Source organism: Hakea prostrata, chromosome 1 (genome assembly GCF_041222555.1).
Source record: "Hakea prostrata isolate BN-2017 chromosome 1, UWA_Hpros_2, whole genome shotgun sequence".
Taxonomy (NCBI): Eukaryota; Viridiplantae; Streptophyta; class Magnoliopsida; order Proteales; family Proteaceae; genus Hakea; species Hakea prostrata.
In genome coordinates, this window is record NC_142600.1 from 36,364,403 (window position 1) to 36,436,491 (window position 72,089).

A 72,089-nucleotide genomic window follows, 5' to 3' on the forward strand; every position below is an offset into this window, starting at 1 on the left:
ATGTGTGAAATCTTAGGGCATAAAGCATGCATTTTACACACTTAGAGTGGAGCTACCTTGGGTTTTATGTTGTTTTTGCAGATTTTATGAATTTCTAGGACTAAGCAGATATTTTGAGTTTTGGGTATGAAACGTGTGGTTTTACACGTCAAGAGGTCCGTTCAAATTCTCAAGTGTGCGAATGGGCTTGATTTGGAGCATGATGGGCTAAAGATACAATTATGGGCCAACTCCAAAATATCTTGTAAAATTAGATTAGGATTTTTATTTTATTTTATTTTTCTTTATTGTATTTGAAAATTGTATGGGGCCCACAAGTAGTCAAAGATTAGGATTTTCTATTTTTCTAGAAGATTTATTTATTTATTTATTTCTCTAATTAGTTCTCTCTCTCTCTCTCTCTCTCTCTGCCCACTTTCTATACCCTTCACTATTTTATTTTATTTTTTCCTTAACTAACCCAAAATCGTTTTTCTAAAAATATGGATTTTTTTTCCTTCTTTCCTTCTTTCCTTCTTTCCTTCTTTCACTTTTTCTTTCTTTCTTTCTTCCACTTTTTCTCCACGTGAAGTCAAATTTTTTTATTTATTTAATTCTCCACACATTCTCTTTCTTTCTCTTTCTCTCTCTTTTTATTTCAAACGAATTTTTTCTCTTTCTTTATTTGTTTTTCTTTTTTTATTTTACTATTATTATTATTATTATTATTATTATTATTATTATTATTATTATTATTATTATTATTATTATTTCCTTGTTTGTAAATTATTCTCCTTCTCCTATAAATATCCTCCCCTCTTAGGTCTAGTTTACACTTTATTTTCTCTTTAGTTAATTTTAAGTCTTGCACCTTCTATTCTCTCTAGTTTGCTCTAGGTTTTCTCTAGTTTTTTTATTACTTTGTGGGTTCTAATTCTAGATTGAATGTTTTGGTTTTAATGTTTTGCAAGAAAGATTAAAGTTGTGTAATTTTTTTTATGCAAGTGTATTTCCTTTATTTTTATCAATGCAATTTCAAGTTCAAGTTTCAAGTTTGAGGATACGTTTTCTCTCTGGGTCTAGCAATTGCAGATCTAGATTATCCTAGATCTGGTTGTTAGGGTTGGTTGAGATTCGAACCGTTTGTTCAAGTTTTTTTTGGAGATTCAAAGATGCAAGTAAATAACATTCTTCAATAATCTTCTCTCCTCCCTCCATTCCCGCTTCTATCTACCACTCCATATTCTTAATTTATGATTTAATTTCAGCATTTGTTTATTGTTCTCCCTTCCCCCTGGGTCCTTGATCAAAGATGCCTACAGTCGTGCCTCTCTTTGGTTAAGGTTTCCCTTTTGCTTTTATTGCTTTGTTTATTGCTTTGTTATTTACTTTATGTTATTTACTTTCTGCATTGTTTTTTTTTATATTTTGATATCCGTTCCCCCGATCGGTGGACTGTAAACAACGACAAAGGGTCCACGATCAAAGTCATTATAATTATACTCTCATTCCCTCTATCCAGAGCTGACACTCGGATCACTTCCCTTTTATTTTTATGGTTTTATTTATACGTTGGTTATGTTTGCTTTATTTTTCGTTTTAATACGATTGCATTAGATGTATGGATTAAGATCGCTCGTTTAGTTTAATTAATTAGTTAACAAAATTGAATCATTCCACTCTCACATTACCATTAAGAAATTGAATTCTAGATGGCATATCTCCCTGAGATCGACCCGTTAGCTACACGATATTGTGCGCTTGCGGTTACTTTTAATTTCACAAACAAACCCAAAAGTGTCACATCCTCCCAGCCGGTACCCTAACTGGCATACCCGAGAGTGTGATCCATAGCCCCGAAGATCAAGTATTGAGGAAATCATCCTCCCACATATACAATAACATAATCATAAACAGGAATTTAATCAAGGTTTAATATTATAAACAAAGGTTCAAAACAATAATGAATAATCAGTATAATCAGAGTGCGGAAAAGATACCAGATATCCAATGATATCAAAAAGAGTAAAGTGAGGCGGAAACTCACTCCACCAATATAGCGGAACGTAGTATGAAAGTCAAAAGGAATTACAACTGAAACAAATGTACTAAGAAATAAACTAAGATCAAGCGTCTTCTAGTTTATAGATAACGTCTTCATAAGTATGGACTTCGTCAATCCAATGAATCCGTTCTAACTCTATGCTGTTTTCAAAAGTAGTACGCAGCTTGATCCGCCGGGGGATCATCAAAGTAATCTTAATCGTTGCCAGCACCTTGCTTGTAATACGCTTCATCGGCTTGCGCTTCACTGTACATCTCGTCATAATAATCTGTACCTGCATGATAATCTAAACAAAGAATATACAAAAAGGAATGAGTTTCGAAGAAACTCAGTAAGGTAGTTAATCTATAACATCATAGATAACATGTGGCAAAACATAACATGATGCAATGCAGTATGAAACAGATAAGGTATGAATGCATCTAAACTCTATGTATGCTGGTCTCTATGGTAGACATGCTTTAAGTCATAGCACCGTAGTTCTTAAGGAAAGTCCGCTCACACCCTCAACCAAATAAGATATCTTGGGTTCCCTCAACCATTTAAGATATCTTGGGCAGCCGGTTGGTAATGGGTCTTGCATCCCTCAGGACAAACCATGGCAGGGGGTTAAGTCAACACACTCTCTCACAACCATTTGGCATAAGTACCGACGCATGTCAGGGAAAAGCCTAACCCAATGCAAGTCATCTAGTCAGTTACATCAACTCAGGTCCAGATACTTCCATTCCTCGTCCCTGACGATCCTTTCCGGTATCCTTTCCACTAGAGTCCTAATAGTCCCTAACTACGGACTCATCAACCCTATTGGTTATCCACATATGGTAAACGGGAAGCTCTCATGTCCCCTCACGGATCATTTCACCAGTCTTGAGCGCCCATGAGCCCAAGTCTAGCCATATGCAACCCTCCAATAAATGGCCCCCACAATGTGATTCCCGTCCTCTCACGGGTTGGTTACCGGTCTTGAGCGCCCGTGAATCCCCATTGCTACCACGGGTCGTTCGGTCTCAATACCCTTCTGAATCGGGTCTGATATAACAGGGGTATATCCTAGCCAAACACTGCTAGACATCCCTAGGTATGACAACCATTGATTCTGGAAAGCGTCGATGGGCATCTTCAGAGAACATCCCATACTATTCCCTTCGATGTCCAAGGACAGAAGCATCAAAAGGATACTCCCCAAATCCCAAACCAAACTTAAGCAAACACATTCTCAAAACAGTTATGACATACACAACCAGCAGTTCATCATATACAAGAGAATGTAAAAGCAAAAATCAAATTAGGCAATAATACGTAATTCATATATCATGAATAATAAAAAGACAATATAAACAAGTGCTATTGTTCCCACAGTAGGAGATCAGAATTAAATTACAACAACAGTAGGTAATCTCATAGTTTCATAAAGTAGAAACCAGAGAACAAGCAATCTATGTAGTTAAGGAATTAACTGTCCTTACCTTCTAACTTGGATAGGATCTTAAAGAATCAAGTATGATCTTGACTAAACCTGAGAAGACAGTCCTAAACAAGTGCACGCAACATGTTAGGAAAGATGCATAAAGGAAAAGATCATAAATCAATCGAAACAGACCAAGAATGAGGTTGCTGTACTCATTGGTCGATTGATTGGTCTATTTGGACCAGATCGACCAATGAGTCGACCAATGCAGACAGTGGCCTACAAGAATCCGAATTTTGAGAATCAAGAACCGAATTTGATGGTTCAAAAGGGTACAAATCAGAGGGAAATTATCATGGTAGTATTCTAGGGTATAGAGGATATCAAATCATAAATCAAATCAAGTTCCCAAGTTGTAACCTAGGAACAAAAAGGTTAACCTACTAGGTTAAACATAGATTATGAGGGAAAATATTATAATCAAAGATTAGAGAACAAGGATATGAATATTACAGATATAGTAAAGAAAACACATTGATTGGGTTACCATGATCAAACTAGGGGTTCTTGATCTTACCCAAGAAATTAGGGTTTCACCCTTTTTTTGTTCCCATGAAAAGGGTTGAGATCACAGGAGGGAGGGAATTGATGATGGGTCAATTATAACAAGAAGAATTAAAGAATATTGAATTTAGATCAACCTCCACATTACCCATGAGGTTTCCTTTCACAAGGGAGGTTACCAAAAACTCTCCAGACGATCACACAGGTTAGGGTTTCAAAGGATTAGGGTTAGGGTTTCGAAGATTCTACTGGCTGAGGTTAAGATCATGATGATGATCATGGATCTTAAAGAACATGATGAGATCATGGAATAGATGGTTGCAAGAGTGCATCATCTTCTTCCTGGTCTCAACGAAGAACAGAATTAAAGAAAGAAAATCAGAGATAGAAGAAAGAGTGAGTGAAATCATACCTTTGTTGTAGGAGGATGAAGAATTCTTCAAGTCTTTGTGAGAGATCACCAAGGAATGCAAGGGAATGGGTTAGATTAGGGTTCTAACTCGTTCCAGAGGTTTAGGAGGCAGAGGAGGTGGAGTATTCCCGAGATTAGACTTAAATAGAAGAGACAGGATTCAAATTTCAAAAACAGAATCAATTGGTCGATTGGTTCAATCGACCAATGAGTCGACCAATCAATACAGCAACTTCAAAACAGGGAATTGAAGGCTCAGATCAAGTCCAAACATCAAGGGGTTTTGCACACACCTAGAGTGACATACCTAGGAGTTAGAAAGGCCTTTGAATCAATACAGAGACCACTCCAAGACCACCAACTAATTCAATCTTCATCAGGGTGCAGTTTCCACCATTGGAACACTAGCATCAACACTCATGGATTCCAATCCAACCATCAAGTCTTCAACAGAAATGGCCAAAAGATGACTTCGTGCCTTACTTCGGGTCACTGGACCTACAAATAACAAAGTTTCTGAATTAGGGTCAGGGCTGGGTTTCACAAAAAGACCTGCTTAAGAGCAGTAAGGGACAATGACTGAGACTGCCCAGAGGAGTATGGTGTTCTATCTTAATGCGTTTCCGCCAGTAGAGACTAGCATATGTTAGAATTAAATGCATACTCACATATTGTCTCATATCATATTGCATCATGCTTTGTTCTTGAATGTTGATCATAATTGTTATCTGTATTTGAACTGCTTGTTGAGTTCTTTTGAGCTCACCCTTCGGGGGCAATGTTTGTTTAGATAACTATGCAGGTAAGGAAGAGATCCTGAGTTGTTGTTCGGAGGACCCTTCCCTATATTATGTAGCTGAGGAAGCAATGGGAGATGATAGTGACCCGTGGTACGACTCGAGTACCACCAGTATGGAGTACTATCACAGCACCAATCAACAATGACAGACATCATCTTGCTCGCAGATGGGAGTATGAGCTTGATATGGATCCCAAGTTGCAAGATTTCAAGCCCATTGAGAAGAAGGCTAGAATTGAAGAAGAAGAAGAACCATTAGAGGATATAGATTAGTTTGATGGTCTTCTTTATTCTTTCAGATGTAATACTTTAGTTGACTTTTCTTCCGCGTTTGACTATTATAATTTATTTCCGCATACTCTTTTACTCTAATTTTTTTGGTATTATTTTTCCGCACTCTAATATTGATTTAAGATCCATCTGAGATCCATTCATAGTTTATTCTTTTAATTACACTAATAAAAGTGCCAAGTGCAAATGCACGAGGTATTTATCAATCACCATGTATTGGCCATGGAAGTTGAATGAACTATGCATAAGTGAACTTGTTAACAACACCAAAGGTTGGAATTTGGAATAAGTTTATCTTTTAAATAGGTGAATTTTGATTAAACGTTCTTAATGCAGTTTCTTCTTCCTCAATTAACATTTATTGGTTTTCGGGAGAAACTCTTCATTTTCCTTTGGTTGTTAATAGTTTCTTTGAAGCATGAGAAAGGGAGAAATTGATAATTAAATTGATTCAAATAATTTTAAGAATTTTAATTAACCACTACAGACCTCATTTATTACTAATACAAAGGTCCAATTGATTGAATACCGAGGGTTATTGGAGGGAAACGAAATGTAGCCGTGTCCCTTGAATTCATACTTTTTAATAGTATGATATGATTAATACAATGATTATTTCTTGCTCATGATTATACTATTGTGCTATGTGGGGGGATGATTGTTGAGACTTGATCTTCAGGGCTATGGATCACACATCCGGATATTGCAGTTAGGGTACCGGCTGGAGGGATGTGACAATAATAATTTCATTACCTTAGTAGTTAAACCTTAAATTACCCTCAACTAATTTTATTCTTAAAATTCAAAAACACCCCTATGTTCTTTAGTTTGGACATCTTTTATTAGGGGGAAAAGAAAAAAAAAGGGAAAAGGAAACATAAGAAAGTCTCCATTGCCATGCTGCCCGAAACAAGAAGGTGGTTTGTCTGAACCCATTAGAGCATTGTGGGAAGTGATTCCAGGTTCAATCTTCCTGTCCACTCTAGTGCTGGCAATGCTACTACATTGGTCACCCTGAGTGATATTGGTTGTGGCCACTATTTAGGTAAAGGAGCAATACTCTTGGGTGCAAGCTTCCTCTCTGTCGGTGAGAGGAAAGCAAGCAATTTTTCCCTAATCGCCAGTAGAACGCCATCAATCGAATCCAGCAAGTCGGACCAATGTTATCTATTCCATTTGAATACCTTGTATGTAAGGATAGAAGTCATTTATCTAGAAAAAAAAAATTTGGACCCATTTGATAACCCACTAAGTGTTTCTGCTTTAAGAAACATCGAAAACAATTTTGAGTGTCGTTGGAAGTAGAAACATTTTTTAGGCATTTAACAAATCTTGTTTCTAGAAGTAGAAACAAAACCCAAAGGCATTTGAATCTCTTGTACTATTGCTACAACTCTAATTCCAAATCTAACTCCAACTCCAACTCCAACTCCAACTCTCGTCCTCCTGCACAGATGGAAGAGCTCTATTAGGGTATTGAGAAGATTTTTGCCAGTTTTAATGTTTAGAGTGCCAAATTCATAAATACCCCTTCTAAAACTCTTTCACTTAAACCCAACTCGTGCCCAACTTTTGCTTTGAGATACAGATGCAACAACAACGCAAGTGTTTCCCCAAGTGATGCTAGTTGTAGGTATTGTTTAGGTAATGGAGCAATATTCCTATGTAAGGTACTGATCAAGCTTCCTCTCCATCGATGAGAGGAGAGCAAGAAATTTTTTCTAATTGCCTTTAGATCGCCATCCATCAAATCTCGTAGGTTAGACCAATCTTATCAACCCAAATTTTTTATGCTTCACTACAAGAAAAATAAGAATTAGTGACGTTTAATTAGTGGCAGTTTATTTAAGACCGCCACGAATGGATAGAAACTTGTGGCAATTAATACATCATTAGTGGCGGTTTATACATAACCGCCGCAAAATGACACAACATCAATTTCTTCTCCAGGCACATTTTGTAAATTAGTGGCAATTTTGTGGAAAACCGCCACTAATTACACAATATCAGCCTTACACTTTATAAATTACTGGCGATTTTGTATAAAACGCCACTAAATTGCACAATCTGAAGTCCGGGCTTCCAGCAACTACTAGCTCCAAAAGGCTCGAACTGCTTGATGATAATATGAACATATCCTCAGGATCCAGATGGTTTGTGCTTTTATTTTCTTTTATTCAATCTATTAAAAGAAGCTTTTAAATAGGATCCCCTGCTGTTGATTTGGAAACCCTCCGAAGGAATCGCGTTCTTTCTAGCAAACTCTACTTCGACGTGTCCCCCAAGAAGGTAAAAGCTTTCAATTCTGGAAGGAAAAAAAACAACTAATTCTTCATTTTATTTCAAATTGTGCAATGGAATTTCTATTATTCATTGTCAGTTTTCTGCGGAATCTTTGTTAATGCCGTCACCATTCCAATTTCTACTCGATTTTCCTCTTTTCTCTGGTCATCCTCTTGAGGATTTTTCTTTTAAAGAAAAATATATGTTAAGCTTCTGTTTCTCGTGTAAATCCAGAGAACTATCAGCAATCTTATCTTGACTTTCTAGAATCCTAAACTAAGCTAGGATTGGCAGTTGTGGAAGCATTTAATCAACTAGTGACTTTTTACCTGAAATCATTCCTTTGTATAAACGTCTTGACAATTGTTTCCAATATGAATTAACCTCGTTGAAAAACTTCAGCAAAACTTATCTTCTAGCATTTGTAACACCATTCTAGACTAGAAAGTGATTGATTCTCTAATATCAACAATGAACTCCCTTTTTCTGCAGGATTTTCTGACTTCTTCTTTCTCCTCCTATATTTTCAAGTCCGGTTGTTCAACAGGCCCTCGATCAGCTTTACATTTGGGATCAACTATGGTCAAATTGCAAATAATCTCCCATCTCATTCACAAGTTGCGGTCCTCATTGAATCTAATAACATTAATAGGGTAAAACTCTATGATGTTGATTCAAGCGTTCTGCAAGTCTTCTCTGGTTCAAATGTTGAGTTCATAGTAGAAGTTGGGGAATCTTTAAAACATGACTGACCCCAACAATGCTCTGGCCTAGTTACAAGAAAATGTCCAACCCTATGTTTCCAAAACCAAATTCACCTGACATAAAATGAGGAATTAGTGGAAACTGAACAAAACCATTTTCCTTCTAATCATGTTAAGATATTTGAGGTGCACCTGTTCTGTCTTTTATGGTAATCTCACACAATCAAGTCAATGATATTGTCAGCATATTTATGCTAATGCATTTGTTTTAAAATCTTTTGGAGTTTATTTCTAATTTTTGACTTGGAAAATACCTATCTTTCCACTTGTTTTAAAATGTCTGAGCTCAATCATATACAACCATTCTATTGCAGATGGATTATGTCCTGATTACAATGATGGAGCATGGCCATCATGCTTCAGCCAATCTAGTTTTGATATGAAAGATGTGAAACCCAACCCTAACCTTAACCTGGAAACTCTGTTGTTTGTAGGTCCGACAACCCGAAGTAAAGCGAGAAGTCAGCTATGGGTCATCTCAGTGGAAGACTTGGTGATTGGCTTTGAATCCATGAGTGTTGATGACAGTGTTCTATTTATGGAAACTGAATCCTGATGAAGATCGGATTAGTTGATGGACTTGGAGTGCTCTCTATCATGGTTCGAAGGCATTTCTACCTATTAGGTAAGTCACTTGGTGTGTGTGCAAACCCCCTTTATATTTGGATTTGATCTGAGCCTTCAATTCCTTGTTTTGGACTTGCTGTTCTGATTGGTCGACCAATGGGTTCTGTCTTTGCTAATTAGGTCTTGCTTGCTCTATTTAAGTCCAATCTCGAGTCTACTTTGTATTTTCTGCCTCCAAACTCTTTGGAACGAACCAAAGACCTCTGCAAGTCATCTCCCTTGCGTTCTTGGTGTTTATCTTGACGGATCTTCGTCAAAACTCGTGTTCTTACACAAAAATGTATGTCTACACTCTCTTCTTCTTCATCATCTTTGTTTTCTTTCCTTTTTGGGTTGAGACAGTAGAGGAGATGCTGCATTCTCTGTTGCAAACATCTCTGTACTTATCTTTCATGGTCTTCCTAAGGATTAATGGCTAAAGCAATGTTCTTAATCATGATCATTGCAAGCTTTTGAAGGAATCATGATCTAAATCATGATCTTGTCTTCGTTCATCTTTGATTTAAATTCTGATCTTCTCAGATCTATTTTATTGATCATATTAGTAGTCAATCGCTATGTTTTCTTTACATGATCCATAATCTATCAATCTCTAGTTATTTCTCCTTTATCATACCATGCTTTCTTCAAGAATCATGACTGATACATCTATGGTAAGTTTTGTTTCCTTATTTAGATCCATGTTCTTCAGTCTTAGATCTATTTTCTTGAAGATCTATGCATGCCTTTCATGATTTCTTTATCACAATCAATGATCCATCATCCTATTGTTCTTGTCTATGATTTGTACTTTGAATTCTTCAAGAACTATGATTGATCTAATCATGGTAACTTTTGTTTCCTAATTTGTAACTTGAAGACTTGATTCGATTAGTGTTTTGAAGTCCTCTATATACTAGGATGCTACCATTGTAGTTTACCCCTTGTTTGGTACCCTTTTGAACCACCAAATTCGGTTCTTTATTCTTAAAACTCTGATTTTGAAGGCCACTGTCTCTGTTGGTCGACTGAGACAGTAGACCAATCCAATTGACCAATGAGTACAGCAACTCCAGATTTGGTCTGTTTTGGATGTTTTGATATCTTTCCTTTTAGGGATCTTTCCTAATATGTTGTATACACTTTTTTAGGACCTTCTTCTCAAGTTTGTCAAGATCTTACTTGAATTCTTAAGATTCCTTTGCGAGTTATATGAGATAAGGATGGTTACTTCCTTAACAACATAAATTTTGTATCTTAGTTGCTATATTTGAATCTTGTCAGTTTGCTTCTTTAATTAGATGCTTGCAATGTTATACTACTGTTGTACTGTCTTGATATCAGTAGCATTACTTGTTTATATTAAATTGACTCATGTATGATTTACTTATCAGTTCTATACAAGTTGAATGTTATTATTGATTTCTTTCCATATATGAAGTTACAATATATGTGATGTTATGGATTGATGCTTGTGTATGCTTAAGTATGGTTTGGAAAGGGGAGGTGTCCTTTTGACACTTCTGTCCTTGGACTACTACGGGAATATTATGGGATGTTTCCGGAGATGCCCTTTGGACACCTTCCTAAACTATTGGATGACATATTTAGGATTGTCTAGTAGTTTTTGGCTAGGATGTCCCGTTATGTCAAACCCTAATCGGAGGGGTATTGAGACCGAATAACCCGTGGTAGCAATGGGGATTCATGGGCGCTCAAGACCGATAACCAATCCGTGAGAGGACAGGAATCACATTGTGGGGACCATTTATTGGTAGGGTTGCATATGGTTAGACTTAGGCTCACGGGCGCTTAAGACCGGTAACCAACCCGTGAGAGGACGTGAGAGCTTCCCGTTTACCATATGTGGATGACCTATAGGGTTGATGAGTTTGTAGTCAGGGACTATGAGGACTCTAGTGTGAAGGATACCGGAAAGGATCACCAGGGGCGAGAAATGGACGTATCTGGATCTGACTTGATGTAACTGAGTAGGAGACTTGCATTTGGCTAGGCTTTGACCCTAACATGCGCTAGTACTTAGACCAATGGTGATGTGAGAGAGTGGTAACCTATACCCCCAGCCATGGAATGTCCCAAGGGATGCCAGACCCACTACCAAAAGGCGTTGTGTGATGAGACCTTCCTAAAGAAGTACGGTGCTAGGACTTAAAGCATGTCTGCCAATACAGACCAGCATACATAGAGTTAGAATCATATTGCATCATGTGTTTCATATCATATAGCATTTTACTTTGCTTTGAAATCCTGCTATATATGATGTTATGGATTAACTGCCTTACTGAGTTTCATTGAAACTCATTCCTTTTGTACAATGTTTTGTTAGACTACTCTACAGGTTCTGAGTATCATGACTACTCATATGAAGAAGCGCAGGGAGAAGAGGCATATCTTCAGGAAGGTGATTGCGGTTACGACAATTACACTGAAGATTCCGCGGGTGGTTATGCTGCGTACGATGCTTAGTCCGACCATAGAGTGGAAGCGCCCTTGTGCCATTTTTGAGATTTATACTTATAGAGATGTTGTTTATAAGATTGAGAACAATTTAGTTACCTATTGTACCTGCTATTGGGATTAGATTTCATTCTGTTCCTTTTCTTTTAGAACTACTATTCCGCTGGTTGTAGAGTGGGATTCTGCCTCACTTTACTTTTTGATTTAGATACTCTGATTATCTTTCGTACTCTGATTATATACATGGTGTATTCTCTCCTTATTTAGATCTTTGGTTTATCTTTTGCACGTTGATTATTATTGTTCTTGATTATGTTATTGTCTATGTGGGAGGTTGATTACTCGATACTTGGTCTTCGGGGCTGTGGATCACACACTCGGGTATGCCAGGTAGGGTACCGGCTGGGTGGATGTGACGAAAGAGGTGCTCTATTACACTCTTTTGTACACTCTTTTTGTTCTTATTTCCCATTTATTGTGTTGCTGGATGGTTGAGTTGGTCAGGCTTTTAATACTTATGAGTTATTAATATAAGTGACTCAAATAGAGCTGATTGGAAGTCAACAATCCAGCTAGTCAATCCCATTTATTTGGGACAGGGCTTGTTGTCCTTCTTGTTGATGAAGATGATGATGATGATGATGATGATAAGAAATTAGTTTGAGTATTAAAGTCTATTTTGCGTGTTAGAATCTAAACTTTAATCTTATTTCTGGTTTATGCTAAGTGTTTGGTTCTGCTGTCAATATAATCTACAAAGAGTTGAAGCATTTTTAAATTGAATCAATCAAGAATTCATCATAAATTGATCCAAGCTTCATAACCTTAGAAATTTATTACTCTCTTAAGATATGTTGTCCTCTATATTTTAACTTTGGTTTCAATCTTAATGCATCAATGTCGCAGATTTGGTTCCTTAGAAAATCTGATTTTGCTTGGCTCTCTGGCTCTCGCAATCCCTGCATTTTTCAAAAGGAGGCATTTCTTCAGAGGTTTGCTTTTGGTCTAGGAGCAGAAGATAGTTAGCTCGGTTCTCCGACCCTTTCTCTTGCTCTCACTCATTGAATCTCAAGTAAGAATAGACTGGTTATGTGTTTGTTTTATTTCGATTAATGCTTTATGATGAAACCCTAATAATAGTTCCCAAAAATTCATACCCTAATAATAGTTCCCAAAAATTCATACAAGAATGCAAGAAATAACAAGATAACACTGGTTTCTATGGTGCCAGTCACCCCCCACACCTCACGGTGTTCCCTTAGCCTACGGCTGCTCACAAGACTCTCCAAATTTCGATTTTCTCTCTCTTACCTCTTTCCCTCTATTTATTATCTCAAATAACCCTAACTAACCCTCATTCTAGAAGGCCTCATCCCTAGGGTAACCCTAACTAACCCTCATCCCTAGGGTCCTAACACTACCGACCCCTTTGAAAATCACCTTGTCCCCAAGGTGATGGAATTGTTGAAGTTTAGTCGTATGATGGTGCCGCATAACCGTAGTAATTCAATATCATCCTCCCAGGCTGAATAACACACCCACTGCCCAAAATCAGACTTGGAGCGTTTTTTTTTTTTTTTTTTTTGCCTACAACGAAATTAATCCCCATCGCACCGTTGCATCTCAAGGAGCCTGCGTGCAGCTGTTGGAAGACGATGGATTTTCCTCAGTCGCTGCAGCTCCAACTTGCCGTCTCCCTTTCTATTCTGAAGTTCAGAGGTTGAAGACAATGGTTCCCCAACTTGTTGGTTCGGTTGGACCATTTTCTGGCAAGTTCTTGGTTCAGGCTTGGTTTGGGTTTTGGTTTTGACTCGTTTGAGTTATTTGGGTGTAAAGTAATGCTGAAAAGGCTTGGATTTTGGGTATACGAAATGGGCCAAGCCCATGAGTGATGATGAAAAGGAATAAGGTCCAAATACTTAAACAAGTTCTTGGGCTGATTGTTGGTTTGATTGTAGGGATTGGGTTTTGGGTTATGAAACTGTAATGGGCCCAAAATAATTCTATTGAATGGGCTAGAAATGAACACTAAAATCATGGGTTAACAAATATGGGTTGGATATTGAGTTAATGAAATACGATGGGCTGGGGATTAATGGAATGGGCTGGGCCCAAGGGGGTTTCTTAGGAAAACGTACGACCCAATCTTTGAACTTGGATCTCTTGGGCTCTAAATCTGATTCTAAGCATACCTGAATTGGGCCCGAATTAGAAGCTCCTTGGCCCTTAATGTTTGAACCAAACTGATTGACCGGTTTGGGTTGAGCTGAACCAACCTCAAAAACCCTAAAACTCCACCGTCTTCTTCCTTTCATGGGAATAGAATTTTCGGCCGCCTACAACTTGTCGTCGATTGTACCTGGCCTCCTTCTATGCTTCTTCATTTCACTGCATCTCGATTTTATAGTAGAATATTGCTCCTCCACTCTGGTCCGGTAGGTATCTTCACTCAATCCTATCTTCATCTTTTTGCTCCACGTTTGGTGATGCGTGACTTTCGTAGCCGGCAGTACTTCATCCTTCATTAGATACTTCTCAACCTGGTTGTTGTATATCTCCAAATTTGATGTCGGTTGTCTCCCGTCGCCAAACTCACACCTCAAGGCTTCTTTGAATCCCGTCCAAGAAAATGCCGTCAAATTCTTATGATAGATCCAATCAAGTGCCTCTCCTTCTAGATGTTGGATCGCTACCCCCAACCACTGCTCTTCCTCGATCTGGTTCTCCTAGCAGAAGAGAAGGACCTCTAAAATCCATCTCTGAACTCCTCCTTCACCAGAAAACGAAGGCAGTGCCATCACCTCCCTGGATCGTTACAGCTCTGATGCCAATTGATGAAACCCTAATAATAGTTCCCAAAAATTCATACAAGAATGCAAGAAATAACAAGATAACACTGGTTTCTATGGTGCCAGTCAACCCCCACACCTCACGGTGTTCCCTCAGCCTACGGCTGCCCACAAGACTCTCCAAATTTCAATTTTCTCTCTCTTCCCTCTTTCCCTCTATTTATTATCTCAAATAACCCTAACTAACCCTCATTCCAAAAGGCCTCATCCTAGGGTAACCCTAACTAACCCTCATTCCACAAGGCCTCATCCCTAGGGTAACCCTAACTAACCCTCATTCCACAAGGCCTCATCCCTAGGGTCCTAACACTCTATTTTGAGGGATGTTATGTGTTTGTTTTATTTCAATTAATTCGATGTAACCAAAGAAGTGTTTACCATTGATTTCCTTTTCAGTTTTGTGATTAATGAAGTTATACCTCTCTCTCTCTCTTTCAGGAGTGCCCTTTAAATCCATATAAACTCAAGCCTGCATTATGTGTTTACTTGTATATTTTTGTTTAGTGTACAACTAATACTCGTTGAGCTGCATTTACATTCAAACTTTTGGTGTAGTGATAATCATCATGTTATCTTTTTTTTTTTTTTTTTTTTTTTTTTTTTTTTAATTTATTTTCGTTATTTGGTCTCTTTGGGTCTTCCAATCTCATTTTTACTGTTTTTGTTTGGCAATGTGCTCTGCAACACCTCCTTTTGTTTAATACTACTTAATTAATCATTACTTTTTATCTTTTGCAGTAATGGGTTGCTGTCCATGTGGTAGAATTATGCTTGTTCCACCTTCTCTTTAATCCCTCCTGCCATGCCCTGTCGTGTGGACCCAATCAAGATAAGGATCTGCCATTGATGAATTCTATGCTTTGTGAATAGCTGAAAAAAATAAAAGCAGAGACTACTGCGTTCTGCCGCTTCCGCTTCTACTCGTCATAACTTCACTTGATTATGTCCTTCATGAGGCGAGGCTCAATGCTTCTGTATATTATCTTCCGTCTTGCATCTTGGGGTTTGTTCTACTGGTTGGACCATTCTATCTACATAGGGAGTAAGTCTCTTAACATTCTTTGTCACTTGGTGGCTCATTCTCCTCTATTCCTTTGAAACAGTCTAATTAGACTTTCAAGAATTTGGATGATGAAGAAAGCTGAAATTGATCCCACAACAATAACAATAATGGGTGTTAAGCTTGGGAAGCTAAATCTATAATTTGAAGACTCAACTGACACTGCCGCAAGAATCCATCACACTGACCAATTTTGGTAAGTATACAGAATTGCAAATATGTAGATTATCAAACACATGGGAAAGCTAAACCTTTCCTATTTTTAATTGGTTTTGTTGTATTTCAAATAGTTGGTTGGACAAGGCTGCAATTGTAGACAAAAAGGACTATGGGAGCAATGGTTCAATGATTCAAAACAGATGGAATCTTTGTTCAGTGACAAAAGTAGAGGAGGTGAAGATGATGGTTAGACTATTGCCAATTTGGGCTTCCACAATTTATTTCTGGTGCATACATTGGCAGGTGCTTACCTTCCTTGTGCAACAAGCTTCAACAGTGGACAGCTCAATTGGAAGTATATTCTCTTGTAATTCGTAAGACCTGTTCTAAGGTGTTTTTAAGCTATTCCAACCTGCTGTGACTGAGTTTCAGATTTGAAACAAGTTGATGTTTGAAGTTCAGATTCAAAAATTGGAGTCCTAGGTAAACTAGGATTAGGTTAGGGTTTGGGGAAGTGGCTTTTGGGGTTTCAGCTAGTGACGGAAGAAGGATCAGGTTGCTGGTTATGCTTCACAGAACTGATTCTATCACTATCTTTTCAACTATAATGGATCTAATTGATTAGAAACTAATAAAATCAGATTTCTGGAAAATTAGAATTTTCTAGAGAATCTCAAGGTTGAAGAAGACTTGCTGAAAATTTGATATTAGGGAAAACAAGGTGGAATGGGGCAATTGACTTGGAGTTTCTGTTATATGGCTAGGTACAACTCTAGGGAAGGAGACAAGGGTTAAAGAAGGGCTGGTGACATGGGCTTAATCAAGGAGAGGTGTTGCTGCTTGCGCAGAAACAAAGGAGGAAGAGGAGACCTATGATTGATGAGGGAGAGGGGCTGGAGTTGCAGAATCAGGAAGGGAAGGTGCTAGGGTGAATTTCGACTAGGTTGGGGTTGATTTAGGTAAGAAGGAAAGGGCTGGGGATTGCTATGGTTGAAGTGGGAGGGAATGGGAAGGCTGCAGAGAGGATAGGTGGGGTGGGGATTATATGTAATATCAATTGTTGGTCGACCTAGCTATAGGCTTTAGATTAATAATTTTGTTGGCTCTTCTTACTAACAATATATAAATTGCTCTAGGGTTCTTTCTTCCCCAAATGTTGCATGCCCATGGGTGGTACAAACATGGTTTTTTATTGAACTGAATTTTAGGATACATACTTGGACTGAATTTTTTTTATTTAGATAGTGCAATTGGCTGTTTTTTATTTGACAAATTTCTTTCTTGTTCTTCTTCTTAGGCTCACATTCCAGAAGGAAGTAATTTTTATTTCCAAAAGTTCTTAAAAAGAGCTTTGGATGACGACTTTCACGTGGTGGTTGGTATGAGGTACCTTTTGAGAAACAAAATCCACTCTCTGGTGATATATACATGGGATCCATATGTGTTTATCTTACTAGGCTTTAAACCCTTTGATTGTTTTTCAGCCCTTGGGTTTAGACTTTTGATGTATGTTTCATGTTCTTCAACGCACATGGTAATAGCTATACATTGTTTCTATGCTAAAGCATTTCTGTTTTCACATTTATAAACCAATCAAAACCTAAATTCCGCTTTTTTTATGCAACAAAATGCAGGATGCTACAATTATTTCTAGCTACCCTTCATTCCTTTAGTGGTAAGCTATTTGATCCAAAAATATTCTCATTTTTTTGGAACAAAACTGGCGCTGTGGTAAGAACAACTTTCCAAGGGGCTCAAATATTTATTCATAATATGATTTTCTTCTTTTTATTTATAAATCATCTCTACATATATATAACATGTGTTCTTATTTGCAGGTTAGGAAGAAAGGAGTGCGACATTTAGAACGCCCAAGTGCCAAATTTGTGTCCTTTTTTACTTCTTCTCTTATTGGTGTTTAGATTAACAATGTAACATCAAGTAGAGTATTACATGTAGCTTTTGTATATTTGTATGCAAGTTGACTTGATTAATATTTATTGTATTTATTTTTCTTAAATTGTGTTTTTTGAATACTTTTAGTTTTCTTGAATTTTCTTTGTATTTTTGTATTTGTATTGTCTTTCAGGAATAAATGTAATTAAAGCAGATATCGGGTTTTTTTATTTATTTATTTTTTATTTTGTTTTATTTAAAATCAACCTAATTGGTGGCGGTAAAACGACACAATTGGTGGCGGTTTTTCATTTACCACCACTAAATAGGCTTAGTTCATATACCGCAAACACAATTACTGGCGATATTCTCCGCCGGCGTATATATATGATTAGTGACAGTTTAACTATTTGCACATTACACGCATGGTACTGAAAACCGCCACCATTAAATGGCTGTGGCACATTTCGTGGCGGATTTGTAACAGTTTAGAAAACCGCCACCAAATAAATGGTGGCAGTTTTTTGGCACTTTTAATGGCGGAAAAAACCACCACTAAATGTGATTTTTTTTGAAGTGTAGCTTGCAGGAAAGGAAATTCAGAAGAAAGAATAGAATTTTAGAAGATACAAGGCTGGGGAAGAAGAAGATGAAAAGAGAGAGAGAGAGGAGATTGAGAATAATATTCTTCGTTACCTTCCAATCACTTGCCCTCTTACATTTATAGCTAGGACTACCTCCTTACTGATATGATCATACTAACCTCTAATATTCCTAATCGTGACCTACTTTCCAATTCGAAACTGAATAGTCTCACAACTATCCTTCTAATAGGCCCTGCCCTTAACAAGGATTAGAGCATATGATCTTAGGTTTGATTAAATTAAAAGGTCTATTTATATATTGGGAATGAAATAGATGCAAAACCGTTGGTTTTAGTTGGTATCTGACCAAACCGTGGGCGTTGTTGTCCCACACCCTGAATTGTATAAAGGGGAAGGCAAATTGACCTCTAACGGAATAAATAAATAAATAAATAAAAGTAATAAAGTAAAAAAAAACACGAGAAATTAAAAAACAAGTGAAGTTGACCACTCCTACAATCTAGCGTATTTCCCCTTCTTTCTCTTTCCAAATCGTATGTTATACTGTTATTTGGCACCGGAGGTTTCGTCCACCGGTTAGACCAAAAGCATAATCGTTGATTTCTAGCTAAACCGTGTGCGTTACTACGTCATTCAAATAATACGACAAATAGACAATAAACTATATAAACAGCATCAACACGTACCGTCCACCATATCTTCTATTCTTCTTCTACTTCTATTCCAGAAAAAAAAAATTAAGAACTACGATGGTTTGCAGCCAAATCGTGTGTGTTACTGGTGCAGGAGGCTTCATTGCTTCATGGGTTGTCAAGCTTCTCCTTGAAAGGGGTTATTTTGTCAAGGGAACACTTCGAGACCCAAGTAAGTTCACTTCTTCATAATCATATCTTTCTCTCTCTCTCAGAGTAAGAGAAGAGGAGCACAATTTCACATTATGTTTGTTGTGACAGATGACCCCAAGAACTTTCATTTGAAGATGCTGCCAGGGGCTAAGGAGAGATTAATTCTTTGTAAAGCTGACATTCTTGATTACGAGAGTATTCTTGATGCAATCAAAGGATGCACTGGAGTTTTCCACCTAGCCTGCCCAGTTGTGAACGATTCTGTAAGCACTCTTCTGAATTTACCCAACAATCTAGAAATTTTGCTTCTTAAAATATCCAAAAACAAAATTTCTATTTCACTGGTATAAAGCTAGAACATCCCTACTACCTCTGTAGTAGCCAAGTTTGCGTTCCATTTACAATCGTCTCTTGTTTTATTCTTAAAAAGGTTTTCTCAAAGATATTGTAGAAATTTTTTAAAATAATTTGAAAATGATGACATAAATTTTATTTGAAGGAACAAGTACTGGAGCCAGCAATCAGAGGAACCACAAATGTGATGAAAGCCGCAGCAAAAGCAAAAGTTAGTCGAGTGGTTTACACTTCTTCAATTGCAGTAATATACATGGTAGCCAACAGGGATTCCGACAAGGTCATGGATGAGACTTGCTGGAGCGATCCTAACTATGTGAAGAGCATTCCGGTAATTTAATTAAAAATGTTTCAACATATAGTTACATATATTATGACGAATTGATAATCATGGCATGGATTATTAATTGTGGAGTAGGACTGGTATGCTTATGGGAAGATGCTGGCAGAGCGAACAGCATGGGAGATGGCGAAGAAGACAGGGTTGGATCTGGTGAGCGTGATCCCTCCCTTGACAATTGGTCCACTGCTTCAACCTACTAAGAATGTTAGTTCAGCTCATATTCTTTATTTTCTGAATGGGAGGCACGAGAAGTTCTCAAATGCTATACAGGGTTATACTCATGTAAAGGATGTTGCCATGGCTCATATTCTTGTCTATGAGAACCCATCCGCATCTGGGCGCTACCTGTGCATCGGGAGTGTGCTTCATCGAGGAGACATTGCTGCCATGCTTCGTGACATGTTTCCCTGCTATCCCATTCCAACCGAGTAAGTAGAGATATCACCATCTTCATAGGAAGTTCATATGTTATGTTTGTATGAAGTTATACTCACACAATCTTGACATGGGTGAATGCAGGTGCTCAGATGAAGCGAGTCCAAGGGTGCAGCCATACAAGTTCTCAAACCAGAAGGTTAGGGATCTGGGCCTTGAGTTCACACCTGTGAAGGAAGCACTGTATGACACGGTGATAAGCTTGCAAGAGAAAGGTCTACTCACCTTATCACCCCAGCAACTGTCGTCACGTTTTGTTACGCTAGCCCAACCTTAATTGGCCATCCAATTAACCTGAAGTTGCCTTTTAACCACTATGCCTGTTGCAATAACGTTATGTGTGTGTGTTAATTGCATCTTAAATATAACATTACTTGTTCTGATCTCAAATCTCTGAGATCTTTTGCAAGGTTAATAATACCCATTGAAATATAAGTATTCACCCAAAATTGTTTCAGGTCCCTCTGATCATGCTATTTTGAGTTCCAAAATTTCACCAATGGTCATTCAAATTTGATATGCAGAGTTGAGTATATTTTCTTTGACAATGAATCAGGAAAGTGAATTTCAGCGAAATATAGTTAAAATGATAATTGATGCAATTTTGCAGGCATAAAAAGAAAGTAGAGAATATCTCACTGGACATGGAAAGATCTGATGACATTATAAGAAAGGTGTTGAACTTGCATCCGCTATCAATAATGAATTATCTGGAACTAGCTTTTTCAATTTCCTGAAGAACACAGCCACAATAACTAATCCTTCTTTACATGGCTGAATAGGAACTTATCCGTGGAAATATTTTCATCACTATTGGTGCCCGGTCTGTTTTATGATCTTGTCTTTCAGATCATCATTTGGATAAAGAAGAAGCAGCAGGGACAGCCGTATCAACCCAAGAGCGGTGATGCCTGGAAGAGGAGGTGGAGCTAGCTGAAGCAAGTGATTGTAAGAACGTTCTCGTGCTTTGATTTCTTCTCCAGTATGCTGCAACTAATTTTGATTCCAAAACATCAAGCTCAACAATCAGCCACCGGACCAAGTAGTTGTTTAGTTGTCAGGTCAATCTGTTGTAAAGCAGAGATCTTACGCATCCCTCCAATAGTCCGAATACAACATTGCTACTGGTGCACCACTAGGGTATGAGGGAAGGAACAACGAGGCAACCTCACTGACTGCAACCTAGCAGATGCCAATGAGATGTCTGAACCTGTTGTGATACGTGATGATAAGCCAAGGTAATTGCAAAGACTAAGGGAAGGAGACACACGATTGATGATGGAGTTTAGCGTTGATGTGTCCAAAATCTGCTCAGCCTTGAGATGCTTGAGGAAGGACCTACAAAACAATGTTAGACATGGCCCGACCATGGGGTCAGGAGGCCACCTCCGAAGGCTAAGTCAGTTAAAGAACTGATCTCAAAGCTCTGGCGAGTTGCAAAGCAGAAATTGAATACGAGTGTAAGGGAAACGATTCAGATATCTCTTCTTTGCGTAGGCTACCTGTTTATATAGGTTTTACCTCTTGCTCTCAATCGTTGGATTCGTTCATGATCTTCATTGGTGGCCGTCAGATTGTATATTTTTACCCCTTTTCTCAGGGGAGGAAGTAGTTTCCCCAAGGGCACAATCCTTCCCCTGTATTAGTGGTAGTCTCCATGTTGGACACGATTTCCCACTCCTCAGAGTAGAAGTGACCGTCTTTAAGTCAATTACGTATCTCAAATTCTTCCGGATCATGTTCATCCTTGGAATCATAAGGTTCCTTCTTGCATAATAAAGATTCAACTAGACGTCCGAACTCGACCGTGGCTGAGCCATATTCGACCGGAGTCGAAGATTGAACAGAAGAAAGACCTGGGTTCAGTAATATTTTATCCACATCATAAGCCCCCCAAGCCAAGTGTTCGGGAGAAGCCCCCAGACTGAATGCTTAGTTTGCTTCTCAATCTTGATCAGACGAGACGTCCTTTCATTTTTGAAGTATCGCATTTATTGCTACTGCGCCTCTACTCAGCGGTGTGCTACCAAGTGTTAGAAGGTCTTATTTGGGCATTGCTGAAGCCTTGTCTTAGCAGATCTCATTCAGGCCAAGCCGATGCTTTGTCGGGAAGTCTTGCTCGGTCATAGCCGAAGCCATTTGCAATATCTAGGATTTCTTAGAATTTCTCTAGTTTTTCGAAGGTCTCAATCGGGTTTGAAATCGAAGCCTCTTACCTGTGAAATTCCTTAGAATTTCTTTTGACTAGCTTTCGAAGGTCTTATTCGGGTTTGAAACCGAAGCCTTTTACTTGTGAAATTCCTTAGAATTTCTTTTGGCTTTTCAAAGCTCTCACTCAGGTTTGGAACCGAAGCATTTTACCTATGAAATTCCTTAGAATTTCTTTTGGCTTTCGAAGGTCTCACTCGGGTTTGAAACCGAAGCCTTTTACCTATGAAATTCCTTAGAATTTCTTTTGGCTTTTGAAGGTCTCACTCGGGTTTGGAACCGAAGCCTTTTACCTGTCTACCCTGTTATAAAGAGATTTGGTCTCTGAAAATATAACCGAAATCTTCTCTTCTTTTGTGGGATTGCATTAGTGGAAGCATGTTAGGTTTATTGGATGCTCTTGGTTTATTGTTCTGAGGTTGCTCTTTTGTATAAGAGATAATGGTGTGAATCCTTGCTAAAGATTTTGCTTTTTGACTCTCTGAGACGCCCGCGGGCGATTTAGGAGAGCCAAATTCGGGGCTTTTTTATCTAGATCCAATTGGATCAAATTAAAGGTACCTGTAGGATCTTCTTGCTACCAATTAGACTTTCCCAAAATTTCATTTCGATTCGACTTCGAATTGGTGGTGAAATAGTGATTTTTAACTAAACTATAATGAAAACGGTGAGTTTGAACCTAATTTTCAGATTGTGTTCATGGGAAGATTTTGCAATATCTTTAGAAACCCAAATTGACTCTAATTTATGATTATTAATTCTTTTGCATGAATAGATTTATTTATCTTTTAGTCACCAACTTATGGGAGTGAATTTTGGACTTTGGAGAAAGGAATCAAAGAGAAAGGTGAGGACTATACTTAACCTTATATTGCATGTTTAATGATGTTAGTTAATTTTCATTATTGATATCTTGCCTTGCTTTAGTATATTATCTTGTGATTATGTGTGTGACTGTTGAAAGGTAATAAAATATGTTTGCTTCTATATTTCAATATTTTTTGAATGGTGATATGAGAGTGTGTGTGTAAAACCCAGCCCTAACTTTGACCCAGAAACCTTGTTATTTGTAGGTCCGATGACCCGAAGTAAAGTAAGAAGTCAGCTTTGGGCCATCCCAGTAGAGGACTTGGTGTCTGGCTTTGAATCCATGAAAGTTGATGATGAGGTTCTATTTATGGAAACTGAATCCTGATGAAGATCTGATTAGTTGATGGACTTGGAGTGCTCTCTATCTTGGTTTGAAGGCATTTCTACCTATTAGGTAAGTCACTTGACTTGTGTGCAAAACCCCTATAGGATTGGATTTGATCTGGACCTTCAATTCCCTGTTTTGGTCTTCTTTGTCAAGCATTGGTCGATTGATTGGTCGTTGGGCCAATCGACCAATCCACTCGACCAATGAGTCTTGTCTTTGGCAATTAGGTTGTTCTTGCTCTATTTAAGTCCAATCTCGAGTCCACTTCGTATTTGCTGCCTCCAAACTCTCTGGAACGAACCAAAGACCTCTGCAAGTCATCTCTCTTGCATCCTTGGTGTTTTCTTGACGGATCTTCGTCGAAACTCTTCTTTTTGCATAAAAAGGTATGTCTACTCTCTCTTCTTCTCCTCCATCTTTGTTTTTCTTTCCTTTTTGAGTTGAGACAGTAGAAGAGATGCTGCATTCTCTGTTGCAAACATCTCTGAACATGTTCTCATGATCATCCTAAGGATTTGAGGCTAGAACAATGATCTTAACCATGATCATTGCAAGCTTTTGAAGGAATCATGATCAAACCATGATCTAATCTTTGATTAAACTTCTAATCTGAATTCTGATCTCTTTGGATCTTCTATGTTGATCATGTTAGTAGTTAATTACTGTGTTTTCTTTCCATGATCCATAATCTATAGATTTCTAGTTGTTCTCTTCTACCATACTATGTGTTCTTCATGATGCATGGTAGTTACATATATGGTAGGTTTTATTTCCTTATTTAGATTTATGCTTCTCAGCCTTATTCCATGAAGATCTATGTATGTTTTCATGATACCATTACCTGAAGCAATGATCTATCCTCCTATTGTTCTTGTCTTTGTTTTCTATTTCAAATTCATCAAGATCCATGGTTGATTTAATTATGGTAACTTTTTGTTTCCTAATTTGGATCTTGATATCTTGAGTTGATTAGTGCTTTGAGGTCCCCTATATGTTAGAATACTACTGATGTAGTCTACCCCTTGATTAGTACCCTTTTGAACCACCAAATTCGGATTTCATATCTTAAAACTCTGTTTTTTTTAGGCTACTGTCTGCATTGGTCGACTGGACCACTCGACCAATCCACTCGACCAATGAGTACAGCAACTCCAGAATTGGTCTATGTTGGATGTTTTGGTATCTTTTCTGTTAGGGATCTTTCCTAATATGTTGTATATACTTGTTTAGGACCTTCTTCTCAAGTTTGCCGAGATCTTACTTGATTTCTTAGGATTCCTTTGCGAGTTATAAAAGGTAAGGATGGTTATTTCCTTAATTACATAGATAGCATGAATCTAGTTTCTATATTTGAATATCATAGATATGATTCCTAAATTAGATTCTTACAATGATATACTACTGTTGCATAACTTTGATTACAGTAGCATTACTTATTCATATTAAATTGATTCATGTATGATTTACTTACCAATGTTATACAAGTGATTGTAATTATTGATTTCTTTCCATATATGAAGTTACCATATATGTGATGATATGATTTGATGCATGTGTATGCTTAAGTATGGTTTGGAAAGGAGAGGTGTCCTTTCGACACTTCTGTCCTTGGACTACTACGGGAATATTATGGGATGTTTCCGGAGATGCCCTCTGGACACCTTCCTAAACTGTTGGATGACATATCTAGGATTGTCTAGTAGTGTTTGGCTAGGATGTTCTGTTATGTCAGACCCTAATCGGAGGGGTATTGAGACCGAACGACCCGTGGTAGCAATGGGGATTCATGGGCGCTCAAGACCGGTAACCAACCCGTGAGAGGACAGGAATCACATTGTGGGGGCCATTTATTGGTAGGGTTGCATATGGTTAGACTTGGGCTCACGGGCGCTTAAGACCGGTAACCAACCCGTGAGAGGACGTGAGAGCTTCCCGTTTACCATATGTGGATAACCAATAGGGTTGATGAGTCCGTAGTCCGAGTTGGTCGGTGCCATAGGATACGCTGACTCTAGTGTGAAGGATACCGGAAAGGATCGTCAGGGACGAGGAATGGAAGTATCCGGATCTGACTTGATGTAACTAAGTAGAAGACTTGCATTTGGCTAGGTTTTACCCTGACATGCGCCAGTACTTATACCAAATGGTTGTGAGAGAGTGTGTTGACTTAACCCCCTGCCATGGTTTGTCCCGAGGGATGAAGGACCCATTACCAATCGGCTGCTCAAGACCGGTGAAATGATCCGTGAGAGAATCCAAGATATCTTAAATGGTTGAGGATGTGAGTGGACTTTCCTAAAGAAGTACGGTGCTATGACTTAAAGCATGTCTGCCAATAGAGACCAGCATACATAGAGTTAGATTCATTCATTCATTGTTTGTCTCATATCATATTGCATTTATGTTTGTTCTAGAATCCTGCCATTTATGTTATTATGGATTTTTAACTGCCTTACCGAGTTTCTTTGAAACTCATTCCTTTATTGTACAATGTTGTTAGACTATCCTGCAGGTACCGAGTACTATGACGGTCCCTATGAAGAAGCGCAAGGCGAAGAGGCATATCTCCAGGAAGGTGATTGCGGTTACCACAATTACTCTGAAGATCCCACGAGTGGTTATGCTCCGTACGATGCTTAGTCCGACCATTGAGTGGAAGCGTCCTTGTGCCATTTATGAGATTTACACTTACAAGGATGTTGTCTATAAAGTGGAGAACAATTTAGTTACCCAATGTACTTGCTACTGGGATTAGATTTTGTCTAGTTTATTCTTTAGAGCTACTTTTCCGCTGGATGTAAAGTGGAATTTTTGCTTCACTTTACTTATCTGTTTGATACTCTGATTATATCTATTATTCTGATTCATTTATGATTCATTCTTTCTTTATTGGATCTATGATTTATCTTCCGCACTCTTGTTTTGATTGTTCATGATTGTGTTATTGTTTATGTGGGAGGTTGATCACTCGATACCTGATCTTCGGGCTGTGGATCACACTCTCGGGTATGCCAGATAGGGTACCGGCTGGGAGGGCGTGACAGTGTGAGATGGATGAGATTGGATGGATTGAGTTTTTCTTTTATTTTTAAATCCTAAATTATTGATATGAAAATATATGGATAATGGTTAATTAGATTACTCATTTTATTTTATGTTGCAAAATAAGGTTGTGGGTTCGCCCATTACCCTAGTGAACTTATATTAGTATGCATCCAGACTTAGATACATGAATGTTAGGTGTCTAGAAGTGTCACATCCACCCAGCCGGTACCCTACTTGGCATACCCGAGTGTGTGATCCACAGCCCTGAAGATCAAGTATCTAGGAAATCATCCTCCCACATACACAATAACATAATCATGAACAACATATAATCAATGTAACATTGTATAAACAACGAGATCAAGATAACAAGAGAGAATGACAATATAATCAGAGTGTGGAAAGAATGATACCAATATAATAATCAAAATGTAGAGTGTGTGGAAAATCACTCCACAATTACAATGGAATAGTAGATCAAATGTCAAAACTAAACTATTACATTTGAGAACAAAAACTAAAGAAAGAAGAAGATTGTTCTATAAACTAAACTAAGGTCTCTTCCATCTTATAAAGAACGTCTTCATAAACATAAACTAGAAAAACTAAACAGAGCCGCTTCCATTCCAAAATAGGGCTAATCTTGGTACGCAGCATGATCACACGAAGGATCTTCACTGTAATCTTCGTGACCACTAGCACCTTGAGAGTAGTATGCATCATTGGCTTGTGCTTTGTAGTATGGCCGTCATACTTGTCAATACTTAGAATAATCTAACAAAGATATTTGCATAAAAAGGAGTGAGTTCAAAAGAACTCAGCAAGGCAAGTTATATCCATAACAACTTAGTAAACCATGATAATACAGCATAATATGATGCAAAATGATATGAGACAGACAATGTATGTGTGAAACCCAGCCCTGACCTTGACCCGGAAACCCTGTTGTTTGTAGGTCTGATGACCCGAAGCAAAGGAAGAAGCCAACTATCGACCCTCTCAGTAAAAGACATGGTGTTTGAGCCAGAACCCATAGAAGTTGACGATGGTGTTCCATATATGGAAACTTGTTCGGAACTGAAAAGGAAACTGCACCTAGTTGAAGATGAGTTTAGTTGATGGACTTGGAGTATTATTTGACTTGGTTCGAAGGCATTTCTACATACTAGGTAAGTCATATAATGTGTGTCACATCCTCCCAGCCGGTACCCTAACTGGCATACCCGAGAGTGTGATCCACAACCCTAAAGATCAAGTTTAGGAACGATTATACCCATTTTGCACAATAACATAATCAAAAGCAAGAACAAATCATAATGTTCGAGTAATTTATAATAAAAGTCAAGAAAGGATCTCAGAAGGATCACTATAGAATATCAGAGTGCGGAATAACAAGATACTAAATCAAAAGACAACTATAGAGTATAGCGGAAATATACCCTACAAACACATGCGGAAGGTAGATCGAAATCCAAGTAAAGCTCTAAGCTAATACAAGTAAAGTAAAAGATAAGTCTAGAAGAAACAAAAGAAATCTAATCCACATCTTCAGTCAGCTCCTCTTGCTCTTCAGTTTTCATATTCTTCACCTTGTGCTTCCTCATACATACCGTCAAAGAAATCCGAACCTGTAGAGAAGTCTAACAACAGATTGTACAAAAAAAAAGGAATGAGGTTCGAAAGAAACTTAGTAAGGCAAGTTAATCCATAACAACATAAATAACATGTGACAGAACATAACAAGATGCAATGCAATATGAAACAGATAATGTATGTATGCATCTAACTCTATGTATGCTGGTCTCTATGGTAGACATGCTTTAAGTCATAGCACCGTACTTCTTTGGGAAGGTCCGCTCACACCCTCAACCATATAAGATATCTTGGGTTCCCTCAACCATTTAAGGTATCTTGGGCAGTCGATTGGTAATGGGTCCTGCATCCCTCAGGACAAACCATAGCAGGGGGTTAAGTCAACACACTCTCTCACAACCATTTGGCATAAGTACTGGCGCATGTCAGGGAAAAGCCTAACCCAATGCAAGTCATCTAGTCAGTTACATCAACTCAGGTCCAGATACTTCCATTCCTCGTCCCTGACGATCCTTTCCGGTATCCTTTCCACTAGAGTCCTAATAGTCCCTGACTACGGACTCATCAACCCTATTGGTTATCCACATATGGTAAACGGGAAGCTCTCATGTCCCCTCACGGATCATTTCACCGGTCTTGAGCGCCCATGAGCCCAAGTCTAGCCATATGCAACCCTCCAATAAATGGCCCCCACAATGTGATTCCCGTCCTCTCACGGGTTGGTTACCGATCTTGAGCGCCCGTGAATCCCCATTGCTACCACGGGTTGTTCGGTCTCAATACCCTTCCGAATCGGCTCTGATATAACAGGGGTATATCCTAGCCAAACACTATCCCTAGGTATGACAACCATTGATTCGGGAAAGCGTCGATGGGCATCTTCGGAGAACATCCCATACTATTCCCTCCGATGTCCAAGGACAGAAGCATCAAAAGGATACTCCCCAATCCCAAACCAAACTTAAGCAAACACATTCTCAGAACAGTCATGACATACACAACCAGCAGTTCATCATATACAAGAGAATGTAAAAGCAAAAATCAGATTAGGCAATAATAAGTAATTCATATATCATGAATAATAAAAAGACAATATAAACAAGTGCTACTGTTCCCATAGTAGTAGATCAGAATTAAAATACAACAACAGTAGGTAATCTCATAGTTTCATAAAGTAGAAACCAAAGAACAAGCAATCTATGTAGTTAAGGAATTAATTGTCCTTACCCTGATTATCGCCGAAGATAATCCAAAGATCAAAGAGAGGGGCTCCAAACATGGCAAATAAACCCCTAACAATCATAGATACAACATTAGGAAAGATACCTAAAAGAGCAGAGAGAAAACGAATCAAACTGAGCGAACATTGAAGCTACTGTCTTCATTGGTCGATTGATTGGTCTACTGACCCAGTCGACCAATCGAGTGAGTACGGGATAGTGAAAACTGTTTTGGCCATAACTTCTTCGTTTGAAGTCGGATTGATCCGAAATTCGAAGGGGAACTTCCTAGGATGTATTAGAATCATATAAGAAGATAAAAACATCAAGTTATGGTAAAAAGATGGGTTCTTGATTTAACCCAAGAAACTAGGGTTTCAACCTTATGGTTCCCATAATAAGGTTATGATCACAAGAAGAAAGGGAATGGTTGCAATCAAGAACATAATAAGAAAATCTTGTTTAGGTTAATAAAAACATTATGGGAAGGTTAAATCATCAAGTCATGGTCAAAAGATGGGTTCTTGATCTTACCCAAGAAATTAGGGTTTCACTCTTTTTTGGTTCCCATGAAAAGGTTAGGGGAATCAAGATTCACCCTAGGCAAGAGAAACAAAGAATGCACAATATAAAAAGGTGTTGGGGAGTTTCCAACAAATAAAAGAATATTAGGGTCTCAGATATGGTTACCTCTCATAAGAGTTACCCATAATTAACTCTCACAAAAACAACCCAAGATAGATAAAGGAACATCTCATTAGTATTTCAAAATTAAGAATGGAATTAGGAAGGGTCTACCAATGAGAGAAAATAAGGTTCTCAATTAAAGTGAAAGGAAACAAATTCTAATCATACGATTAGGGATTTACTAACAAGGATCCGTGTATCCCACAGAAAGACTAGGGAAAATAAAGATTCACCCTAGGGCAAAGAATTTACAATCAAGAAAGGTTTTGGGGAGGGTCCAATGAATTAACAGAACTAAAAGGGTTCCCAAATTGGTTAACCTCTCATGAGGGTTACCCAAGAATTTCCCCTCAAAATCTCTCCCTTTTGGCTAGGGTTGAGATCATGACGATGATCATAGATCTCAAAGAATAGAATGAGATCATGGAATAGATGGTTGCAAGGATGCATTATCTTTTTCCTGATCTCAATCAAGAACAAGAACGAAGAAAGAATAATTAGAAATCCTAATTAGGTTAAACATGGATCATGAAGAAAATATAGTATGGTTAAGGATAAATAACTAGGATATGAAAGGTTACAGATCTAGTAAGGAAAACACATTGATTGGATGTTATCAAGATCAAACTAAGGGTTCTTGGTTTGATCCAAGAAGTTAGGGTTTCACCTTTTTTTTGGATTGTAGGAAAAAGGTTGAGATCGCAGGAGGGAGGGAATTGATGATAGGCCAATTACAACAAGAAGAATTAAAGAATATTGAATTTAGACCAACCTCCACATTACCCATGAGGTTTCCCTCATATGGGGGTTACCAAAAAGGTTCTCATGATGACCACACAAAGTTAGGGTTTCAAAGGTTAGGGTTTCAAGATTAGGGTTTCAAGAATTCAACTGGCTGGGGTTGAGATCATGATGATGAATATAGATCTCAAGGAACAAGATGAGATCATGGAGTGGATGGTTGCAAGAGTGCAGCATCTTCTTCCTGATCTCAACTAAGAACAGAATTAAAGAAAGAAAATCAGAGATAGAAGAAAGAGTGAATATACACATACCTTTGCTGCAGGAGGATGAAGATTTCTTAAGTCTTGTGAGAGATCACCAAGGAATGCAAGGGAATTGATTAGATTAGGGTTCTAACTCGTTCCAGAGGCTTAGGAGGCATAGGAGGTGAAGTAATCCCGATATTTGGACTTAAATAGAGGAGACAGGACCAAATTGGTAAATTCAGAACCAATTGGTCGATTGGATTGGTCTACTGGTCCAGTCAACCAATGAGTCAACCAATCAGAACAGCAAGGTTCAAACAGGGATTCGGAGGGCTATACAGGGTCAAATTGAGTGAGGTTTTCTTCTACGAGTCAATCAAGAAGTCTAGTTTCCAGAAATACTTTTAGATCAAGAATTGGAGTTCATTAGATCTACCAACTAAGCTCACCTTCTTTGATGCGCAAGCTGGATTTTCCAGACATAGTTCAGCAACTTCGGACAGGGATTTGGAAGGTTATATAGGGTCAAATTGAGTGAGGTTTTCTCCTACAAGTCCATCAAGAAGTCTAGTTTTGGGAAATATATTCGGATTGAGCAGAAGAGTTCATTAGGTATTTCAACTAATTCACCCATCTTCGGTGCGCAGATTCATAACTAACACTGACAATGCTCTCAAGTGAGGGGCATCATCTACAATGTCCATGGGCTTGGGTTCCGAAACCAAATCATCAACCAAAAGGGTCTACAAGCAACAAGATAAGATCAAATCAAGGTCCAACTTTAAGGTCAAACATTTAAACTAACCCTTCTTTACCCAAAACAGATGGGGTGCCCTGGCTAGGTTTGGGCTGGATTTCACAATGTGTGTGGAGAAGCTCTTTAAGTTTGGTTTTGAGTTGGGCCTTCAATTCCCTGTCTTGGCCTTGCTGTCATGCTTGGTCGATTGGGCCAATCGACCAACAATATCTGTTTTGCTGTTTAGGTCTTGATTGCTTTATATATTGTTGTCTACGAGATTAATTCGTCTCCTCTGCCTCCTAAACCCTCTAAGACATGTGAAGACTCTCTCTTAAGCCTCTCCTCTGCATTTTGGTGAAGATCTTTGCGAAGATTCAAGCATTCCTTCTCCTATTCCTCCATCTAAGGTTTGTAGTATCTCTTGTAATCTACTTCTACTGTTTTCATCTCTTTATGTTTGGGATTATGAAATGGATGTTGCATTCTTGCAACCATTTCCTTCTAAAATCTCCTTGTGTTCTTTTGTTTTTCCTTAATTAACCCAAAATCTTCACCGAGTTTAGGAGGCCAGAGGAGACGAATTACATCTTAATTAACCCAAAATCTTAATTACATCCCAACCAAGTTGATGTAATTGACCCAAAATCTTCTAAAATCTCCTGATAAGTATCAGTCTCGTACTGATAGTCTTCACCGACATAGTCACCATAGCCAGTATTGTATGAGTCATCAATCTGGTCTTCGTAGTATTGACCATCATAGTCAACAGTAGTAGTATTACCTGCAGAAAAGTCTAACAAAAGATGTTGCAAAAAGAAGTGAGTTCAAAAGAACTCAGCAAGGTAGTCCAATCCATAATAACATAATAACACATAATAGCAAATCATACAAAATGCAAAATGATATGAAACGGACAATGCAGATATGCTTCTAACTTTATGTATGTTGTTCTCTATTGGCAGACACACATTAAGATAGAACACCATACTGCTCTGGGTAGGTCTCAGTCACTCTTCCCTCACGGCTCTGATGCACATCTTTTGGGTTCTCCGCGGTAATTGGGTCAAGGCATCCTTCCCGAACATTCCATAGCTAGGGTTTTGATCAACACTATCGCTCACCACCATTGGTATGAGTACTAGCGCATGTCAGGGTTAAGCCTAGCCAAATGCAAGTCTTTTACTTAGTTATATCAACTTCACTCCAGATACTTCCATTCCTTGCCCCGGGTGATCCTTTCCAGTATCCTTCACCCTAGAGTTAGCGTATCCTATGGCTACAACCAACTCGGACTACGGACTCATCAACCCTATTGGTCAGTTACATCAAGTTAACAAGTAATTCAGTGTTAATCTCACGGGTTGGTTACTGGTCTTGAGTTCCAAGGCCCACATTCCACTTCTGCAAAGGTACCAATGAATGGCGTCTCACGAGTATCCGCAATGTCATCCATGTCCTCTCACGGATGTAACTAATAATATTTGGAGGGCCCACAAATCCCCATTGCTACCACGGGTCGCTTGGTCTCAATTCCCTTCCGATCGGGTTTGATATAACAAAGACATCCTAGCCGAACACTTCTAGACAAGCCCTAGGTATTTCAACCAATAATCAGAGAAAGTGCCAAGGGGCACCATAGAAAAATGTCACATACCACCTCCATTGGTGTCCAAAGGCAAGAACGCCGAAAGGGCATTCCCCATTCCTAAATCACAACCTAGGCAATCACATTCCCAATCAGTCGTTCACAAGCACCACTGATAATATAAAACATAAGTAAGTGATCATTCATAATTGAAATAACAATTGCATTATAAGAACAAGTACTACTGTAGTTGAAGAACTACAATAGCTATATAATAATAAGAAACTAAATACAACAGTTGTAAAATCCAGCTTTTACCTAACCTTGACCCGACCCGGTCATTGTTGTGTTTGTAGGTCCGAAGACCCGAAGTGGTGGTAGAAGGGACTTATGGGCCCTGCTAGTTGATGACGTGGTGTCGGAACTCCAGTATATGGACATTGATGATGCTCCTTCCTTGAGCACATTATCAGTGTTAAGTTAGAATCTGCGCACTGATGAAGAGTGAGACAGTTGAAATATCAAACGGACTCCTGTGCATAATCCGAAGGTACACCCCCTAAAACTAGACCTCTTGAGTGAACTGTAGGAGAAAATCCCATGCAATTTGACCTTGTATAGCCCTCCAAGTCCACACCTTAAGTTGCTGAACTTTTCTGTAAAATTCTGCAGAAACATATTTGGTCGATAGTATCGACCAAATGTAACGACCAACAGGTTTGTTGAACCCAGGTTTAAAGATTCTATGGAATATTCTTTTCTATTTATTTATTCCTCGAGACTGGAGCCCTATTCTAGTGTTTTCAACATCTGAGAACGTGGGAGAGCCTCTCAAAAACTTCTCATTGGTAATGGTGAAGCATCTACTCCATTAATCATTGCCAACCACTCATTTCCACTTTCTTGTTCCACTCTCAAGGTATGACTCTCTCTCCTAATCACTTTCTCACTCATATTTTCTCTATTTTACTGTTGGGACCATGGCCAAGGTGCTGCAACCTTGTAAACACCTTGCCATGAGCCTTCTATACCTCATACATAGATGTTTTCACCGATATGACTATGATTTATTCACCTCATGATCATTAACTACACATTTCCATGATTTATTGCTCACCAACTTGCTTTATTTACCAAAACTGAGATGAAGCATGTGATTAACCTAATCTACACCTTGTATGAGTTCAATGTTGCTTCTAAGTGATTCCCTACCTAATCCCCTATGTTTTCCCCCAATTTGCATTAAGATATAGCCAATGCCATGTTTAACAACTCTTGACCTTGATAAATCAATTTGGGGATTTCTAAATGGACCATTGGATTATGTTAAATTTGTGATAATTAGTGTCCCTATGTTGTGCTTAGACTATTCCCCAAGTTTCGTATTGATTCGAGACCCGGAAGACCAAATCTGGGCCAAAACCCAAAAAGCCAGCTTGCTGTCCGAAATCCTTTTGGTCGATGCTTGTTGGTCGATGAGATCGACCAACAGAGTTGCTGTCAACAACTTTTGCCTAGTTTGATTCGTTTGATCTCCGATTGTTCTGATTTCTTCTCTAACCTTTCATATATGCTTGTTTAGGGTTTTAAGACTAGTTTGGCCACTTGCTTGAGATCTTGGACCATTCTCTTCTCCAATTCAAGGTAAGGATAGTTATCGATATAATTACATAGGGCATGGAATTTTGACTTGGTGTTCCTAACCTAGTGAGCATAGTTTCTATTTCATATTCCTATCATGTTAGACTTGTTACATGTGTCTTTCAACAGTAGCTTTGTGTTTACATTATCTTATTTCAATGTCTTATCATGCTTATCAATTTCAATATATGATGAATTATGTCAATGTCATGAATCGAATGTTTATTATGATGTTGTATCTTGTGAATTGATATGATGAACTTGGGCATGTGATTGCTTAAGTATAACTTGGGATTGAGGAGTACCCTACTGGTGCTTCTGTCCTTGGACATCAGAGGGAATAGTATGGGATGTTCTCCGAAGGTGTCCATCGACGCTTTCCCGGGTTATTGGATGACATACATAGGACTTGTCTAGATGTAAGGCTAGGATGTCCCTATCATATCAGACCCGATTCGGAAGGGCATTGAGACCGAACGACCTGTGGTAGGAGTGTGGATTTGTGGGCGCTCAAGACCGATAACCACTCTATGAGAGGACATAAATTGCATTGTAGATACCCGGAAGGGGCCATTTATTGGTAGGGTTGCAAATGGCTAGACTTGGGCTCACGGGCACTCAAGACCGGTGAAATGATCCGTGAGGGGGACGTGAGAGCTTCCCGTCTACCATTTGTGGATGACCAATAGGGTTGATGAGTCCGGTGAGTAATATCCGTGACTCTAGTGTGAAGGGTACCGGAAAGGATCCCGAGAGGGGAGGAATGGACGTATCTGGAACTGACATGATATGATTAAGTAGATGACTTGCATTGCGCTAGAATATACCTTGACATGCGCCAATACTTAAACCAAATGGTGATGTGAGAGAGTGGTGACCGAAACCCCCAACCATGGATTTGTCCGAGAGGGATGCAGGACCTAATTCCCCCTGGTGATGAGTGATTGAGACTACCTAAAGAAGTATGGTGCTATGACTTAAAGCATGTCTACCATAGATGACCAGCATACTTAGAGTAGAATCATATTGCATTATATGTCTCATATCATCTGCATCATTTTATGATTATCTTGTGGCTTATGTGTTGTGGAATAACTTCCTTGCTAAGTTCTTTTGAACTCATTCTTTTTCTGTTGCAATATTTTGCTACCATGGATTTGTCCGAGAGGGATGCAGGACCCAATTCCCCCTGGTGATGAGTGATTGAGACTACCTAAAGAAGTATGGTGCTATGACTTAAAGCATGTCTACCATAGATGACCAGCATACTTAGAGTAGAATCATATTGCATTATATGTCTCATATCATCTGCATCATTTTATGATTATCTTGTGGCTTATGTGTTGTGGAATAACTTCCTTGCTAAGTTCTTTTGAACTCATTCTTTTTCTGTTGCAATATTTTGCTAGGCTACTCTGCAGGTGATTACTCTGATGGTACGTTCCTTGAGGCGGACCCGGATACCTCATACTACTATCTGGAGGCTAGCTACAATGAAGACTTCGGTGACGGTACCGAAGCAGATCCTCCGGCGTATCAGGGTTAGCCCTGGAATAGTATGGGAGCAGCCATATTGGGTCTCTGTGGTCTTCACTATCGAAGAGAACATATTTACTGTGGAGGAGACTTATGTGTAGCTGTCCACCCCCCCTTTTTGTGACAATTAAACTTAGAGGAATTGTAATACCCTTAAATTAAATTTCATAACTTGAGACTTCTACTTAATTTAATTTTGACCTCACTTCCGCTTATTTGAAGGAGTGGATTCCACTCACTGCCTTCTTAATTTATCTGATATGCTATTTACTTCCGTACTCTGATTATCCATGGTATCTCATTTCTGAATTCTATGTTTATCAATTGTTAGTTTAATATTGATTGTTCATGATTGTGTTATCGTCGATGTGGATGATGTGGTCCCTGAACAATTGATCTTCGAGGCTATGGATCACATCCTGGATATGCCAGATAAGGTACCGGCTGGGTGGATGTGACAGAGTGGTATCAGAGCCCCAGGTTTAGTAAGACCCTAACCACAAAAGCGATGACGGAACATTCCGAGTTACAGATCAAAAGGGTAACTCAACTATTCTTAGAGCTGAATAATAGATAACCGAGATTAGTAACTAAGTAAATGAAACTTAACTGATTATGGAATAAGACACAATAATATAAACAAAACAACTTGATCTCATTAATTACATAAGAAAATTTTTACAAGTCTGAAAGAAAGTACATTTGGGAAAAACATAAAAGGAAATTCCTAGTACTATCTATCTAGGTGATCTACTCCGACGATCTGTCTGATCCCTCCTCGATCTGAACTCATCCTCGAGTCGTGTAAACCTCTCACCTAGAGTGTGCATGTAGGACTCCATCCTCATCTGTCGAGCCTCGATCCTCTCGAGTATGGAATGAATCGAAGACTGATGAGAAGCTACACTTGGAATCTCAGAAGTCTGGTGAGATGGACCTCCATCCTCGAAAAATCGTGGAGCAGGAATCTCCTCATGCCCTTGATCATCATCCTAAGCTGGAGCATCACCGTGATCATCATCATCTCCATGCTCATCTACATCGTCATCCTCGGCATCCCCGTCGATGTCGGCCTCATCATCTGATCTAACTGCATTACCAAGCCCCATCTTCCTAATCGACCATGCACAGAGGTCCTCACCTATCTCTATATCAGGAATCATTAGTGCGTCCTCTAAATCCACCTGAAAGTACTGGAAGATGTGTGTCAAGACTCGACCAAAAGCTAAGTTCCTGACCCTGGGAAGCTCAACTCGGTCTATCATGATATGCTGCATGATGTGAGCCAAGTCTATCTGCACTCCACTGTAAATGCAATAGATGACTAATGCCTCCATGATCATCACCCTACTATGATGCCCTGCCTTCGGAATAATGTTTCTCCCGACGAAGCGAGCGATGACTCGAGCAGATGGCAGCATAGAAGTGCCGCTCCTGGGCATGTAACAGTTCTCATCATCCCACAGGGTCATGCATATCTCGTGTGTCTCGTGTGGAAGAAGAGCCTCCATGATGTCAGTGCGAGGAGGAATCCACCAACGAAAATCCGGTACGACGGCACCCCCAAGATCGTAGCCAACTCACTGGTGGTGAATGTGATCTCGATGCCTCTGACCACGGAGCTGATGACAATCCGAGAACCATCTCGCGGGTCATCCTCAAATCGTAGGTCAGGTTACTATAGAAGTACCTGACAAGCTCTGGGTAGACTGGATATGGCGTGGTGTACAAAGGTAGCCATCCCATCGCCTCTAACCTCTCCCAAATGCGAAAAGTATCTAGCTCATCTAAGACTACCAACCGCCCGTACTCGATCGGTATGTCGTAGAAGTAGCGCTCAAATAGGAACTCTGCCTGAGGTGTGATAAAGAGCTCCTCCTCGATAACCTCCTGTCGTGGAGCATGCCCTAGACCTCTGTCAGCCCTCCGTCCTCCTCTGGGCATGATGAATCTGTGGAGACAAGAAAGAATATTTCATTTTGATTAGTCCCCGTGTACATTTGTTAGATGAAGGGCATTTTCATAAATTTTTGAAAAATTAAAATTTTTGCAAAAATGAGTTTTGAACATACTAGCATGTGCATAAGACTTGGATAAACATGCTGGGATGTTTCGTTTGGTGAAAATCTAACATTTTGACCTTGTGGAAGTGAAAATTCAGCAAGATGTGAGAAGGAAAATTCCCCTTTGGGCTATGTTTGTGATTTTTCAAAAATTGGAATTTCAGCAAACCGAGTGTGGGAACACCTTACCCATGGTAAATTAGTCATGTGAGACTTGGTTTCATGTCAAAATTCAATTTTGTTTAAAAATGAGGCAAGTGTTTGCAAAGTTGGAAAATTTTGAAATGAATAGTGATTTTGGAACCTAAGTGTATGAAATCTTGTGTTTTATGCTTGGTTTTGTTTGTAGGCTAGTGGGAGCATGTTTCTAAACATTCCTAGACATGATTCTAACCATTAGCAACAAACATTTTGCAGTTTTGAAGGAAAACCATGTTATGGTAAATGAAAATGCAAGAAAAGAGAAGAAGAGAATGAGACTTACTTGTGTTGATGATCAATGCAAGCTTGCAAGAGTGTTGGAAGCCTCAAATCACCCCTAAAACCCTTAGAGACCTTAAGAAGAACTTTTCCCCAGAGCCAAGAATGAAATGGAAATGTTTTGAAATGAAACGAGTGGGCCATATATTCTGTTTTTGCGCAGAATATGAATTGGTCGATACTATTGGTCGATGCCATCGACCAAATGTATCGACCAATAAGGGAAAATTTCTGCTTTTGGGCTTTTTGTGGAAATCTGATTTGTGATTTGTTCTTTTTACCAATGTTGGACTATAATCTTGCTATGTTGAGGATTTTAAGCATGATTTGAGCATTCTAATCTTTTGATCAAGTGATTTTGACAAGTTTGATTTTCGATGTTGTGATCTCCGATTTTGCAGAATGGTTCTTCTAACAAATCGTCTGATTGGTTCCGATAATTCCGGAGTCGATGATGTGCCTGCTAGGGTCCCGGACCAGCAAAGACAAGGGGAGAACCCCACCCCTAATGGAATTCCCGATGCTCCTGAAATCGGAAGCTTCAGAGACATTGCTAGCGTTATGACCAACATGATGCAGCAACAGGCAGCACAGTTCAATCAAATGATGACCGGATTTATGGCGTTGCGAGAAGAGAACCAAGCAAGTGGTTCAAGAAACCCCGGCCATGCAGCTCCTTATGTGGAGAGGTCCACCGAGATCCCGCATACCAAGCTGATGGAAAGTTTTCTTAAGCTTCAAGTACCATCTTTTACCGGAATGACCAAGGACACCCTCTTTCCTAATAGATGGTTGAGAGAACTGGAGAAGGCATTCAGACACCTGCAGTGTTCAGATAATCAGAAAGTGTTGTTTGCAGAACAGAAGCTTCGACATGAAGCTGATGCATGGGGGACCTCCACCAGGCCTATTCTCGAGAACCTTCATGCTGGTGTGGTTTCTTGGGAGTTGTTTAAGGAAGCTTTTTGTAGAAACTATCTCCCTGAGTCAGTGAAAGATGCCAAGGAGGCAAAATTTATGGCATTGGTGCAAGGTACCCTTTCTGTGCTAGAATACCAGCAGAAGTTTGAAGAACTCTTTTTCTTCGCTCCTGATTCCTTGAGCTCCGATGTTGCCAAAGCGAAGAAATTCTTCAAAGGGCTGCGACCTTCGATCAAAGTCCACCTCACTGCCTTACCTCTTGAGGACTATGCTCAGGCCATTGAGAATGCGAAGAAAATTGAGGAAACTGAGAAGGAGAATACGCGAGCACAGAGACCTTGGCAATCCAGGCCTTCTGGATTTGTTGATCGTCTTGACCGTCGCTTTGCGAGGCCTGCACCGTACCCCACTCCCACCTATCAGCCCCGGAGTGTTGGGCCGAGTCCCAGTGTTGTTCATGTAGGCCTCAGGTCGGGCCCCACTAGTCTGGCCATTTTGCCCGCCTCTACCCCAAGAAGTCTGTTCAGCCCGGTGCTCCTGTTCAGAAGAGTTTCCCTACTCCTCCTGCCGGTAGAGTCTTCAGTTTATCCGATGTTTACCAAGAAGCTTGTCACTGGTACATTGTTAGTCGCTTCTTTACCAGCATTTGTATTGTTTGATACGGGTGCGTCTCATTCATTCATTTCATCTACTTTTGCTGTGAAGACTAACCTAACACCCAGATGTTTGTCTAGTTATTTGTCAATTTGTACCCCTGTTGGGTCTGCTGTTAAACTAGATAAAGTGTTAGAGGAATGTCCTGTTTGTGTTTGTGGATTGAACCTGAAGGCAAATTTGGTGTTGTTCGATATGAGAGATTTCGACGTGATCTTGGGAATTGATTGGTTGACATCCTACAATGCTGTAATCTTGTGCTCTTCAAAGAAGATCCAATTTCGATTGGAGGGGAATTCAGTTTTGGAGTTCCAAGGGAAGAAGGGAAGAGTGAGCAAGAAGACTTTGACAGCTTTAATGCAAGTCCACTCCCTGGTGGAAGATGCTTCATCTGGAAGCAAGGTCAAGGGAAAAAAGAGACTTGAAGATGTCAGTGTTGCTTGTAACTTTGCTGATGTGTTTCTAGACGATCTATCAGGACTACCCCTTGATAGAGAGGTTGAGTTCTCTATAGACTTGATCCCTGGAGCGTCTCCGGTGTCTAAGGCTCCTTACAGGATGGCGCCTACCGAGCTAGAGGAGTTGCAAACTCAGTTCAACGAACTCCTGGATAGAGGTTTTGTGCAGCCAAGTGTGTCACCCTGGGGAGCTCCAGTCTTGTTCGTCAAGAAGAAAGATGGTAGTATGCGCCTATGCATTGACTACCGAGAGTTGAACAAGTTAACGATCAAGAATAGATACCTGTTGCCTCGGATTGATGACCTGTTTGACCAGTTGAAGGGTGCGTCTGTGTTCTCGAAGATTGACTTGAGATCAGGGTATCACCAGTTGAAAGTGAAGTCAAGTGATATCTTTAAGACGGCGTTCCGAACAAGGTATCGACATTATGAATTCAAAGTTATGCCTTTTGGTTTAACGAATGCTCCTACCGTGTTCATGGACCTCATGAACCGGGTATTTCATGATGTGCTCGATAAGTTTGTGATCGTGTTCATTGATGACATCTTGATTTACTCGAAAAATGAAGAAGAGCATGTGGAACATCTGAACTTCACATTGCAAAGGTTAAGAGAAAAGAAACTCTATGCTAAGTTTATCAAGTGTGACTTTTGGCTCTCAAGGGTAGTATTTCTTGGCCATGTTGTTTCAGCCGAGGGTATTCGTGTCGACTCGGAGAAAGTGCAAACGGTTACCTGTTGGGAAAGACTGAAGACCGTGACTGAGATAAGAAGTTTCCTTGGATTGGCAGGATACTATCGGAGATTTATCGAGAACTTTTCTAGATTGGCTGCCCCTATGACTAAGCTAACTAGAAAGGAAGAGAAGTTTGTTTGGACGGAATCTTGCGAGAAGAATTTTGAAGAGCTGAAGGTTAGATTGACAAGCGCCCCGGTTTTAACTATACCTGATAGTTCCGGTGGGTTGACAGTCTACACCGATGCTTCCAAGATTGGTTTGGGTTGCGTGTTGATGCAACACGACAAGGTTGTGGCTTATGCCTCTCGGCAATTGAAAGACTATGAGCGGAATTATCCCACTCACGACTTAGAGCTTGCCGCTGTTGTTTTTGCTTTAAAGATTTGGAGACATTACCTATATGGTGAGAAGATCGCTATCTTCACAGATCATAAGAGTTTGAAATACTTCTTCACCCAAAAAGAGTTGAATATGAGACAAAGAAGATGATTGGAGTTGGTTTCTGACTATGATTGCGATATCCAGTATCCCAGGGCAAAGCAAATGTAGTTGCGGATGCTCTTAGTAGGAAAGGTCAGAGGATGGATTTGAACTTGTGTACTTTGAGTCGACCTTTGTTGTTGTCGATGGAGAGGTTTGGTTTAGAAGTGGTTCCTGATGGTTCGGATTGTATCCTTTATGCCATGACGGCAAGATCCACCCTTAGAGACCGGATTGTTGCTTTGCAAAGTTCTGACCCCGAGTTGAAAGAGAAGATTGAGAAAGTCGCCAGAAATTCAGAAATGGACCCTGCTTTTAGAACATCTTTAGATGGTACCTTATTGTTTAGAGGTAGACTCTGTGTGCCTGCTGTTGATGAAATCAAGAAGGAAATATTGAAAGAAGCACACCAGTCGATCTTTACAATACACCCTGGAAGTACCAAAATGTATAAAGACTTAAGGGAATATTTTTGGTGGAATGGTTTGAAAGCGGATGTTGAAGACTTTATTGCCAAGTGCGAAACTTGTCAGCGTGTTAAAGCCATTCGTCAACCTCCGTCCGGATTGCTTCAGCCCCTTCCTATTCCTAGTTGGAAGTGGGAAGATATCTCCATGGACTTCGTGACTAGCTTGCCGCGGACAAGTAAAGGAAATGACACTTTGTGGGTGATTGTTGATAGGTTGACTAAATCAGCCCATTTCATTCCTATGAAAATCACTTACACTTTGGACAAGCTAGCTAGACTTTATGTAGACAATGTGGTTCGTCTGCACGGAGTGCCTGTGAGTATTGTTTCTGATCGTGATCCTAGGTTCACCTCAAGGTTTTGGAATGGATTGCAGAAAGCCTTGGGAACCCAATTGAATATGAGTACAGCTCATCATCCACAATCTGATGGACAATCTGAGTGGACAATTCAAATTTTGGAAGATATGCTTAGATCTTGTGTGGTGGATATGGGTGGAAATTGGGATGAACACTTAGCTTTAGTTGAGTTTGCCTATAACAACAGTTATCAATCAACAATAGGCATGGCTCCATTTAAAGCTTTGTACGGTAACACTTTTAGGACACCTTTGTATTGGACTGAGACGGGTGAAAGAAAAGTCTTAGGCCCGGAATGATTGAAGCTACAAGTGCAATGGTCGACATGATTAGAGAAAGGATTAAGTCTGCTCAGTCAAGATAGAAATCTTATGCCGACAAGGACCGATCTGGAGTTTCCTATTGGAGAGAAAGTTTTCCTTAAAGTATCACCTATGAAAGGGGTGATGAGGTTCAATGTGAGAGGAAAGCTTAGCCCTTGCTTCATTGGACCTTTTGAGATCTTGGAAAGGGTTGGATCTGTTGCTTATCGCTTGGCCTTGCCCCCATCTCTTGCTGAAGTTCACAATGTGTTCCATGTTTCGATGCTTCGGAAGTACATAGAGAACCCGAAACACATACTACAGCAAGCACCCGAAGGACTTAGTGCCGATCTTTCTTACGATAAAGGGCCAGCTGAAATCCTAGATAAAAAGGACAAGCAGTTGCGGAATCGCACCATCCATTTGGTGAAGATTCGGTGGAAGAACCATACCCCGGAAGAAGCTTCATGGGAGAAGGAAGACGAAATGAAGGAGAAGTTTCCTCATCTTTTTGGAAGCACAGGTACGCTTTCAATTTCGAGGACGATATTTCTTTAAGGGGGGAAGAATGTAAAATCCAACTTTTACCTAACCTTGACCCGACCCGGTCATTGTTGTGTTTGTAGGTCCGAAGACCCGAAGTGGTGGTAGAAGGGACTTATTGGCCCTGCTAGTTGATGACGTGGTGTCGGAACTCCAGTGTATGGACATTGATGATGCTGCTCCTTCCTTGAGCACATTATCAGTATTAAGTTAGAATATGCGCACTGATGAAGAGTGAGACAGTTGAGATATCAAACGGACTCCTGTGCATAATCTGAAGGTAACCCCCCTAAAACTAGATCTCTTGAGTGAACTGTAGGAGAAAACCCCATGCAATTTGACCTTGTATAGCCCTCCAAGTCCACACCTTAAGTTGCTGAACTTTTCTGTAAAATTCTGCAGAAACATGTTTTGGTCGATACTATTGGTCGATACTATCGACCAAATGTATCGACCAACAGGTTTGCTGAACCCAAGTGTAAAACCCAGCCCTAACCTTGACCCGGAAACCTTGTTATTTGTAGGTCCAGTGACCTGAAGTAAAGTAAGAAGTCAGCTTTGGGCCATCCCAGTGGAGGACTTGGTGTCTGGCTTTGAATCCATGAAAGTTGATGATGAAGTTCTATTTATGGAAACTGAATCCTGATGAAGATCTGATTAGTTGATGGACTTGGAGTGCTCTCTATCTTGGTTTGAAGGCATTTCTACCTATTAGGTAAGTCACTTGACTTGTGTGCAAAACCCCTTTAGGATTGGATTTGATTTGGGCCTTCAATTCCCTGTTTTGGTCTTCTTTGTCAAGCATTGGTCGATCGATTGGTCGGTCGGGCCAGTCGACCAATCCACTCGACCAATGAGTGCTGTCTTTGGCAATTAGGTTGTTCTTGCTCTATTTAAGTCCAATCTCGAGTCCACTTCGTATTTGCTGCCTCCAAACTCTCTGGAATGAACCAAAGACCTCTGCAAGTCATCTCCCTTGCATCCTTGGTGTTTTCTTGACGGATCTTCGTCGAAACTCTTCTTTTTGCATCAAAAGGTATGTCTACTCTCTCTTCTTCTCCTCCATCCTTGTCTTTCTTTCCTTTTTGAGTTGAGACTGTAGAAGAGATGCTGCATTCTCTGTTGCAAACATCTCTGAACATGTTCTCATGATCATCCTAAGGATTTGAGGCTAGAACAATGATCTTAACCATGATCATTGCAAGCTTTTGAAGGAATCATGATCAAACCATGATCTAATCATGTTAAACATCTGATTTGAATTCTGATCTCTTTGGATCTTCTATGTTGATCATGTTAGTAGTTAATTACTGTGTTTTCTTTCCATGGTCCATAATCTATCAATTTCTAGTTGTTCTCTTCTACCATACTATGTGTTCTTCATGAAGCATGGTAGTTACATATATGGTAGGTTTTATTTCCTTATTTAGATTCATGCTTCTAAGCCTTGTTCCTTGAAGATCTAAGTATGTTTTCATGAAACCTTTACCTGAAGCAATGATCCATCCTCCTATTGTTCTTGTCTTTGATTTCTATTTCGAATTCATCAAGATCCATGGTTGATCTAATTATGGTAACTTTTTGTTTCCTAATTTGGATCTTGATGTCTTGTTTGGATTGGTGTTTTGAAGTCCCCTATATGTTAGAATACTACTGATGTAGTTTACCCCTTGATTAGTACCCTTTTGAACCACCAAATTCGGATTACATATCTTAAAACTCTGTTTTTTAGGCTACTGTCTGCATTGGTCGATCGATTGGTCGATCTGGACCGATCGACCAATCCACTCGACCAATGAGTACAAGCAACTCCAGAATTGGTCTGTGTTGGATGTTTTGGTATCTTTTCTGTTAGGGATCTTTCCTAATATGTTGTATATACTTGTTTAGGACCTTCTTCTCAAGTTTGCCAAGATCTTACTTGATTTCTTAGGATTCCTTTGCGAGTTATAAAAGGTAAGGATGGTTATTTCCTTAATTACATAGATAGCATGAATCTAGTTTCTATATTTGAATATCATTGATATGATTCCTAAATTAGATTCTTACAATGATATACTACTGTTGCATAACTTCGATTACAGTAGCATTACTTATTCATATTGAATTGATTTATGTATCATTTACTTACCAATGTTATACAAGTGATTGTAATTATTGATTTCTTTCCATATATGAAGTTACCATATATGTGATGATATGAATTGATGCTTGTGTATGCTTGAGTATGGTTTGGAAAGGAGAGGTGTCCTTTTGACACTTCTGTCCTTGGACTACTACGGGAATATTATGGGATGTTTCCGGAGATGCCCTCTGGAAACCTTCCTAAACTGTTGGATGACATATCTAGGATTGTCTAGTAGTGTTTGGCTAGGATGTCCTGTTATGTCAGACCCTAATCGGAGGGGTATTGAGACCGAACGACCCGTGGTAGCAATGGGGATTTATGGGCGCTCAAGACCGGTAACCAACCCGTGAGAGGACAGGAATCACATTGTGGGGGCCATTTATTGGTAGGGTTGCATATGGTTAGACTTGGGCTCACGGGCGCTTAAGACCGGTAACCAACCCGTGAGAGGACGTGAGAGCTTCCCGTTTACCATATGTGGATAACCAATAGGGTTGATGAGTCCGTAGTCGGGGACTATGAGGACTCTAGTGTGAAGGATACCGGAAAGGATCGTCGGGGACGAGGAATGGAAGTATCTCGGATCTGACTTGATGTAACTAAGTAGAAGACTTGCATTTGGCTAGGTTTTACCCCGACATGCGCCAAAGTACTTATACCAAATGGTTGTGAGAGAGTGTGTTGACTTAACCCCCGCCATGGTTTGTCCCGAGGGATGAAGGACCCATTACCAATCGGCTGCTCAAGACCGGTGAAATGATCCGTGAGAGAATCCAAGATATCTTAAATGGTTGAGGATGTGAGTGGACTTTCCTAAAGAAGTATGGTGCTATGACTTAAAGCATGTCTGCCAATAGAGACCAGCATACATAGAGTTAGAATCATTCATTCATTGCTTGTCTCATATCATATTGCATTTATGATTGATCTGGAATTCTGCCATTTATGTTATTATGGATTTTAATCGCCTTACCGAGTTTCTTTGAAACTCATTCCTTTATTGTACAATGTTTGTTAGACTATCCCGCAGTACCGAGTACCATGACGGTCCCTATGAAGAAGCGCAAGGCGAAGAGGCATATCTCCGGGAAGGTGATTGCGGTTACCACAATTACTCGAAGATCCCGCGAGTGGTTATGCTCCGTACGATGCTTAGTCCGACCATTGAGTGGAAGCGTCCTTGTGCCATTTATGAGATTTACACTTATAAGGATGTTGTCTATAAAGTGGAGAACAATTTAGTTACCCATTGTACTTGCTATTGGGATTAGATTTTGTCTAGTTTATTCTTTAGAGCTACTTTTCCGCTGGTTGTAGAGTGGGATATTTGCCTCACTTTACTTATCTGTTTGACACTCGATTATATCTATTATTCGATTCATTTATGATTCATTCTTTCTTTATTGGATCTATGGTTTATCTTCCGCACTTTTATTATGATTGTTCATGATTATGTTATTGTTTATGTGGGAGGTTGATCACTCGATACCTGATCTTCGGGCTGGGGATCACACTCTCGGGTATGCCAGATAGGGTACCGGCTGGGAGGGCGTGACAGATTGGTATCAGAGCCCAAGGTTCGAGGAGATCCTAACTACAAAAGACAATAACTGAACATTCCTAAGTCATTGATCTGAAACGACTCTTCTACTCTTAGAAGTGAATAATAGAACACCTTGAATTAAAAACTTGACCTTTGAGGCATAAAGTAACATTTTCGAATAACATACCATAATTATACTTGAACAAATGTCACTAATGCAAGGAAAAGAAAGGTGCATAATATACAATAACTAAAGGGAAACAAAATGAACTTCATTAATTTCAAAGGTTTTTACAATGATTACATCTGAAATGCATAAATGGAAATCCTAAGGTACGATCTATCTAGGTGATCTTCTCCGATCTCTCGTATGCTCCGAACTCCTCCGCTAGCCGAGTCACCCGATGCTCTATCCTATCCCGTCGTGACTCCATCCTCTCGTACATCTGCTCTCGTCCGACCTCCATTCTCTCTAGCATGGAAGTCATCGATCTCATCCGTGCTCCAAGATCTGAAGTCTCCGGAACCGCATGTGAAGGGCCACCCGCCTCGAAGTGTGATGAAGGAAACTCGTGATGCACAAGGCTCAGCCTCGTGCATATCTGCATCATCTCCGGCCCGATCATCACTATCGGGACCGATATCCTCTCCTCCATCCTCTCGACCCCCGATCCTCATCCTCCGATTCATCATCATCCTCACCCTCCCGGACCAGGAGATCTCTCCGATCGCCGTAGTCTCATCCGACGAATGGTCCGAGTCCCAATAGAGTATCCCCGTGAACCGGTGTCCACCGGTGTATCCTCGAAACTCACCCCGAAATGCCCGAAGATCAAAGTCGGTAGCCTCCCATAGCAAAGGTTCCGCATGCTAGGCCGCAGAACTAAGTCCAGCATGACCTGCCGAATGATGTAGGAGAGATCGATCTCGAAGCCCATGTAGATGCGGTAGATGACTCCAGGCCTCCATCACCGTGACCCGATGGTGATGTCCGGCTTTCGGCATAATGTTTCGGCCGACTATGCGACCGATAATCCGTGCGAGAATCCGTCATCCGTCCGCTGGTCCACGGTGTGAAGCATCGACGGCTATCCCATAGCGTAGAGCATATCTCGCGAAGCTCGTACGGCATCGGATGGCTGTCCGGATCTGCTCCTGCAGGAATCCACACACACTATCGTGGATAGTAAGGAACCCGCAAGATCTCAGCCGGTGTCCGGGTAGAGAAGCGAATCCGAGTCCGGAAGACCCCGCTCCCGAGGACAAGTCTAAGCGGATGTCCTTGGCCTCGAGCCTCCTCTGTGTAGGTAAGGTTGCTTGAAGAACAACCTCACTAGTTCCGGGTATACCGGCAGATCCTCGGTGAAGAGATGAGTCCACCGCAATGTGTCGAATCTCCGCCGAATCCTAAAGGCTCGAGCTGGCGTAAGTGAAGTAGACGTCCCATCTCGATATTGCAAGAAGCAAGTAGGCCTCGTACGAGAACTCGGCCCGAGGTGTGTCAAACATGTCCGGTCTCCTAACCTCCCGTCTAGGCTCGGAAGGAACCCGACCTCGCCCCTAAGTGCCCCTACAATGCGACCACGACCTCTACCTCATCCTCGCCCTCCCCTCTGCATAGTGTATCTGTGAAAGAGACAAGAGACAATTCCAGTTAGTGCTATTTTAAGATTTGAGCCAAAAGGGTATTTTCGTAATTTTTTTGAAAATTTCAAATTTGGGGGAAATTTGATTTGAACATACTAGCATGTGCGCAATACTTGGAATTTCATGTCTATGAAGTTTGTTTGATGAAAATCGATCGAAAACTTGGATTAAAGCGAAAAATTCAGCAAGAAGGAAATTTGGGGATTTTGCAATTTAGGTCAAAATTGGATTTTTGAAAGGTTGAAATTGGTTAAATCAAATTGTATGGACCTATCTACAATGTCATCTTGAGCATGTAGCATTTGATCTCGTGCGGTTTGAGAGAAAACGGAATTTTCCTAAAGATATCGATTTCGGTATAAAACTTTGCGAGATGAACTCCATCATGTTAAAACTTGTTGTCTATGCATGGCATTGTGTTTAAAACCTAGGGAATATGTTTCTAAGCATTCCTAAGCATGATTTCTAGCATTGGATACAAGTAAAGCATAGTTTTATTGAAATGCAAGCATGAGAAGATGAAAATGGAAGAAAGAATGAGAGATTTACCTTGTTTGTGAAGATGGTGTGTTGTGGTGTTGTGATTGAAGCACCAAATCACCTCAAGAACACTTGTGAGAACTCTTGGAGACTTTCCCTAGAGCTCTCTCACCTTTGGAAGAAGTTAGAATGAGGTTGGAATGTGAAAATGAGGCTTATAATGCGAATTTTTGCATTCGTGCATCGCATTGGTCGACTCATTGGTCGATCGGGTCGATCGACCAATCACTCGACCAATGGTCACAGAGACCTCAATTGCTGTTGAATTTTTGGAAAATGTGATTTTTGCCTTATGGATTATTGTTTGATGACTATATGGATGTATTTGAGCATGATTCAAGTTTTCAAATCATTTGGACTTGTGGTTTATGTTGAAACTTTGAAATTCGGTATTTTGATGTTCTCGGTTTTGCAGAATGGTTACTCTGAGAAGTGGGCGTGGTGAATCCAGTGGTCATGGAGATGGTGAAATACCTCAGGGAGGTGGTGAAGTACCTCATGGAGGTGGTGAGATACCAAATGTTGATCAGGGTACTCATGAGATACCTGGTGCCCCGAATGTTGGAAGTTTTCGAGATATTGCCAATATTATGGGCAATATGATGCAGCAGCAAGCAGCTCAATTCAACCAGATGTTGGTGGGTTTTATGACTCGCATAATGAGACCCGGGCTGGTGCTAATGTGAATCCTCATGCCGCAGTCCCGAATGCGGGAGGTTTAGCTGGAACTCCTCATACTCGCTCGATGGAGAGTTTTCTCGAAGATGCAAGTACCCACTTTCACCGGAGTTACCAAGGACCCCTTGTTTCCTAACAAGTGGCTTCGTGAGTTGGAGAAGGCTTTCCGACATCTGCAATGCTCGGAAGCTCGAAGATTTTGTTTGTTGAACAGAAGTTGCAACAAGAAGCCGATGCATGGTGGATCTCCACTCGGCCTGTTTTGGAAGGTTTGCATGCAGGAGTTGTAACTTGGGAGTTATTCAAAGAGGCTTTTTGTATGAATTACTTTCCCGAGGCGGTAAAAGATGCGAAGGAAGCCGAGTTCATGATTCTTACTCGGGGATCTCTGTCTCGTGTTGGAGTACCAACGAAGTTCGAGGAGCTTCATTTCTTTGCTCCAGATTCTCTAAAGGATGACCTCGCGAAAGCAAAGAAGTTCTTCAAAGGACTGCGCCCGCCATTAAAGCTTACCTCACAATCCAGCCTATAGTGAGCTATGCTCAAGTGGTGCAGAACTCAAAGAAGTTGGAAGAAACAGAGAAGGAAAGTGCTCGTGTGCAAAAGCCCTGGCAATCAAGGAATTCTGGTTTGGTGGATCGTAATGACCGTCGTTTTGTGAGACCTACACCCTACCCCACTCCTACCTTTCAGGCTAAGAGTGTAGGTCGAACACGGGTTTTCAGCAGCCCGGCCAGTTTAGACAAAGATGGCGGAAACCGACCACCAGCAAGTGCAAGTGCAAGTGCAAGGCCTTTTGTTCGGAAGCCCTCTGTTGCAGCCACCCCCGTTGGATCCAAAGCAATCCTGTTTGCTTCTACCGCAAGCAAGCCGGTCATTTCGCTCGTGCTTGTCCGGGCGGCCCGCCCAAAGCAGCCGCGCCCCGGTGGTGAAGAGTGCTCCCTGCTCCTCCCTCCGGTAGAGTTTTCAGTATTTCCAGTCTTGAGCGGGATCCAAGCCATGATGTGATTACGGGTACATTGTTAGTTGCTTCTATTTCTGCATTTGTCTTATTTGATACGGGTGCATCTCATTCGTTCATGTCATCTCGCATTCATCAAGAAGACTAACCTAATCCCCGAGAAGTTGTCTAGTTGTTTATTGATTAGTACACCTACTGGTCTGTTGTGAAACTAGATAAGGGGTTATCTAAATGTCCCTGTGTTGATTGGTGAGAAGAACTTGGAAGCCAATTTTGTGATTCTTGACATGAAGGACTTCGATGTTATTTTGGGAATTGATTGGTTGACAGCCCACAAAGCCGTGTTCCTTTGTTCCTCAAAGAAGATTCAGTTCCATATTTGTGGAAGTCCTGGTCTTTGAATTTCAGGGTGAAAAGAGAAGGGTTTGTAAGAAGGTGCTGTCTTCGGACCGATGCAAGTCTATGCCCTAGTGGATGATGCTTCATCTGAAGGCAAGGGTATAGTGGAGAAAAGAGTCGATGAAGTCGAGTTGTCTGCGACTTTGTTGATGTCTTCCCGATGATCTATCGGGAGTGCCTCCCGGCACGGGATGTCGAATTTTCTATTGATCTTGTCCCTGGTGCCGCTCCGGTATCTAAAGCTCTGTATAGGATGGCTCCTACTGAGTTGAAAGATTTGCAAAATCAGTTGAATGAGCTCATTGATAGAGGTTTCGTACAGCCTAGTGTGTCACCTTGGGGAGCTCCGGTCTTGTTCGTCAAGAAGAAAGACGGTAGTATGCGCTTGTGCATCGACTACCGTGAGTTGAATAAGTTGACTATCAAGAATAGATATCCGCTGCCCAGAATTGATGATCTCTTCGATCAGTTGAAGGGTGCAGTTGTGTTCTCAAAGATTGACTTAAGGTCCGGATATCACCAATTGAAAGTGAAGTCTAGTGATATCTTCAAGACAGCTTTCCGAATGCGGTATCGTCACTACGAGTTTAGAGTCATGCCCTTCGGATTGACCAATGCTCCTGCGGTGTTCATGGACCTCATGAACCGAGTATTTCATGATGTGCTTGATAAGTTTGTGATTGTTTTCATTGATGACATCTTGATCTATTCGAAGAGCGAAGAAGAGCATTCGAGTCATCTAAGTTTCACGTTGCAAAGGTTGCGAGAAAAGAGGTTGTTTGCTAAGTTTAGCAAGTGTGACTTCTGGCTTAAGAGAGTGGTATTCCTTGGTCATGTAGTTTCAGCCGAAGGTATTCGTGTCGATCCTGAAAAGGTCCAAGCTGGGGCTGATTGGGAAAGACCGAAGTCAGTAACGGAAATAAGAAGTTTTCTTGGATTGGCGGGTTACTACCGAAGGTTTATTGAGAACTTTTCTCGGTTGGCTGCTCCTATGACTAAGTTGACCAGGAAAGAAGAAAAGTTTGTTTGGTCTGACGCCTGTGAGAAGAATTTCCAAGAGTTGAAAGATAGATTGACAAGTGCCCCGGTTTTGACTATACCTGATAGTTCCGGTGGTATGACAGTTTATACCGATGCGTCAAAGATTGGTTTGGGTTGTGTATTGATGCAACATGGCAAGGTCGTAGCCTATGCTTCTCGGCAATTGAAGGATTATGAGCGGAATTACCCCACTCACGATCTAGAACTTGCCGCCGTTGTCTTTGCTTTGAAGATTTGGAGACACTACCTTTACGGTGAGAAGATTGCCATTTTCACAGATCATAAGAGTTTGAAATACTTCTTTACCCAAAAGGAGTTGAACATGAGACAAAGGAGATGGTTGGAACTAGTCTCGATTATGATTGTGATATCCAAAGATCACCCTGGGAAAGCAAACGTTGTTGCTGATGCTCTTAGTAGGAAGAACCAGAAGAAGACTTTGGATTTGAATGCTTTGAGTTTACCATTGTGGTCTTCTAATGAGAGTTTTGACTTGAAAATCGTCCCTGAAAATTCTAATTTGATTCTTTCTGCCATGACGGCAAGATCTGGTCTTAGAGATAAGATTGCTGCTCTGCAGAGTTCTGATCAAGAGCTTTTGATCAAAGTTGAGAAGATTTCTTCGAATCCTGAGTCGGACCCCGACTTTGGTATATCCATGGATGGTGCTTTGTTGTTTAGGGGAAGACTGTGCGTGCCTGCAAATGAAGAAGTTAAGAAAGAAATATTGAAGGAAGCACACCAGTCAGTCTTTACTATACACCCGGGAAGCACCAAGATGTACAAGGACTTGAAGGAACATTTTTGGTGGATTGGTCTAAAGGCGGATGTTGATGATTTTGTTGCCAAGTGTGAGACTTGCCAACGTGTGAAAGCCGTTCGACAACCTCCATCTGGATTACTTCAGCCTCTTCCTATTCCTAGTTGGAAGTGGGAGGATATCTCCATGGACTTTGTGACTAGCTTGCCTCGGACAAGTAAAGGCAATGACACTGTGTGGGTGATTGTTGATAGGTTGACCAAATCAGCCCATTTCATTCCTATGAAGATCACTCATACTACTGGATAAGCTAGCAAGGCTTTATGTGGATAATGTGGTTCGTCCGCATGGTGTGCCATTGAGTATTGTTTCGGATCGTGATCCTAGGTTCACCTCAAGGTTTTGGAATAGTTTGCGAAGGCCTTGGGAACCCAATTGAACTTGAGTACAGCTCATCATCCACGGTCGATGGACAATCCGAGCGGACAATTCGGACATTGGAAGACATGCTCGGATCTTGTGTGGTGGATATGGGTGGTAATTGGGATGAACACCTAGCTTTGGTTGAGTTTGCCTATAACAACAGGTTATCAAGCAACAATAGGCATGGCTCCATTCAAGGCTTTGTATGGCAGTACTTGTAGGACACCTTTGTACTTGGATCGAGACAGTGAAAGAAAAGTCTTAGGTCCTGAAATGATTGAAGCTACGAGTGCTATGGTAGATATGATAAGAGAAAGGATTAAGTCGCCTATCAAGACAGAAATCTTATCTTGATAAGAGAAGGACCGATTTGGAATTTCAAGTTGGAGAGAAAGTCTTTCGAAGGTTTCACCAATGAAGGGTGTGATGAGATTCAATGTTAAGGGAAAGCTTAGCCCTCGCTACATTGGACCTTTCGAGATTTTGGAAAAGGTTGGACCTGTTGCGTATCGATTAGCATTACCTCCGCCTCTTGCTGGTGTTCACAATGTGTTTCATATTTCGATGCTCCGAAAATACATAGAGAATCCGGAACACATTTTGCAGCAAGCACCTGAAGGACTTAGTGCTGATTTGACCTATGATGAAGAACCGGCCGAAATCTTGGATAGGAAGGACAAGCAGTTGCGGAATCGCACCATCCCTTTGGTGAAGATTCGGTGGAAGAACCATACCCCTGAAGAAGCTTCTTGGGAGAAGGAAGAAGACATGAAGGAGAAGTTTCCTTACCTCTTTGGAAGCACAGGTACGCTTTCAATTTCGAGGACGAAATTTCTTTAAGGGGGGAGAATGTAAAACCCAGCCCTAACCTTGACCTGGAAACTTTGTTATTTGTAGGTCCAGTGACCCGAAGTAAAGTAAGAAGTCAGCTTTGGGCCATCCCAGTGGAGGACTTGGTGTCTGGCTTTGAATCCATGAAAGTTGATGATGAAGTTCTATTTATGGAAACTGAATCCTGATGAAGATCTGATTAGTTGATGGACTTGGAGTGCTCTCTATCTTGGTTTGAAGGCATTTCTACCTATTAGGTAAGTCACTTGACTTGTGTGCAAAACCCCTTTAGGATTGGATTTGATCTGGGCCTTCAATTCCCTGTTTTGGTCTTCTTTGTCGGCATTGGTCGACTGATTGGTCGGTGATTGGGCCGATCGACCAATCCACTCGACCAATGAGTCTTGTCTCCGGCAATTAGGTTGTTCTTGCTCTATTTAAGTCCAATCTCGAGTCCACTTCGTATTTGCTGCCTCCAAACTCTCCGGAATGAACCAAAGACCTCTGCAAGTCATCTCCCTTGCATCCTTGGTGTTTTCTTGACGGATCTTCGTCGAAACTCTTCTTTTTGCATCAAAAGGTATGTCTACTCTCTCTTCTTCTCCTCCATCCTTGTCTTTCTTTCCTTTTTGAGTTGAGACTGTAGAAGAGATGCTGCATTCTCTGTTGCAAACATCTCTGAATATGTTCTCATGATCATCCTAAGGATTTGAGGCTAGAACAATGATCTTAACCATGATCATTGCAAGCTTTTGAAGGAATCATGATCAAACCATGATCTAATCTTGTTAAACATCTGATTTGAATTCTGATCTCTTTGGATCTTCTATGTTGATCATGTTAGTAGTTAATTACTGTGTTTTCTTTCCATGATCCATAATCTATCAATTTCCAGTTGTTCTCTTCTACCATACTATGTGTTCTTCATGAAGCATGGTAGTTACATATATGGTAGGTTTTATTTCCTTATTTAGATTCATGCTTCTAAGCCTTGTTCCTTGAAGATCTAAGTATGTTTTCATGAAACCTTTACCTGAAGCAATGATCCATCCTCCTATTGTTCTTGTCTTTGATTTCTATTTCGAATTCATCAAGATCCATGGTTGATCTAATTATGGTAACTTTTTGTTTCCTAATTTGGATCTTGATGTCTTGTTTGGATTGGTGTTTTGAAGTCCCCTATATGTTAGAATACTACTGATGTAGTTTACCCCTTGATTAGTACCCTTTTGAACCACCAAATTCGGATTACATATCTTAAAACTCTGTTTTTTAGGCTACTGTCTGCATTGGTCGACTGATTGGTCGTTGGACCGATCGAGCAATCCACTCGACCAATGAGTACAGCAACTCCAGAATTGGTATGTGTTGGATGTTTTGGTATCTTTTCTGTTAGGGATCTTTCCTAATATGTTGTATATACTTGTTTAGGACCTTCTTCTCAAGTTTGCCAAGATCTTACTTGATTTCTTAGGATTCCTTTGCGAGTTATAAAAGGTAAGGATGGTTATTTCCTTAATTACATAGATAGCATGAATCTAGTTTCTATATTTGAATATCATTGATATGATTCCTAAATTAGATTCTTACAATGATATACTACTGTTGCATAACTTCGATTACAGTAGCATTACTTATTCATATTGAATTGATTTATGTATGATTTACTTACCAATGTTATACAAGTGATTGTAATTATTGATTTCTTTCCATATATGAAGTTACCATATATGTGATGATATGAATTGATGCATGTGTATGCTTGAGTATGGTTTGGAAAGGAGAGGTGTCCTTTTGACACTTCTGTCCTTGGACTACTACGGGAATATTATGGGATGTTTCCAGAGATGCCCTCTGGACACCTTCCTAAACTGTTGGATGACATATCTAGGATTGTCTAGTAGTGTTTGGCTAGGATGTCCTGTTATGTCAGACCCTAATCGGAGGGGTATTGAGACCGAACGACCCATGGTAGCAATGGGGATTCATGGGCGCTCAAGACCGGTAACCAACCCGTGAGAGGACAGGAATCACATTGTGGGGGCCATTTATTGGTAGGGTTGCATATGGTTAGACTTGGGCTCACGGGCGCTTAAGACCGGTAACCAACCCGTGAGAGGACGTGAGAGCTTCCGTTTACCATATGTGGATAACCAATAGGGTTGATGAGTCCGTAGTCGGGGACTATGAGGACTCTAGTGTGAAGGATACCGGAAAGGATCGTCGGGGGACGAGGAATGGAAGTATCTGGATCGACTTGATGTAACTAAGTAGAAGACTTGCATTTGGCTAGGTTTTACCCACGACATGCGCCGCACTTATACCAAATGGTTGTGAGAGAGTGTGTTGACTTAACCCCCTGCCATGGTTTGTCCTGAGGGATGAAGGACCCATTACCAATCGGCTGCTCAAGACCGGTGAAATGATCCTTGAGAGAATCCAAGATATCTTAAATGGTTGAGGATGTGAGTGGACTTTCCTAAAGAAGTATGGTGCTATGACTTAAAGCATGTCTGCCAATAGAGACCAGCATACATAGAGTTAGATTCATTCATTCATTGCTTGTCTCATATCATATTGCATTTATGATTGATCTGGAATTCTGCCATTTATGTTATTATGGATTTTAATCGCCTTTACCGAGTTTCTTTGAAACTCATTCCTTTATTGTACAATGTTTGTTAGACTATCCTGCAGTGCTGAGTACTATGACGGTCCCTATGAAGAAGCGCAAGGCGAAGAGGCATATCTCCGGGAAGGTGATTGCGGTTACCACAATTACTCTGAAGATCCCGCGAGTGGTTATGCTCCGTACGATGCTTAGTCCGACCATTGAGTGGAAGCGTCCTTGTGCCATTTATGAGATTTACACTTATAAGGATGTTGTCTATAAAGTGGAGAACAATTTAGTTACCCATTGTACTTGCTATTGGGATTAGATTTTGTCTAGTTTATTCTTTAGAGCTACTTTTCCGCTGGTTGTAGAGTGGGATATTTGCCTCACTTTACTTATCTGTTTGACACTCTGATTATATCTATTATATTGATTCATTTATGATTCATTCTTTCTTTATTGGATCTATGGTTTATCTTCCGCACTTTTATTATGATTGTTCATGATTATGTTATTGTTTATGTGGGAGGTTGATCACTCGATACCTGATCTTCGGGCTGTGGATCACACTCTCGGGTATGCCAGATAGGGTACCGGCTGGGAGGGCGTGACACCAGGTTTAAAGATTCTATGGAATATTCTTTTCTATTTATTTATTCCTCGAGACTGGAGCCCTTCAACATCTGAGAACGTGGGAGAGCCTCTCAAGAACTTCTCCTTGGTAATGGTGAAGCATCTACTCCATTAATCATTGCCAACCACTCATTTCCACTTTCTTGTTCCACTCTCAAGGTATGACTCTCTCTCCTAATCACTTTCTCACTCATCTTTTCTCTATTTTACTGTTGGGACCATGGCCAAGGTGCTGCAACCTTGTAAACACCTTGCCATGAGCCTTCTATACCTCATACATAGATGTTTTCACCGATATGACTATGATTTATTCACCTCATGATCATTAACTACACATTTCCATGATTTATTGCTCACCAACTTGCTTTATTTACCAAAACTGAGATGAAGCCTATGATTAACCTAATCTAAACCTTGCATATGAGTTCAATGTTGCTTCTAAGTGTTTCCCTACCTAATCCCCTATGTTTTCCCCCAATTTGCATTAGGATATAGCCAATGCCATGTTTAACAACTCTTGACCTTGATAAATCAATTTGGGGATTTCTAAATGGACCATTGGATTATGTTAAATTCGTGATAATTAGTGTCCCTATGATGTGCTTAGACTATTCCCCAAGTTTCGTATTGATCCGAGACCCGGAAGACCAAATCTGGGCCAAAACCCAAAAAGCCAGCTTGCTGTCCAAAATCGTTTTGGTCGATGCTTGTTGGTCGATGATACCGACCAAATGTATCGACCAACGAGTTGCCTGTCAGCAACTTTTTCCTAGTTTTGATTCGTTCGATCTCCGATTGTTCTGATTTCTTCTCTAACCATTCATATATGCTTGTTTAGGGTTTTAAGACTAGTTGGGCCACTTGCTTGAGATCTTGGACCATTCTCTTCTCCAATTCAAGGTAAGGATAGTTATCGATATAATTACATAGGGCATGGAATTTTGACTTGGTGTTCCTAACCTAGTGAGCATAGTTTCTATTTTCATATTCCTATCATGTTAGACTTGTTACATGTGTCTTTCAACAGTAGCTTTTTGTTTACATTATCTTATTTCAATGTCTTATCATGCTTATCAATTTCAATATATGATGAATTATGTCAATGTCATGAATCGAATGTTTATTATGATGTTGTATCTTGTGAATTGATATGATGAACTTGGGCATGTGATTGCTTAAGTATAACTTGGGATTGAGGAGTACCCTACTGGTGCTTCTGTCCTTGGACATCGGAGGGAATAGTATGGGATGTTCTCCGAAGGTGTCCATCGACGCTTTCGCGGGTTATTGGATGACATACATAGGACTTGTCTACATGTATGGCTAGGATGTCCCTATCATATCAGACCCGATTCGGAAGGGCATTGAGACCGAACGACCCGTGGTAGTAGTGTGGATTTGTGGACGCTCAAGACCGGTAACCACTCCGTGAGAGGACATAAATTGCATTGCGGATACCCGGAAGGGGCCATTTATTGGTAGGGTTGCAAATGGCTAGACTTGGGCTCATGGGCACTCAAGACCGGTGAAATGATCCGTGAGGGGGACGTGAGAGCTTCCCGTCTACCATTTGTGGATGACCAATAGGGTTGATGAGTCCGGTGAGTAATATCCGTGACTCTAGTGTGAAGGATACCGGAAAGGATCTCGAGAGGGGAGGAATGGACGTATCTGGAACTAACATGATATGATTAAGTAGATGACTTGCATTGGCTAGGCTATACCTTGACATGCGCCAATACTTAGACCAGATGGTGATGTGAGAGAGTGGTGACCGAAACCCCCAACCATGGATTTGTCCGAGAGGGTGCAAGACCCAATTCCCCCCGGTGATGAGTGATTGAGACTACCTAAAGAAGTATGGAGCTATGACTTAAAGCATGTCTACCATAGATGACCAGCATACTTAGAGTAGAATCATATTGCATTATATATCTCATATCATCTGCATCATTTTATGATTATCTTGTGGCTTATGTGTTGTGGAATAACTTCCTTGCTGAGTTCTTTTGAACTCATTCCTTTTCGGTTGCAATATTTTGCTAGGCTACTCTGCAGGTGATTACTCTAATGGTACGTTCCTTGAGGCGGACCCGGATACCTCATACTACTATCCGGAGGCTAGCTACAATGAAGACTTCGGTGACGGTACCGAAACAGATCCTCCGGCGTATTAGGGTTAGCCCTCGAATAGTATGGGAGCAGCCATATTGGGTCTCTGTGGTCTTCACTATCTAAGAGAACATATTTATTGTGGAGGAGACTTATGTGTAGCTGCCCACCCCCCCCCCCTTTTCGTGACAATTAAACTTAGAGGAATTGTAATACCCTTAAATTAAATTTCATAACTTGAGACTTGTACTTAATTTAATTTTGACCTCACTTCCGCTTATTTGAAGGAGTGGATTCCGCCCACTGCCTTCTTAATTTATCTGATATGCTATTTACTTCCATACTCTGATTATCCATGGTATCTCATTTATGAATTCTATGTTTATCAATTGTTAGTTTAATATTGCTTGTTCATGATTGTGTTATCGTTGATGTGGATGATGTGGTCCCTGAACTATTGATCTTCGGGGCCGTGGATCACATCCCGGGTATGCCAGATAGGGTACCGGCTGGGTGGATGTGACAGCAGTAGTGATGGTCATGTAACCATATCTAAAGACATGCATATTAGGTTATTAGGGATCAACCATCCTTACCTTAAGTAATCTTTAAAGAGTTTCGTAGAATAATGAGGAAGAGGTCCAAGACTAGCAATTAAACCCTAAACAAGCATATAATAATAAATAGGAATAATACCTAGAAGATTAGAAATCAAACGAAAGAAAATAGAGCAGATTTGAGGCTACTGACTCTGTTGGTCGATTGGTTGGTCTACTAACTAGTCGACCAATGGAACAGTACGGGCTGCAAACCCTAATTTGGTCATAACTTCTTCGTTTGAAGTCTGATTGCTCCGAAATTCGAAGGGGGAGCTTCCTAGAACATATTAGAACTATCTAAGAAGGTCAAAGCATCAAGTCATGGTCAAAAGATAGGATATTGATTGAGCCATCAAAATTTAGGGTTTCATCATATATAATCCATGGCTCTCATGGAAAGGCTAGGAAGAATCAAGATTCACCCTAGGGGATAAAGAATAAGAAATTACATCAAGAAAAGCTTTCGGGAGGACCCAACAAATAAAAGAAAATTAGGGTTCTCAATTGAATATCCTCTCTTGAAGGTTCCCCTAGATTGGTTCTCAAAATAACCTAAGGTAGGTTTACAGAGGGTAAGGGAAACATAGAATTAGTCTTTCAAAATCAAGAATATCATTGGGGAGGATCCACCAAGTTAACATAAACAATAGTTTTAACCAAATTGGTTACCCTCTCATGAGGGTTACCCAAGGTTTTCCTCCCAAAATCTCCCTACTTTTGGTTTCCAATGGTCCAAGGAACATTAGGGATCAACCCCTCAATCATGAGGACACAAGGGAAGGTATGGTAATGGTATGAGACCTTCCCGACAATCATAAACTTTGTAGGAAAAACAATACAAGGGAGTAATCAAGAATTCAGGTAAAATCAAGAAACAAGAACATCACCAATATGGTTCAAGAATATAGAGTGAATGGGGGATTCACTCTATGGCTAAGAGAATCAAGAAGAGGCCATTACAGTATTGTAATACCCTTCTCATAATCAGAATATAGAAGTATAGAAGAAAGAATAATCAAAGAAGAAACGAATCGGTTACTAACCTTTTAGAAGAAGAATCGACGAAGAAACTCAAACGGATGCTTGAGGGTCTTCCTTGGCTTTGGAGGAGAGGTTTTAGGGTTCTTCCCACGTTCTCCAGAGGCTTAGAACTGATTGTGAGTGAAAAACACGGAGTCCCCCCCCCCTTTAAATAGCATAAAAAGTCCTAAAATCACCAGAATTTCCAATTTTAACCTTGCTGACCCTGTTGGTTGATTGGTTGGTCGATTGGCCAGTGGACCAATCAGTCGACCAACCATGACAGCAACTCCAATTTAGGGAAATGATGGTCAAAAGCTTAATAACTTTGAATGGGCATCTCACAATACATCATACAACTTACCTAGCATTGAGGGATGCCTTCAAACCACGTCCAGATAGGCTTTAGGTCCAACAACCAGGCTCTCCTTCATCAATGTGCGGCTTCTTCTCCTACTCAGACAGGGTTTCTAAGAATAGAGCACCATCATCAATATCCATGGGTTTTGGATCAAACACCATGTCTTCTACTGAGATGGCCCATAGTTGTCTTTTACTTTCACTTAGGGTCTTAAGTCCTACAAACAACAGGGTTTCCGGGTTAGGGTTAGGGCTGGATTTCACACATCCTAGCCAAACACTACTAGACAAGCCCTAGGTATGACAACCAATAATCTGGGAAAGTGTCAAAGGGCACCATCGAAAATGTTCCATACCATTCCCACTAACGTCCAAGGACAGAAATGTCAAAAGGACATTCCCCAATCCCAAATCATACATAATCAATCACATTCCCAATTAAGTCATATCATACAGAACCGATATCTCATCATATGAAGGAGCACATAAAGACAAGATCAACTGAATCAGTAACATACATGAATAAGTATTCGTATATGCTTAAGTAATAAAAAAAATGCATGAGTAAGCCCACTGTACTTACAGCAATAACATCATAATTAGAAAATGTAATAATAGTAGCAAATCCATGTGTTTTCCAAATTAGAAACTAAGATTCATGTAATCTAAGTTAATATGGAAACAATTGTCCTTACCTTAATTAACTTCGATGGATATCCGAAGATCAAAGAGAATGGTTCCAAAGTTAGCAAATAAACCCTAAACAAGCATAGTTACATCATTAGGAAAAAGGCCTAGAAGATTAGAGGTTAAACGAATCAATTCGGAAAAAGAACACAGCTACTGTCCTCCTTGGTCGATTGGGTGGTAGCTTGGTCCAATCGACCACATGAACAGTACACAGCAGAATTCAGAATTTTGATCCGAAACTCATCTTCCGGGATTCAAAATACTCTGAAATTCCAAAGGAACATTAGGAACAGTAATCTAAGGCTAACTAGCATAGATTAGACACCAACAATGGTCAAAATCAATACTTACTATTTTGGAAACATGACTTTCTAATTTGGTAAAAAATATAGTTTTCAATGAAAACAAGCTATGAACTCAAGAGAAGAACTAGAGATGATGAGATCTCATTCTAGTAGAATACTAACAGTAGATCATACATGAATCTAACATGAAAACATATCTAACATGCTAGAGAAAACAAATCAAAGGAATGATCATGGCTTCATGAATAAATCATATAAATCATGGCTAAGATCAAGTATGAAGATCATAGCACCATTAGAATGAATGGAGATTGTAAAAGATAATTGCAAGGATGCATTACCTTCTTCATAATCTCAGTAATAAGAATTTGATAATAGCAAGAATGAATTTGATAGCAAGTAGAGAAGATTACTAACCTTTGATTGAAGAACAAGAGATGAAAACTAGAAAGCTTGCAAGTAGATCTTCTTCGATCACCAAGAGAGGCTTTGAAAGGGGTTCTCCATGTTCTCTAAGGGTTTTAGAAGCAAAGGAGGCTAAGAAGCACGTAGTTCTAATATATAGCGCACCAAAAGACCTAAATAGGAGATCTACAAAGATTTGGTCCCTATTGGTCGATTGGCTGGTCGACTGACGCAGTCGACCACCCAGTCGACCAAGCATGTCAACAAGGCCAAACGAGGGACATCAAGGCCCAAATCTCATCCAAATCAAATGGGCTTCTCCCAACTCAACATATGACTTACCTAGTGTAGAGAAATGCCTTCAGACCATGTCCAATAAGGCTTTAAGTCCATCAACTAGGCTCTTCTTCATCCAGGTGAAGTTTCATTTCCAATTTTGCCAAAGCTTCCAAGTATGGAGCACCATCATCAACTTCCATGGGTTCTACACCATGTCTTCCACTGAGATGGCCTATAGTTGACTTTTTCCTTTACTTCGGGTCTTCAAACCTACAAACAATAGGGTTTCCGGGTTAAAGTTAGGGATGAAGAAGTGTTTGACTAGGTAACCTCATTAGTACTACTACCCTTCTGGTAGGGGCATTGAAGCTGGTTAACCCGTGATGTTAGTAGTTGGGTCCTGATTGTCAAGCAAGCCCACTATCATCATAGAGTAATAGGGTTGCATATAATAGATAAGGGCTCCTGGGCACTTAAGACCGGTAACCAACCCGTGAGAGGACATGGGGAGCATTATGTCCATTATATGTGGATGACCACTGGGTTAAGGAATGGGATCCAACAGATGCTTCCCATTGAGGATTCCATTCATAGGTGGGAAAGTATCGAACCGAAAGGGCACTACGAATGAGGGGAGATATTGGATACTGAACTGAGTTGGTTGGTGCCGTAGGGGAAGTATCTATACCATATGTAGTACGAGACTGTATGACTTTGCACTGGGCCACGCGCCAAATCTCATACCAAACGGTGATGTGAGAGAGTGGTGACCTATACCCCAACCATGGCTTGACAGGATTACCGCGGAAAACCAAATAGATGTCTCTTGTCGAGGGAGAGTGACTGAGACCACCCAAAGGAGATTGGTGTATATACTTAATCCGTGTCTACCATAAAGACTTCATGATAGAGTTAGGAGCATAATATCATAATCATTCATATAGCATATCATTATCATTAATTACATTATTAATATTCATGCTATATGTGTGGTGTGGAATCTTGTGAACAAATGCATGATATGATGTTGAGTTGACATCATTGAGTTATGTCGAACTCATTCTTTTTTATATGTCTGTTTCTATTAGAATATACTGCAAGTTATGAAAACTCCTTCCAAGTGGAGGATTTGTTGCCGGCAGACTTTCTCGAGGGAGCAACTAAAGAAGATGTAGACTCGCATGGAGCTTCATGCCAGTGCCAAGATTGTTCTTATGGGGTTGGATTCTTGTAGAGAATTAGTTTAGTTAAATTTTCGCTGCAAAGAAAACTATCCTCTTATCTTTTCAAAACTTTGATGTTATAACTTTGTTTTGAAGTAATGGATGATTGTAATCATTATTTCAGTTTTGATAACTTTATACTTGAACTTGATTTATTCTTGTTCGTTTGATTTTACTATATCATATGTTGTATGGAATTGTCACTGAACCTAGGTCTTACGGTGTATCACCCCACAGGTATCGAGTATGACCGGATCCGGCTGAGTGGGGTGTAACATACATTATCATATATTGCCATTTATTTTATTATCATCTTGTGGACACGATATGGACGCTATGGTTGAATGCATGACATGAATGTTAATTAACCTCACTGAGTTTTGTGAACTCATTCATTTACTTGTATGTGTTCTTTAGACTTTTCTACAAGTTATGGGGACCCCACTCCCATGGAGGATGCATTGCTGGTAGATTACCATGAGGGAGCATCCGGAGAAGAAGTGGGTGCGCATGGCGATTCATGCCCGTGTCTGAATTGCTCTTATGGATTTGGCTCCCAGTAGGGAAATTCTTTGATTATTCCACTGCAAACAAACTATCCTTTTCTTCTTTTCAAAACTTTGATGTTATGTCTTTTGGATTTGAACCTTGGATGATTGTAATCGATATTTCAAATTTTGGAATTTGATACTTGAACTTGATTTATTCTTGTCCTTTTAAATGCTATATCATATGTTATATGGAATTGGCACTGAACCTAGGTCTTGTGATGTATCACCCCCACGGGTATTCAGGTATGATTGGATCCAGCTGGGTGGGGTGTGACTGGATATTTCATAGTTGGGCCCGTGGAGGTCACTGGAAATTGCTTCCCATTTGTATCCATTCACCGAATGGTCCATCACATAACTGCGCACAAATAGGCTATGAAATTGGAAGAATATTAAGGAAGCCGAGCTTGTCACATTGAATTTTAAGTTGGCACAGTCATTGATCATGGCCTAGGATCCCACAGTAGACACAAAACACAGGTAGTTTAGTATACTGTGGGTCGATCCAAATTGAATTAGTGCCAACTCTATTAATCTTCATTCTAGATCTAAAGAAGGAATTATTTGTTGTTGCACTATAATCGCCAATGGTTTCCCTATATTATTAAGCTTGGAGGGGATGCAAACAGTGATGAAAATGCCCAATTTATGATCCATAAGTTGTGCTTTTTACATGGAGTGAAGAGAAGAGGGGAGATTTGATATTTGTACCCATATCTCAAAGGGGTTGAACTGCAAACTTTCAAATGGTGTGTTGGGTTTCCATATTTGGAGTAGGGTTAAGGCTTTTTTCACTAACCATGGCCCTTGCTTTAGTGCAATTGTGATTTCCTCCAAATTAGCTAATTGGGTTAGGTACAAATGACCCCAAACTTGATGCACCTCAAGCTCCCAGAATAGGTTCCATGCCATTGCCAAGGAGCGTGCTATTGTTGCTGCGTTGATTCACTTGCACGATATGATTTTCTCCACTAATATTGTTGCTAATCAAAGGGCTTTAGGAAGGCATCAACCTCCACTGGGAATGAGAAGACTTTTGGAACAGTAACATCTAGCGACAAAGATGTTGGTCATATACCACCAGGGAGGATTGAACCCTGGCCTTTCACTAAAAAGTGTTAGTCATTGTCAATTGAACAATTATTTAATAGTAAAGATGATAATACCATTTGAGAACCCACCAGAAATTTTTTTCTGGTGTTTCTTGCATTGAGAAGTAGAAAATCACCCAGAAACTATTTGATAAAATCATTTTGTTTCTAATGTTTTTTGTAATATAAATTGAAATTTCTGAAAATTTCTACTTCAAGAAACACTTGCTTTGTTGTTGCATTTGTATTTTGAAGCAAAAATTAGGCACAGGTTGTATTTGAGTGAAACAATTTTAGAAGGAATATTTATAGAATTTGGTACTCTTAAATATAACAACTTGCAAAAATCCTCTTAATACATTAAAAGAACTTTTCCATCTGTGACAAGAGGAAGGCAAGAGTTGGGGGGGGGGTGGGTTTTGGAATTTTTTTTTTTTTTTTTTATTTTTTTTTTTGTTATAAAAATTTAGGGGGGGAGTTAAAAAAAAAAAAAAAAATTTCCACCCGTTTGGGGGGGGGGGGGTGTGGTGTTGTGTGGGGGGGGGGGGGGGGGGGGGGGGTGGGGTTGTTTTAATTTATCCCATTATTATTATTTTGTTTTTTTTTTTTTTTTTTTTTTTTTTTTTTTTTTTTATCTATAAAAAAAAAAAAGAGGGGGGGGGGGGGGGGGGGGGGGGGGGGGGGTTGGTTGTTTTTTAATTTTATTCTTATTTTTTTTTTTGTTTTTTTTTTTTTTTGTTTTTTTTTTTTTTTTTATATTTTTAAGAGGTGTGTGTGGGGTGGGGGGGGGTTGGTGTGGTGGGGGGGGGGGGGGGGGGGGGGGGGGGGGGATATGATTCAGATAGTTTGTAAGTTGCAGAAGAAGAATGAGCAAGGAGACGAAGTAGAGACAGAGAGCAGAATAAGGTAGGAGATAACTTCTTTTCTGCCGTATTACTGAATTGTATTACATTTATAGCATTTCATTAGATCTAGATCTCAGCCCTTCATCTAACAACCCACTTCTATTTCAATCTCAGCCCTTCATCTATAACAACCCATTTCATCATTGAGTGTAATCCTTCAGAAAAGCAGGTCTTTTGGTAATTCGTTTAGTCCTACGTGGAGGATCTTCTTGAGCTGCTCCAGCTACCGTCGGATTCATATCATTGCTTGCCCCATATAATACAACCTTGTCCTCAAGGTTAAAACTGGGAAAACACTGTACGAATTCATCTTGATCCACCCACGTGGCCTCTTCAAATGGTAAGCCTTCCCATTTAACCAACATCTGGTATATGATAAGATTGCGCCTTTTAACCTGTCGGGTTTGAAGTATTGCAGCAGGTGTGAGTTTAGGAGGAGGGAGCTGAGGTGAGGCCGCAAAGGGCGGTGGATCTCCAGAGCAAGGCTTCAGAACCGAGATGTGAAATACGGGATGAAGCTGAGAACCTTCAGGGAGATCAACGCGATAAGCAACCTTCCCCACTTTCTCTGTTACCTGATAAGGACCGAAATATCTGCGTCCAAGCTTGGTGTTGAGGCGGCGGGCAACGGTGGTTTGGCGATATGGTTTGAGGCGAACAAAAACCCAATCTCCTACTGCGAACGCCATATCTCGCCGGTGTTTATCAGCTTGGAATTTCATCCGGTGTTGGGCACGGAGCAAGTTCGCTTTCAAAGTGTTAATAATGTGGTCTCGCGTCCGTAGTTCGGTATCCACAGTAGCATTCAAAGTGGAGCGTGGAAGGTAGCGACTGAGCACTGGAGGAGGTCGTCCATACAAGGCTTGATAAGGTGTCATGTTAATTGCTGTTTGGTGTGCTGTATTGTACCAAAGTTCTGCCCAGCCTAAGTATTTTGTCCAGCGTTGCGGTGCATCTACCACAAAGCTCCTGAGGTACATCTCAAGGGTGCGATTGAGGACCTCTGTTTGGCCATCAGTTTGGGGGTGGTAGGCTGTGCTATAGGCTAAAGTAGTACCTTGCAGGCGATGAAGTTCCTTCCAAAAGTGGCTCAAAAACAGGGGATCTCGGTCGGTGATGATGGAGCGAGGTACCCCATGGAGGCGTACAACATCCGTGAGAAACGAATCGGCAACCTGAATGCTTGTAAAACCCGTAGGCAAAGAGCTGAAATGACTGTATTTAGAGAGGCGGTCAACCACGACCATTATAGCCGTTTTTCCTTGAGATGGTGGAAGTCCTGTAATGAAATCCATGGAGATGTCTTCCCAAACCTCCTCTGGTATTGGCAGTGGTTGTAATAAGCCTGCAGGATTTTGTGGTGGAGTTTTCAGCTGTTGACAAAGGAGACAATTAGCAACATATTTTTTGGTTTCTTTAGCCACCCCATGCCACCAAACATTGGCGGTGAGACGTTTAAGGGTTCGCATATAACCGGCATGTCCTCCAGTAGGAGAATCGTGGTATTCCTTGAGAAAGGCTGTGCAGAGTTCAGAGGCAGAGGGTATGAGAATACGCCCTTTGTAAAATAATAAGCCGTTGCGATGTGCATACCGACTATATGCAGGATCGGCAGCGACAGTGCCTGCCAGAATTTGTGCAAGCTCTTGAGACGTTGCAGTTTCGTGACGAAGGCGGTCCAAGAAAATTGGAGATGGTGTGTTGATGGTCAAGGTGTGAAGCTGGACATCGGGCATGCGAGACAGAGCATCTGCCCCTTGATTTTCCCTGCCTGGTTTGTATTGAATGTCAAATTCAAAACCAAGGAGTTTGCTCAACCAATATTGCTGATCTGGTGTTTGAATAATCTGATCAGTAAGCTCTCGTAGGCTACGTTGGTCGGTTCTGATAGTGAATTTACTTCCCAACAGGTAATGTCTCCATTTGGAAACTGCTTGTGTGATAGCGAGCATTTCTCGTGTATAGGCAGAAGTCACTTGCAAGCGTGGAGATAATTTGCGACTGTGAAAAGCGATTGGATGACCCTGTTGAGATAAGATGGCGCCAACCCCAGTACCCGAAGCATCCGTTTCAACAATAAATGGTTGTGTAAAATCAGGTAAGGCGAGGAGTGGGGCTTGAACAAGACATTGTTGCAGAGCACGAAAGGCCTTCTCAGCTGCTTCGTTCAGGTAAAATTTCCTTTTTTCATTAAATCTGTTAAAGGTGTGGCAATCTGGGCATATCCTCTGATGAAACGCCTGTAATATCCCGTTAATCCGAGAAATCCTCTGACTTCTTTTAGGTTTCGGGGAATCGGCCAAGCAAGAACTGCTTCCACCTTGGAACAATCTACAGAGAGTCCTTTACCAGAAATGATATGCCCCAAGTATTCTATTTCAAAGCAACCGAATGAACATTTGCTGCGTTTGGCATATAAGTGATGATGCAAGAGAGTTTCTAATATAATTTTGAGGTGGCCGAGATGATCTTCCCATGTCTTGCTGTAAATTAAAAGATCATCAAAGAAAATGAGTACATACCGTCGCAGGAAAGGATGAAATATATGGTTCATTGCTGCCTGAAAAGTTGAAGGAGCGTTTGTCAGCCCGAAGGGCATTACGAGGAATTCGTAATGGCCTTCATGGGTTCTGAACGCTGTTTTTTGTACATCCTCTGGTCGGACGCGGATTTGATGATAGCCTGCTCTGAGATCAATTTTGGAAAAGAAACGAGCTCCATAGAGTTCATCGAATAACTCATCGGCGGTAGGAATAGGGAACCGATCTCGTATTGTTATCGCATTTAGAGCGCGATAGTCAACACAAAATCTCCAGGTGCCGTCTTTTTTTTTGACGAGGAGTACCGGTGATGAGTAGGGGCTGATGCTTGGGCGGATGATGCCGGTGTCCAACATGGTAGTGATCTGGCGCTCTATCTCTGTTTTTTGAAAGTGTGGATATCGATAGGGTCTGACATTAATTGGGTGGGCTTCTTTTTGCAGGTGTATAATATGGTCATGGGCCCTTGAAGGAGGAAGCCCAGTGGGTTCTTCAAACACTTGAGAGAACTGTTGCAATAGCTGTTGTAAAGCTGTTGAAGTAATGGAGTTTGTGGGCTCAGCTATGGGCTCCATTTCTAAACGTAGTAAGACCACAAGCTCATGGGCTTCATAGGCCTTGCGCAAACCATGACACTGCAATTGCATAGGTGTGTGATTGGTGGACCCTTTTAAAATGATGGTGTGATCTGAATCGTTGAATTGTAAGGTCCTCTCTCGGTAATCAAACAGGATGGGCCCCAGTGTGGCCATCCATTGTACACCGAGGATAACGTCTGCACCGAAGATGGGTAGCACATATGCCTCAAGGTTAGTATTGTAATTTTGCAAATGGAGGGCCATCTTTCGTACTAACCCGGAGCACGCGAGTCGGTTGCCGTCGCCGATTAGAACTGAAATTCGGTGTGCTGCTTCCACTGTCAGATTCAGATTGTTAGCAACCTCCGTCCGAATGAAATTGTGAGTGCTGCCTCCATCAACCAATACTTGAACCGGCTGCCCTGCTATGTACCCAGTGAGTCGAATAGTGGTTGGAGAATTTACGCCCATTATAGAGAACATCTCACGAACCATTTCTTCAGATCTGATTGAATCAATTTCGGTTGATTCTGTTTTGTATTGTTCAACATGCTCCACTGAGTCGTCACCATCTTCTTCAAATTCCAACAGGTAGAGTTGCCGGTGTTTACACTTATGTCCTGGAATAAATTTTTCCTCACAATTATAGCATAATCCTTTCTCACGACGAACTTGCATTTCAGATATCGTCAGGCGCTTAATTGGAATGTTGGAGGTAGATATAGGTGACGGTGGTGTTTTTGAATATGTGGAAACAAGTGGAAGGGATGCCTTCTGCAGCACCGGAGTGGGTCGCATAAAAGAGCGTTTTCCTTCTTGGTGTTTTTGTTCCTGGATTCGTGCTAGCATAACAGCGTCCATGAGTTCCGTTGGTCGGAATGCCTTTACTTCGTTGCGGATGTCAGATCTGAGACCAGAAATGAAGCAACTCACTAGGAAGTCATTGGGTAACCCGTCAACGCGATTAGCAAGTGCTTCAAATTGTGCTTGGTAATCAGCAACAGTTGCAGATTGCATAAGTTTTGCTAATGCGGCACGAGGATCTTCAAATTCAGTTGGGCCAAAACGAATTTCTAAAGCACGAGTGAAGGTAGACCAATTAGTGAATAGTTTGGTTTTGCTTACC

General features: G+C 40.4%; 1 protein-coding gene and 1 pseudogene across 1 annotated transcript; both read left to right on the forward strand.

Annotated features, from left to right (window-relative positions):
* Positions 1-18,954: 18,954 nt before the first annotated feature.
* LOC149028876 (cinnamoyl-CoA reductase 1-like) lies at positions 18,955-20,195 on the forward strand. The gene is made up of 4 exons (XM_089149370.1): positions 18,955-19,085; positions 19,175-19,329; positions 19,566-19,751; positions 19,839-20,195. The coding sequence occupies exons 1-4, from the start codon at positions 18,971-18,973 to the stop codon at positions 20,193-20,195; spliced, it is 813 nt and encodes a 270-aa protein (XP_089005496.1). The 5' UTR covers positions 18,955-18,970.
* A 23,362-nt stretch (positions 20,196-43,557) lies between these two features.
* On the forward strand, positions 43,558-55,067 carry LOC149028877 (uncharacterized; annotated as a pseudogene).
* Positions 55,068-72,089: the final 17,022 nt, after the last annotated feature.

Bases quoted from the DNA above. Each gene is read 5' to 3' on its own strand.
- LOC149028876 (XM_089149370.1), top strand. From the start codon at position 18,971: ATGGTTTGCAGCCAAATCGTGTGTGTTACTGGTGCAGGAGGCTTCATT. The intron at 19,330-19,565 runs GTAAGCACTCTT...TTTTATTTGAAG, and splicing joins GCCCAGTTGTGAACGATTCT to GAACAAGTACTGGAGCCAGC. The intron at 19,752-19,838 runs GTAATTTAATTA...ATTGTGGAGTAG, and splicing joins ACTATGTGAAGAGCATTCCG to GACTGGTATGCTTATGGGAA.